Here is a 56,085-nt window from a genome sequence, read left to right as displayed (position 1 = left end):
TGTCACTAGATTTTTCCCCACAGGTATTCACAGTCACTGAACCAGCCATCTTAGTCCCTCCCTACTCCTTACCCCCTACTCCCACTGGAGCCCAGAAACCGTATTGGTAGCCAGTCCAGGCCTCTGTGGCTGTGTGACTGCAAAATGCCAACCTAGACCCCCACAGCTGACCACCACCACAGTTGTGCATGCTTGGGGCTGGCCCCTCCATCTGTGCACTTGCATGCTACCAGCCTGACGCCCATGACAGGCCTCCACTGCAGTGCACACACCCCGGGGGAGATTGTGAAGCCACAGGAAAGCATGCGGACAGCTAGGGTCCCTGCAGCTGCTTGTGGTCCAGGCTCAGGACGTGTCTCTAGTCACCAGCCTGCACCACTGCACTCGTCTGCAGATAGCCCCTCCAGCTGTGCAACTGCACACCCCTGGCCCAACCCCAGGCTTTCAATAACAATCACAGGCTTCCAATGCCATGTGCCCATGACAAGACCCAGCAGCCACGGTTGTGCATCCCCACCGCCAGGGTCCCTGCAGCTTCCAATGAGCCCATAGTTGGCCCCTGCACTTGCTGCATGCCCTGCCCCACCCCCACTATGTATGTGTCTGCAACTGGTGCCTACCACTGCACAGGCACCTCCAGCCAGCCCCTGCAGCCAAGAGAGTGCACACCACCAGCTCTGGCCACCAACACTGCCTGCCCTGGTCCCTAACTGCTGGACCTGGAGGTGCTGCTGAGGATCACAACAGCCCTTGAAGCCACTCCAGCCCCCCCGAAGTACTCACAAGGGCCACACAGTTGTTGATGCTGTGAATTCTGTCAGCCTGAGCCAAAGAGACATCATGCTCCTCTGGACCTGGTGCTGCCATATGCCCCTGCTTGACATCCTGCACCACTAGACCCAGGGTCACAACACACTCCAGTATGCTCCCACCTGCAGGTGAAAGCCTTCCCTTATTGTAGTCAGTCAGTAAAGTATGGAAGTGTTGACTGCTTCTTCAAATGCCCAGACATCTAAGCAAGGCTACAGAGATCATGAAGAATCAAGGAAACATGACTCCACCAAAGACATACAACAAACCTCTAGTAAATGGCCTCAAAAAAATGGAGATCCAGGAATTTCTCAAGAAATAATTAACAAATTTGTTCTAAAGATGCTTAGAGAGCTACCATAGAACACAGATAAACAGTTTAACAATATCAGGAAAACAATTCAAGAACAAAATGAGAAGTTCGACAAAGAGATAGAAAAGAACCAAAATATTTTAGAGCTGAAGAATATAGTGATGGAATTGAAAAATTCAACAGAGAGCTTCAAAAGCAGACTTGGCCAAGCAGAAGAATGAGTCAGCTGGCTAGAACACAGATCAATTGAAACTATTCCATCAGAGGAGTAGAAAGAAAAAAGAGTGAAAAGGAATGAAGAAAGTCTACAGGACCTATGGAACACCATTAAAAGAAACAATCTATGTATCATTGGAGTCCTGGAAGGAAAAGAGAGGGAGAAAGAGGAAGAAAGTTTATTTAAAGAAATATTGGCTGAGAACTTCATAAACCTTGGAGAGATTTGGACAGCTAAGTTTATGAAGTTAATAAGTCACCCAAAAATTTCAGTCCAAAATGATCTTCACCAACACATCTTATAATTATAAACCATCTAAAATCAAAGACAAAGAGAATAATTTTTTTAAAGGTAATCTGCATTTTTAAAGGTTTTTTAATATTATTAATGCTAAATATTAATATCATTTTAATAAGCTATTAAAGAAAAATGTCTTATTTCTTCAAAGAAATATAAAACAGAACATAAAGATTCTGGGTAACTTGAAAGAATGGCAAGACAGTTCTAAATTCACAGAAATTGGCTTCAACTATTTTCTTTTTTTTTTTCAGTTTCTTTTTTTTTGTTGCAGTAACATTGGTTTATAACATTATATAAATTTCAGGTGTATGTCATTATATATTTCAATTTCTGTGTAGATTACATCATGTTCACCACCCAAAGACTAATTACCATCCATTGCCACACACGTGTGCCTGAACACCCCTTTCGCCCTCCTCCCTCCCCACTTCCTCTCTGGTAACCACTAAACCAATCTCTGTTTCTGTGTGTTTGTTTGTCATTGTTTTTATCTTCTACTTATGAGTAAGATCATATGGTATTTTACTTTCTCCCTCTGATTTATTTCACTTAGCATAATACCCTCAAGGTCCATCCATGTTGTTACAAATAGCCAGATTTCATCATTTCTTATGGCTGAGTAGTATTCCACTGTGTATATACACCACGTCTTCTTTATCCATTTGTCCCTTAATGGGCACCTAGGTTGCTTCCAAGTCTTGGTTATTGTGAATAATGCTGCGATGAACATAGAGGTGCATGTATCTTTAGGCCTTCGTGTTTTCATGTTTGACAAAGAGAAAATTTTAAAAGCAGCAAGAGTGAAAAAATTACTTTTTCATAAAAAGGAACTCTTGTATGGCTATCAGTGGATTTCTCAGCAGACACTTTTCAGGCCAGGAGAGAATGGGATGGTATATCCAAAGTGCTGAAAGAAAGAAACTGCTAACAAAGAGTACTTTACCCAGGAAAGTTGTTCTTCAGAAATGAAGGTAAGATAAAGACTTTCCTTAACCAACAAAAGCCGAGGGTGTTCGTCAAACTAGACCTGCCTTACAAGAAATGCTGATAGGAGATCTTCAAGCTGAAATAAAGGGACAGTAATCGGTAACATGAAAACGTACAAAAATATACAACATGCTGGTAAAGGTAAGTACATAGATAGATTCAGAATACTCTAACACAGTAATACGGTGGTGTGTTCACCACTTAACCCTAGTATGAAAGCTAAAGGACAAAAGCATGAAAAATAGCTGTAGTTACAATGATTTGTTAATGAATACATAACATAAAAAGATGTATATTGTGACACCCAAAAATTAAAAAGGTGGAAGTAATAGGGTAGAGATTTATATGTGATTGAAGTTAAATTGTTGTCAGCATAAAATAGACTGTTATTTCTATAAGATCTTTTATGTAATCCTCGTGGAAACCACAAAGCAAAAACCTCCAGTAATCACAAAAGATAAAGAGAAGGTAATTAAAGTATACCAATATTTAAAATTATCAATTCACAAAGGAAGTCAGCAGGAGAGAAAGGAAGGAGCAAAGGAACTATAAAACATTCAGGAAATAATTAATAGGATGGCATTAGTAAGTGCTTATCTATAAATAATTACTCTAAATGTAAATGATAGACTTCTCCAATCAAAATGCATATAGTGGTTGGATGGATAAAAAAACAAGAGCTAACTATATGCTGTCTACAAGAGGTTCACATCAGCTTTAAGGGCATACATAGGCACAAAGTGAAGGGTTGGAAAAAAGATATTCCATGCAAGTGGAAACCAAAAGAGAGTAAGTGTAGCTATATTTTTTACAAAATGGACTAAGCCAAAAACAGTAATAATTACAAACAAGGTCCTTATATAATGATAAAGAGGTCAATTCATCAAGAAGATATGTCTATTGCAAACATATATGCACCCAATATCGGAGCACCTAAATAGATTAAACAAATGCTAATGGATTTGAAAAGAGAAATAGACAGTAATACAATAATAGTAGGGGACTTTAATACCCCACTTTCAACAATGGATAGATCATTCAGACAGAAAATCAACAAGGAAACATTGGACTTGAACTGTACTTTAGACCAACTGGACCTAACAGACATGTACAGAACATTCCATCCAATAGCAGCAGAATACACATTCTTTTTAAGTGCACACGGAACATTCTCCAGTATAGGTCACGTGATAGGTTACTAAACAAGTCTTAGAAAATTTAAGAAGATTGAAATCATACCAAATATCTTCTCTGACTACAATAGTATGAAATCAGAAATCAATAACATGAGGAAAGCTGGGAAATTAGTAAATATGTGGAAATTAACACACTCCTGGGCAAACAATAGGTCAAAGTAGAAATCAAAAGAGAAATTTAAAAAATCTTGAAATAAATGAAAATGGGAGCACAACATACTAAAATCTATGGGATGCTGCAAAAGCAGTTCTAAGAAAGAAGTTTATAGAAATTAACACCCAAATTAAGAAAAAGAGAGATCTCAAATAAACAACCTAACTTTACACTTCAGGGAACTAGAAACGAAGAACAAACTAAGCCCAAAGTTAGCAAAGGAAGGAAATAACAAAGATCAGAGCAGAAATAAATGAAACAATAGAAAGAATTAATGAAACTAACAGCTGGTTTTTTGAAAAGATAAACAAAATTGAGAAACCATTAACCAGACTAAGTAAGAAAAAATAAGAGAAGACTCAAATAATTAAAATCAGAAATGAAAGAGTGACATTACAATTGATACTACAAAAATACAAAGAATCATAACAGACCACTACGAACAACTATATAACAAAAAATTGGATAACCTAGAAGAAATGGGTAAATTCCTAGAAACATACAACCCGCCAAGACTGAATCATGAAGAAATAAAAAATCTGAACAGACCAATATCAAGAAAGAAATTGAATCAGTAATCAAAAATTTTCCAATACAGAAAAGCCCAGGATCAGATGATTTCACTAGTAAATTCTACCAAACATTTAAAGAAGAATTAATGCCAATTCTTCTCAAACTCCTCCAAAAAATTGGAGGGGAGTGAAACTCCCAAACTCATCTTGTGAGGCCAGCATTACCCTGATGCCAAAGCCAGAGAAGGACACTACAAGAAAAGAAAACTACAGGCCAATATCCCTGATGAATATAGATTCAAAAATTCTCAACAAAATACTAGTAAACCAAATTCAACAGCATATTCAAGATTGCAACATGACCAAGTGGAATTTATGCCTGGGATGCAAGGATGGTTCAACACATACATCAATAAATATGATACAACATATTAATAGAATAAAAGATAAAAATAATATAATCATCTCAATAGATGCAAAAAAAGCATTTGACAAAATACAACATGCTTTCATGATAAAAACTCAACAAACTGGGTAGAGCAGGAACATACCTCAATATAATAAAGACCAAATATGACAAGCCCACAGCTTGTCATCATATTCAATGGTGAAAGGTTGAAATCTTTTCTTTTAAGTTCAGCAACAAGACAAGGGTGCCCTCTCTCATCCTATCTTACACATATTTATTCAACATAGTACTGGAAGTCCAAGCCAGAACAATTAGGCAAGATAAAAATAAAAGGCATCCAAACAGAAAGGAAGAAGTAAAATCTTCTCTATTTGCAGATGATATAATCTGACATATAGACTATTCTAAAGAATCCACCAAAAAACTGTTAGAACTAGGAAACAAATTCAGTAAAGTTTTAGGATAGAAAATCAATATACAGAAAGCAGTTGCACATCTATACACTAACAACAAACTCTCTAAAAAAGAAACAAAGAAAACAATTCCATTCACAATGGCATCAAGGACAATAAATAATTTAGGAATAATTTAAACAATGAGGTGAAAGATCTGTACACTGAAAACTATGAGACTTTGATGAAAGAAATTGAAGATGATACAAATATCCTATGTTCATGGATTGGAAGAATTAACATTGTTAAAATGTCCATGCTACCCAAAGCCATCTATAGATCCTTTGGATAGATCTATAGATTCAATGTAATCCCTACCAAAATTCCACTGGCATTTTTCACAGAAATAGAAAAAACAATTGTAAAATTTGTATGGAACCACAGACACCCTGAAGAGACAAAGCAATTCTGAGAAAAAAGAACAAAGCTGGAGGTATCACACTTCCTAATTTCAAACTATATTACAAAGCTATTTTAATCAAAACAGTCTGGTATTGACATAAAATAGACACATAGATCAGTAGAACAGAATCATGAAGCCCGAAATAAGGGACAGGCCTGGTGGCATAGTGGTGAAGTTTGTGTGCTTGGCTTCTGTGGCCTGGGGTTTGCGAGTTTGGATCCTGGGACAACACACTGCTCATCAAGCCATGCTATGGCAGCATCCCATATACAAAAAATAGAGGAAGACTGGCACAGATGTTAGCTCAGGGACAATCTTCTTCACCAAAAAAAAAAAGAAGCCAGAAATAAATCCTTGCCTATACAGTCAACTAATATTTGACAAAGGAGCCAAGAATACTCAATGGGGAGAGGACAGTTTCTTCAATAAATGGTGTTGGGAAAACTTGATGACTACATGCAGAAGAATGAAATCAGACCACTATCTTACAAGATACAGAAAAATCAACTCAAGATGCATTAAAGACTTTAACATAGACATGAAATTGTAAGCTCTAAGAAGTAAACATAGAAAAAAGCTCCTTGACATTGGTCTTGGCAATGACTTTTTGGATATGACACCATAAGAATAAGCAACAAAAATGAAAATCAACAAGTGGCAATATATCAAAGTAAAAAATCTTTGCGTGGCAAAATCAGGAATCAACAAAATTAAAAGGCAAACTATGGGATGGGAGAAAATATCTGCAAAACATATATCTGATAAGAGGTTAATATCCAAAATATATAAGGAACTCAAACAACTCAGTGGGCAAAAAAACAATGATTTAAAAACATGGCTTCATACAAATTTTATGATTGCTTTGTCTATTTTTTCCAGAGAAGAAATACAAATGGCCAATAGGTACATGAAAAGATGCTCAACGTCACTCATCATCAGGAAAATGCAAAGCAAAACCGCAATGAGATATCACCACACATCTATTAGAATGCCCATCATCCAAAGGACATGAGCTAACAAGTATTGGCAAAGATGTGGAGAAAAGGGAACCCTTGTGCACTGTTTGTGAGAATGTGAATTGGGACAGCCACTATGGAAAATAGTCTGGAGTTTTCTCAAAAAGTTAAATAGAACTACTGTATGATCCAACAATCCCACTTCTTTCCATATATCCAAAGGAAATGAAATCAGGTTCTTGAAGAGATATCTGTACTCCCATGTTCACTGCGGCATTATTCACAACAGCCAAGATATGGAAACCACTTAAGTTCCATTCAATGCATGAATGGATGAAGAAGATGTGGTGTATATATACAATGGAATATGGAATATTATTCAGCCATGAGAAAAAAGAAATCTTCCACTTGTGACAACAGGGTCAAAACTTGAGGGTCTTATTCTAAGTGAAAAATGTCAGACAGAGAAAGACAAATACTGCATGATATCACTTACGTGTGGAATCTAAAAAAAGCTTAACTCATAGAAACAGAAAGTAGAATAGTAGGTACCAGGGGCTAAGGGTTGGGGGAAGAGAGAGATGTTGGTCAAATGCTAAACACTTCCAGTTACAAGCTAAGTTCTGGGTATCTAATATACAGCATGTTGACTATAGTTAATAACAGTGTATTATATACTTGAAAGTTGCTAAGAGAGTAAATCTTAAATGTTCACACAAGCTTCTTGAGTCTATAGGCTTATGTCTTCTAACAAATTTGGAAATTTTCAGCCATTATTTCCTCAAATTTTTTTTAGCATTGTACTCTTTCTCCCCTCCTTCCAGGACTGTGACACAGATGTCAGAACTTTTGTCATTGTCCTTGAGACTCTGTACATCTTATTTCAGTATATTTTTCTCTGTTGTTCAAATTGGATAATTTCTATTAATCTGTCTTTAAGTTCCTTCTCTTTTCTCTGTCATCTGCATTCTTTTTTTTTTTCATTTATTTGTTTATTTTCAGATGTACATCATAATATATTTCGAATTCTGTGTAGATTACATCATGTTCACGGTCCGAAAACTAATTATAGTCCATGCCCTCACATGTGAGCTTAATCACCCCTTTTGCCCTCCTGCCCCCTTCCCCTATGGTAACCACCAATCCAATCTCCAATGCTATGTGTTTGTTTGCCATTGTTTTTATCTTCTACTTATAAGTGAGATCATATGGTATCTGACTTTCTCCCTCTGACTTATTTCACTTGGCATAATACCCTCAAGGTCCATCCATGTTGTCACAAATGGCCAGATTTCATCACTTTTTGTGGCTGAGTAGTAGTCCATCGTGTATAAATACCACATCTTCTTTATCCATTCGTCCCTTGATGGGCACCTAGGTTGCTTCCAAGTCTTGGCTATTGTGTGTAATGCTGCAATGAACATAGGGGTGCAAGTATCTTTATGCCTTTGTGCTTTCAAGTTCTTTGGATAAATACCCAGCAGTGGGATAGCTGGATCATATGGCAGATCTATCCTTAATTTTCTGAGGATACTCCATACTGCTTTCCATAGTGGCTGCACCAGTTTGCACTCCCACCAGCAGTGAACAAGGGTTCCCTTCTCTCCACGTCCTCTCCAACATTTGTTGTTTTCTGTCTTGTTAATTATAGCCATTCTGACCGGAGTGAGGTGATACCTCATTGTAGTTTTGATTTGCATTTCCCTGATAGCTAATGATGTTGAGCATCTTTTCATATGCCTGTTGGCCATCTGTATATCTTCTTTGGAGAAATCTCTGTTCAGATCTTTTGCCCATTTTCTAATTGGATAGTTGTTTTTTTTGTTTTTGTTAAGCTGTATTAGTTCTTTGTATATTTTGGATATTAACCCCTTATCTGATATATGGTTTGCAAATATGTTCTCCCAATTGTTAGGTTGTCTTTTTGTTTTGTTGATGATTTCCTTTGCTGTGCAGAAGCTTTTTGTTTTTATGTAATCCCATTTGTTCATTTTTTCTTTTGTTTCCCTTGACCGGTCAGACATGGGACTTGAAAATATGCTGCTCAGACCGATGTCAAAGAGGATACTGCCTATGTTTTCTTCTAGAAGTTTCATGTTTTCTGGTCTTACATTCAATTCTTTAATCCATTTTGAGTTGATTTTTGTGCATGGTGTAAGGGAATGGTCTACTTTCATTCTTTTGCGTGTGGCTGTCCAGTTTTCCCGACACTGTTTATTGAAGAGACTTTCCTTTCTCCATCGTATGCTCTTGTCTCCCTTGTCGAATATTAGCTGTCCATAAATGTGTGGGTTTACTTCTGGGCTCTCAATTCTGTTCCATTGATCTGTGTGTCTGTTTTTGTGCCAGTACCATGCTGTTTTGGTTACTATGGCTTTGTAGTATATTTTGAAATCAGGGAGTGTGATACCTCCAGCTTTGTTCTTTTTTCTCAGGAATCCTTTGGCTATTCGGGGTCTTTTGTTGTTCCATACAAATTTTAAGATTCTTTGTTCTATTTCCGTGAAAAATGCTGTTGGAACTTTGATAGGAATTGCGTTGAATCTATAGATTGCTTTGGGAAGTATGGACATTTTAACGATGTTAGTTCTTTCAATCCAAGAGTACGGAATATCTTTCCATTTCTTTGTGTCTTCTTCTATTTCTTTCAACAATGTTTTATAGTTTTAGGTGTACAGATCTTTCACCTCTTTGGTTAAGTTTATTCCTAGGTATTTTATTCTTTTTGTTGCAATTGTAAATGGGATTGTGTTCTTAATTTCTCTTTCTGCTATTGCGTTGTTAGTGTATAGAAATGCAACCAATTTTTGTATGTTGATTTTGTATCCCTCGACTTGACTGTATTCCTTTACTGTTTCTAAAAGTTTTTTAGTGGAATCTTTAGTGTTTTCTAGATATTTCTCTGTCATCTGCATTCTGATATTAAGCCTAGGCAGTGAGTTTTTAATTTCCATTATGCTCTTCCCTTATAAAATTTCCATTTCATTCTTTATATCTTCTGTCTCCTTGCTGAGACTATTTTTCCATCAGTTTCAAGAGTGTTCATGATTACTTGCTGCAGAATTTTTATAATAGCTGCTTTAAAGTCTATGTCAGATAAATATAACATTTATTTCACCTTGAAATTGGAGTCTTTTTATAGTCTTTTTCCATATGAGTTGGTATTTTCCTTTTCTTTCATATGCTACGTAATTTTGGAGTATTTATGGGGTATTTTGAATATTATATTATGAAACTCTGGGTCTTGTTTAAATCCAATAGAGAAGGTTGATACTTTGTTCTCAAAGGTAACTGAAATGGTTAGGTTCAGGTTGAAAGGTTCATCTGTCTTCTGTGGGTTGTGGTTCCAATGTTGGTTCAGTTCAAAGCCTTTCCAGTTCATTTAGGTCTTCCCTGCATAGGCACCACCTAGTGGCTAGTCTGGGACCCAGGTGGTGGTGTATCTGTTAGTTCATTTCTCAAAGTATGTCAAATAGGATCACATCCATACATGCACAGCTTGGAGGTGAATCCAGGAGTAAATAAACAACTGCATAAGTTCACTTTCCTGAGCTCCCCCTCCCTGTGATCTCCCCAGTACCTTCTGCTTCCCCAAGGCTCCTAACAGCTGGGGCTTTGGTTACCCTGCTCTGCTAGGCATTTGCATAACTGCATCCACTTCCAGGGCAAGGGGTGGGAGAACAAAGAGAGAAAAAACAAACAGGGCAATGAAGGTCCACCCACTCTTTTAGAAGTACAGCTGCACCCAACAGAGGAAGATTTCCCTCCCTCCGAGTTTTGGCTCTTTCCACCTGCCCAGTACCCACTGCTGCCATCACAACCATAGGATTTCTTAGGAGCTAGGGTGCAGAAGAACAAAGGAGAGAAAGAGAAAAAACAGGGGATTTCTGGCCCCCTTCTGAGCATTACAAATTCCCTTTCCCATGCATGAAGCCCAGGTTAGAGGGTTTCTCTTGAAGTTCTCTATCTGCACCCTAGCACTTATTTCCAGGTTGGCCTGGGGATACCAGATGGAAAAAATCGCAGCAAACTCATGGCCAGTAATGTGGTGCTTGAACTGTAATCTTCTTTCCCAACTTGCCTACAATTACTTACTTTTCGGTTTTTATAGCTGTGTTCAGTGGGAGAGACAATGAACCAGAACCAGGAAATAGTTTTTATCCCTGGGAATGAGCTCACCTTTCTTCTACTAGCCTTTAGTGTGAGAGTCAGTGTTAATCTAATTCAGAGCCAGGGTAAGTCTGTGGTTTATTGGTTTATTGTCGCTGTAGCAACCTTGAGTGCACCGCAAAGTTCAAATTCCATCTTCAGAACACACATACCTGTGTTTAGGGTGAAGCTGGGGTCCCAGAGAGTTTTTTTCCAGATGACTGCTCCACTCTCAGCTTTGTGCTGTGTCTCTGAGAATGACTGTTCCGAGTTACTTGTCACTGGTGCTTTCAGCCTGGTGGGGGTGGTTGGGGTCTGTTCTGACTAAGCCTCAGTCTTACGCACACATGGTGTCCCTGGGTCTTAGAGATGTGGTCTTCTTAGTGATCCTGCCCTTCCCCCAGCCCCAGGACAAAGTTCTGAATCTGGTGAATATTTTTGCCCCTCCCACAGCCGCAATGAGATTTTACTTGAACCCTTAGGACAATAGTGTGCTCCTCTCTCCCAACATGAAAGCTTTCGCTCAGTAGGAAAGAAAGGAAAGCTTCCAGATAGAATTTCTCGCCCCTTCTGTAGTGGCTCCTGCCCTTCTGTCCCCTCCCCAGTTCTGTACCACAAGGGAGACTTTTTTAGAACTCTAAAAATCTTCTCTAAGAAAGCCCAGTGGGATTCCCGGAGAAAAAGTCTACAAGAGGGTGTGGACTCCTCCCCGGTATTTGCAGCCCCAGGGACTTCACTTTCTTTTGCCAGTGCACGCTCAGCCTCCAGCAATTTGCCAACCACCCTAGCTGAACTCTTCTTACTGGTGCCTGGCTGGATGTCCTACAGGTAATCAATACTCATGGCTTATCTCTCCCTGCAGGTGCCTGTCTTTCCGTAGATTCTGGACTGGTTGTTTGCCTTGTGATCTTAGCACTCTGGTGAGTTCAAGAAAAGTCATCCAGCTTTTTTCAATGCAAGTTTGGGAGGTTTATTCAGCTCTCTACATCTCTGAGCAGAAATCAAAAGTGTCTTTTCTTTTATTATTAATTGTGGAAAAATACACATCATACAAAGTTTACCGTCCTAACTATTCTTAACTACACAGTTCAGGGGTATAAGTGCATTCACATTGTTGTGCAACCATCACCACCACCCATCTCCATAAGTCTTTTCATCTTACAAGACTGAAACTCTGTACCCATTGATCAATTATTCCCCATTTCCTCCTCCCTCGGGCCCTGGAAATGCCGTTCTACTTTCTGTCTCTATAAATTTGACTACTCTAGGTACCTCATGTAAGTGGAATCATAGAGTATTTGTCTTTTTGTGACTAGTTTATTTCACTTAGCATAACGTCCTCAAGGATCATCTATCTTGCAGCACGTGTCAGAATTTCCTTCTTTTTGAAGGTTGAATAATGTTCCATTGGATATACATTCCACACTTTATTTATTCATTCAGTAGAGTGGGGAAAAAAGACTCCTCCAAGAATTTTTAACTAGGGGCTGGCCCCGTGGCCGAGTGGTTAAGTTCGCGCGCTCCGCTGCAGGCGGCCCAGTGTTTCGTTAGTTCGAATCCTGGGCGCGGACATGGCACTGCTCATCAGACCACGCTGAGGCAGCGTCCCACATGCCACAACTAGAAGAACCCACAACGAAGAATACACAACTATGTACCGGGGGGGCTTTGGGGAGAAAAAGGAAAAAATAAAATCTTTAAAAAAAAAAAAAAAAGAATTTTTAACTACAGGCTAATTTCTTTACATGACAATGGAACAGGAATTAGCGCATGTGTGTAGTCTGAGAAATCTGAAGCTATGAATTCAACTCAAAACAGCCTGAGTTGTTAGGGTAATGTGTAAAACAAACTGATTTTGGAAATGCTTTCTTAAATACAGAATTCCAAGAAATTCTATCGATAAAGTACCTTTAAAGACAAGCTTTGATTAAATATAAGAGCTCTCAAGAAAAAAAATTCACACACAGTTTAAGAAAACAAGAAAAGATGAAAGAAAGTCAAGAGAAATAGCAGAGATTCACAAAGGATTCAGATACTGGTATTATTGTATACAGAGTGCAAATAAAAGTGCTCAGGAAAGAAAACAAAAGATGGTAGTAACAGCATGACTAGTCAAAGAGAACATAAAAATGACCTGAATATTTAAAAAGTACCAAATAGCATACCCAGAAATATATAACTGAAGTAAAAAAAAACAAAACAAAAAGAAAGAAATCATTTGATCAACAGAAGATTTCTCCAGAGTTGCCAGGGAAGCCTAAAGACAGTAGAAATATATTTTCAAAGTGCTAGCAGAAAGTAACTGTTAATCCAGTTCTGAATACCCAGTGAAACCTTCTTTTTAAAAACTTTTTCCAGCTTTACTGAGATATGATTGACAAATAAAAATTGTTTGTATTTAGGGTGTATATTGTAATATTTTGATATAGGTATATATTGTGAAATGATTACCACAATCAATCTAACTAAAACACCCACCACCTCACAGTCACCTCTTTTTTTGTGCATTGAGAACATTTAAGATCTACTCTCTTAGAAAATGTTGAGTATACAGTACAGTATTATTAACTATAGTCACTATGCTGTACATTACATCTCCAGGACTTATTTGTCTCATAACTGAAGGCTTGTACCCTTTGACCAGCATCTCCCCATTTCCCTTCCCCCTTGTCCCTGGTAACCACCATTCTATTCTCTGGTTCTGTGAGTCCAACTTTTGTAGATTCCACATGTAAGTGAGAGCATGCAGTATTTACCTTTCTGTATCTGGCTTATTTCACTTAGCATAATATCTTCTAGGTTCCTCCATGTTGACGCAGATGACAGAATTTTTTTAAGGATGAATAATAGTCATATATATCACATTTCCTTTATCCATTCATCCATCCATGGACGCTTAGGACGCTTGGCTATTATGAATAATGCTACAATGAACATGGGGGTGCAGATATCTCTTTAAGATAACGCATTCATTTCTTTTGGATATGTATCCAGAAGTAGGACTGCTGTATTACATGGTAGCTCTATTTTTAATTTTTTGAGAAACCTCTATACTGTTTTCCACAGTGGCTGCACCAATTTAAATTCCCGCCAAAAGGGCACAAGATTTTCTTTTTCTCCACATCCTTGCCAACACTTATTATCTCTCGTCTTTTTAATGATAGTCATCCTAACGAGATGCGAGGTGACATCTCATTGTGGCTTTGATTTTCATTTCTCCAATGATTAGTGATGTTGAGCACTTTTTCATATATCTATTGGCCATTTATATGTCTTCTTTTGAGGAATTTCTACTCAAGTCCTTTGCCCATTTCTTAATAGGGTTGTTTTCTTGCTATTGAGTTGTTTGACAAAAAAACAAAAATGAAAGAAATTTACAAATACAGGATCTGCAAATAATGACGATAGACTATAGAAAACTTAAAATAAGGTTGTAGAAATGAATCCTAATAGGTCATTAGTGTCCATAAATGTCAGTTAATAGGTAAAGATTGTAAGACTGGATTTTTCTTTAAATGTAGATTTACACGGTTTAAAAATAAGTTCAGGGCCCCACCCCACGGCCGAGCAGTTGTTTGCGTGCTCTGCTTTGGTGGCCCAGCGTTTCAAAGGTTTGGATCCTGGGCATGGACATGGCACCGCTCATCAAGCCATGCTGAGGCGGCATCCCACATGCCACAACTAGAAGGACCCACAACTAAAAATATACAACTATGTACCGGGGGGCTTTGAGGAGAAAAAGAAAAAATAAAATATTTAAAAAATAAAAAACAAGTTCATGGAAAGGTTGAAAGCAAAAAGGTGGAAAAATTCTAGGCAAATTCTAAGATGAATCTTTATTTTAGGCATAGAGAGGAGGTCACTAAATAATGATAAAAGATTCAATTCACCAGGAATACATTCGTATTTACCTAAATCAATAGAATCAGAATATATTAAACAAGCACTGATGGAATTGCAGGCATAAATTGAGAAATCTATGGCTGTACTGAAAGTCCTCAACACACCTTTCTCAATTATTGATAGATCAAAGAGACAAAAAAAATTAGAAAGAGTTAAGATATTTGTATAACACACTATAGAGATATACAGTGATCCACACTCCACACTTAGAGACTGCCTTTCCTCAGTCTAATAAGAATGCAGACAGCTGAGTGGGAGTTATTTAGAAGGTTGTGTCTTTGGAGGAGGCGTCTACTTACTCTGCCTGAGCTTAGGGCAAGGCGTATTAAAGAGACCCATGGAGCTAACTGCCTTCCTCAAGGTCTCCTGCCCGGTGACTGAGGCTAAAAACACATTCCTGGTTGAGTAGCCGTGGAGGAGACACGCCATGCCATTGGGATGAGGGAGACATGAGCAAGGAGCTTTCAGTCACGGAAACAGGACCTGAGGCTGGGTGTGCTCCCAGTGGGGGAGCAGGAAGGGGTAGTGGGATATGGTAGAGTCATAGTGGGGCCTTACCTGTAGTTCTCAAAGGTTGTAACCTGGAAATTCACATTCTTCCCCCAGATTCTGGCCATCTGTAGACCTTTCCATTGCAAAATGCTCCTCAGTTTACTGCAAAGAGCAACCTCTGCCATGCGGGGAAACTGGGCAAAGAGGTAGGTTCAATGATAGGGTGCTGGGGAAACTCCTGACTAATCAGGCTCAGGGGCCGAGGAGCCCACTGGGTTTGAAACATTATCCTAGGGGAAGTGGGAAAATAGGAAAAGTCTCCCCGCCATCATTCTAAACGACTTCGATTCTTAGGGTTCCAGAAATTCAAGCTAATTACTTGAATCTCTTAAAATATCTTGCAATTTTATCACTACACATCTATTAGAGTGACTAAAATAAAAACATTTACACTACTGAGTGCTGGCAAGTATGTGGAGCAAGTGGAACTCTCATACACTACTAGTAGAAATGCAAAACAGTACAGCTTTTTTGGGAAACAGTTTGGCAGTTTCTTATAAACCAATGCTTATTATATCCCCCAGCGATCCCACTCCTGGTATTTACCCGGGAGAAGTGACAACTTATGTTCATACAAAATCCTGTATGCAAACGTTTGTAGGGGGTTTATTCATAACAGCAAAAACTGGAAACAATACAAATGTCCCTTAACTAGTGAATGGATAAACAACCTCTGGTACATCCATTTGATGGACGATAACTCAGCAGTAAAAAGATAGAAACAACACACAACAACATGCATGAGTCTCAAGTGCATTATGCAAACATGCTGTAAATATTAATAGTTTTAAAAAATTGCTACATAACTTCTAAAAATGAATCCCTTGGGGTCAAAATACCATATTAATTTGATACCCACAATCATCCATTTAAAAAATACATGAAAAGCACTTTGACAGTTGGAAATTTTACAACACTTCTTCTCCTCGAATTCCTATTTCCATTCCTCTTGCTGCACAGACTTTTAATCTAGTGGAATATAATCTTAGGCTCAAAAGTCTTTTATTCATCACCTTTTCATACTGCTATGCAATAAAAACACTTATAAATTAAAATTTAATTTTTTCATTTACTGTGACCATAAGACTCTAGGAATAAAGTTTTTGCTTATGGATTGATTTTTTCATTCCATTTGTTATCCAAATAACATAACAATAATAAATATATAAATAAATACATTGAAACTATTGATAAATCAAAATTTTATTGATACACAAAATTCTATAGGTGGTGCATCTCTTAATGATATGTGAGTGCACAGGAACGCAAGGAGTTTTGTTACAGGTGTGTCACTTGGTTCTTTGAACTTCCAGTAAGTTGCCAAAAATCACATAATGCTCTATAATAAAAAAATTATTTTAATGATGAAATTTAAATATTAACCAACAACTGGATTAAACCCTCTTTTAATTTTTATAAAGGCAGTGAATTGGAAACCTTATACTTAAAAGAATTTGTTTCCTAGTAATTAGAATACTGATCACAAATCACAAGTGATTTTCTTAATTTTTGGAAAGTTTACCAAAAAGGCTTTACTAGCACTTACCGAATGATTAATAATGTCCTTAATTATACCTATTACCCTTTTATTTAGACATCTTATTTAATCTCATATACTCTGTAAGTGTTGGAAGGTTTGAGTACAATTAACTTTGATAATATATTTTTTTATAAAATGCTTTTACCTTATTCCATGCTCTAAATATTTTCCTTTTTTAACTTTGATGTCACAGATTTAACTCAGGATTTTTATGGAAAAGTGTTAACCAGATCAATGAATTGGCAAAGTCAGTCCTCAATCAACCAAATCAGATGACCTTCTCCCACAGAGACTGACTTCAGTTTTCAATTGAAATAAATGTTTTAATACACATACCTGTAGCAACCATCACATTTCTGAATCCTAGTTCTAGGATAGAGAGCTAAAGGGACAGCGACTTGCTATGAGTTTGTCACCTTAGTAAAACAAGGTACTGACCCCTTAGTGTTTCTCACCCACACTTTCTTTGCTTTGCTCTTGGGGAAGCATCCTCAGGAAAAGCATTCTCAAATTGTTGCTTTGTTTGGAACTCAGAAGTTTTTACACTTTGGGGACACGCAAGAGATAGGTGGGAAGTATGCCCCCTCTTTTTTTTTTTTTTTTTTTTAAGAAGAAGGACTTTATGAAAGAAAGATAGCAAATGAGAACTCCAGACTGCAGCAGGCTCTTTCTCAGGCTGACCAACTTAGGAAAAGTAAATGTGGAATTTACAAACCAGGACATAATGTCCTTAAATCTATCTGCGCCTGTGTACCGTCTGGAAAATCCTCCTGCTTCCTCCAGGCTATGGGTGTGCCAGCATGAGTAGGACTGATTTAGTTGAACGCACTCATTTTCCAAATGCGTGGATTGAGATAAACAACCCAAACTGACATAGTGAGTTGACGGTGGAACCTGGACTTCAGTCAACGTCTCTCCATTCCTACTGTGTTGTTATTTCTGCAGCACTCTGTGCCGATGCCTTCTAGGTCTGACCTACTTCTCCAGAGGCCCCAGTGAGCAACACCTCCGTACACTTTGATTTGTTCTCCACAGGGCCCATGTTTCGTAGTTTCTTGCCCAAATAAATCCCCCTCCAATCAAAATGGATTAATTCTGTTTTAAAGTTGCCAGATTTAGCAAATAATAATACAGAATGACCAACTAAATTTGAATGTCAGATAAACAACAAATAATTTTTTAGTATAACTATGGTCCTTTATTGCCTGGGATATATTTATGCTAAAAATTATAACTAGACATCCTATATTATATTTGGCAATCCTATTTATCTGTGTCTCTCCCCCATGCCACTCCATGAGCTCTGCTTCCTACTAACTGACTACAAGCTAATCTGATCAACTAATTCTCAAGACCAGGTTAGTAGGTGTTACTAGTTAAAGGGTAAAATTTCAAACCAAAAGAGTGACTTGATCTTAAGAATTTAAGGCACCATAGGGCCTTTTGGCTAATCTTTTGGGGAAACTGATGTAATGACATACACAGTCTTTGACTAGGAACTCAAAAGCTAAAAAGACAACAGGTACCACCTTTTTTTGCATTCACTCTATTATTTGTTTACTGACTAAAATATATTAAGCACTAATTATATGCTAGTCACCACACTTTACACAATAGTTCAATCAATTTTCATATCTATGAATTTCGTGTTACTACTATTCGTTTTATGAAAAACTGAGGCTCAGTGAGTTTAAGCGACTGAGCCAAGACCATATAGCTGGTAAGTGGGGGATCCCAGATGTGAACCGAGTCCAACACCAAACGCTAATTTTTTGGCCATTCCATACCACTTCATGAATAGTCTTCACACTATCTCATCTAATCCTTACAATGACAACAAAGCTTCCAGGTAGGTTGTGTCATTCCCATTTTCTAGATGAGGACAGTGAGGATCCAAGGAACAGCCACAGGTATAAGTGGCCAAGCCAGGACCAAAATCAAGATCACTGTGTTTGGGGCCATAATTCCCATTATCGAACAGTCCAGGCATCTTATAAAATTTGGAAAGGATACAGGATTCAAATTTTAGGCGGGGGGGGAGGATAAACTGCCATGAACTTTACCCATAGGCAACAACATAATATGGCTCCAGGAGTTCTGGAAAAGACTCTACTTCTTTCTCAATGTCTGAAGTTCCACCAATATTAGAGATGCATACTTTGGCATAAAGACATTCTCTCTCGCTCACTTGCTCTCTTTCTCTCTCTCCCTTCTTTTCTGCCTCTGTCTCTTTCTCTCTCTCTTGCTGTTTTTAAAATGCGTTTACTCCAAGAGAGGTAACAGTGTAAGGTATATCGCTTCTTCACACGATAAACTGAAAAAATACATAAGGGCCAGGAAGAGCCAAATGGAAAATGGAGGTTTGAAGGAGTAGGGGAACAGCATCTGTTTATGTGGTTGTTTGGGGGTATCATAAGCTCCTAGGCTTGGATAACACCAGACAGAATAAGAGGGATCCCTTTGTCAACCCAAGGTCATCTGGGATCTTTTTTGCTCCTAGGGCACTAAGTCCCAGTGGGATATGCCCAACTCCTCCTGCAAATCTCATACCATCAGTCTCTTGTCATGAGCGGTGCAAAGAAAAGACGCTCACTAGTGCCTGGAGTTGCCCCAGGAGCGAGTGTGGGCAAACCAGCCCTGCAACTGTTCCAGACAAATCCCTGTGATCATTCAAGTGTGGCCTCTCACTCAGGAGCAAGACAGTGGGCAATTGTCTGGTAGGACATTTTAAAGACCACGGCAGAGTGTGGGGCCACTGAGAGGGTCTTGGGATTGAAGGTCCTGCCCTACTCGCCACGTGTCCTCAGAGAGATCCCTTCGCCATTATGCGTCTTGATTTTCTCATCCGTGAACTAAGGGAATTGATGGGTCATCTCCAAGGTTCCTCTGCATGTGTTTTGGATCTCTCTCTGGCTCATGCTTAACCCCTGCCTCTTTTCTCATCCCACACAGGCAGCTTCCTCTCCATAGCTCCACCTTCTCCTGGAGAAATGTAGCGCTTTTGGTGCTTCTCTCCCTCTCTTTGGAGCAGACATCTGCATCGCTGGGCAAAAAAGTCAAACGTGGGTTCAGAAAAGCTGCAGCCATTCTTGCTTAGGAGGTGTTCTTGGGGACTGAGGGTTAGACAAAAGACAAGGACTCGTATTGGATGAGGCCACTTCTACTGTGGCTTCAGAGAACTAGCCCCACTCATTCACCCAGGGCTCTTCAAATCCTTCCCTCACCTGCTCCCCCCAAAATTATTACCCTAACTTTTCCTGGTATGTATCTTTTCCAAGTTTAATTTTTTAAATTAATCAGTCTCTAGGCAGGAGCCTGAGGGCAGAGGACCAGTGAGGAGGCTGTTGCAATAGTTGAGGAGAGAGATGGGAGGAGGTCAGGAGTCAACCTGAGGAAGTAATAGTAAAGAGAGAGAAGAGAGGGAGTTTGGAGAGAGATTTAGGAGACAGAATTGACTCAAGTCCATGACTGATAGGATGCTGGGGTGATGGAGAGGGAGGAGTGAATCTTGAGGTTCTAATAACAGACTGGGGGCCTGTTGATGCCAAAGATCAAGATGGAAATAGAGAGAGGAAGGTGCTGCTTAGATATGGGGAGACTCTAGTTCAGTTTTAAACATGTTGGAACAGAGGTGCTTATAAGATGCCCAAATGATGTTTTCCCCAGGTGGTTGGATATAAGTGTCTTTAGCTTGGAAGAGAGGATAGGTCTGGAGGGAGATATTGGAATCACAGTTGGGATCATGAGAATGGATGTGATCACTCAGGAACTATGAGTCAAGTAATGACAGGGCTGGGCTGAGACCAAAGTCTGGGGAGCATCCTCAGTAACTGCAGAGGACCCCGTGAGGTATGTATCAGAGAGGAGACTGTACATGTGAGGTAAGTGGCTGAGAAGGGTGACAAGGAGGAAGGAGGATTGTAAGTGAGGTTCAAGCTGACAGTGGGGGAAGGAGCTACAACAACTGGAACCAAAACAAAGGTTTAAGTGGCCCCAGGAAGCAGGAAAAAGGTTGAACTGGCTGGAGTCCACACTAGTGAGAGGGGAAGTTTGTCTCCATAATGCCAAGGTTTCTGTGCCTCTTCACCTCTATGGAGGTGTCCCTATTTGATTTGCTTAACTCTGTCTGTGCCCAAACCCAGAACAGGTTCCCAAGTAGTAGCCTACATCATGGTGCCCAATTTCCTGCTCAGGATCACCTGAGATCCTTTTAAAAATTTGAGTCCCTAGGCCTCACTGTATAGAGATTCTAATTCAGTCCACTGTCCATATTTTCTGAAAGATGCACAGATGATTTCAATGTACACTCCAGATTAGGAGCCGTGTACTCTTCTTAGCTTCAAGTCATCCTTGGAGGGTGCCTTAAGAGTGGTATGGAGGTAAGAAATATAATTGGAAAGTGCTAAAAGTCTTAGTGGCCAGTCCTCAGGGAAGATGTGGGGCTTCTGGAGTGAGTCATGGATTGGAAGTCCTAGACCTGCCCCTAACACACTGTATTATCCTATCTGACCTAATCTTTTTTTAACCTATGAAATTAGGAGGTTGATACTAATGATAAATATGATCTTTTCAATTCTAAAATTTTGTGATTCCAAGACTTAGTAGTATTCTAAATTATCATACCTCTCTGGTCAGATTCCACTGGGGAGATGCTCAGTTTAGAGCCATGGAGCCATATCAAGCATTGTGTTAACTATCTGTTGCTGTGTAACAAATTAAGAAGCGTCAAAAGTCTAATGTGGTACATCTGGGTTCTCTGCTCAGGTTCTCACCAGGCTGAAATCAAGGTGTCAGCCAAGGCTGCAGTTCTTATCTGGGACTCAGTGTTCTCTCCCAAGTTCACTGGTTGTTAGCAGAATTATTTCCTTGCAATTTTAGGACTGAGGTTCCCTTACCACCTGTCAGCTTCTTGAGGCCACCCTCACTAGGCACTTAGCTGCCTCCATATTCAAAACCACTAATAGCAGTTGGATTCCTCTTATAGTATGAATCTCTCTGACCTCTTCTTCTGTACCAATCAAGGAAAAAATTTTTTAAAGGACTCAACATATTGGGTCAGCTAATGTCTGTATCTTAAGATTAACTGACTTGGGACTTTATTTCCATCAACAAAATCCCTTCACAGCAGTACCTAAATGAGCATTTGATTCAATAACCAGAGGAGAACAATCGTGGGGGTGCAACTTTAGAATTCTGCCTACTACAAGCACTGAAATCAAGAAGCCATGTCTAGCCCTAAACAGGGGTGAAGCAAATCCATATCTGCCAAGCTCTTACCATGTGCCAGGCACTGTGATAAGTGCATTATGGGTATCATCCCACTTAACCCTTATACGCAGCCTGTGAGGTGGAGATTGTAATTCTCATTTTACATATGGGAAACTTATGACTTAGACAAAAGAAAGACATTTTTTCCAAGATTATTTAGCTAGTTGTATTGGAGTCAGGCTCCCAAGCCAGATCTGTCTTGCGTACAATGCTCCTTCCACTCTACCGTTTCTTCTACCCTTAGTGGTAACTGCGAAGTCATATAGTGGCACTTTGCTGTTGAGCTCACAAGGAGTCAGGAGTCAAAATCAGACCTCATGACTTCTATTTCCATGATATTTCCACCACTCCTCACTAATTAATTTCCCCTGTCAACTAAGATACTGGAGGCAGAGGAATTAGGCATTAAAATATCAAGTTTCTAAAATAGAGATAAGATCTTGAATTTAAGGCAAGGGTCTTGGTTCTTATCCAACCCCCTGCCCTGGAGTTCAAGATGCTTCCCCTTCAGTTCTACCTGGGCATAAATTCCTGATTCAGATCTATCTGAATGGGCTAAGAGTGGTGAGAGGCAGGCTCAGTCCCTAAATACAAGCAGAGCAGAAACTGAGGATGGAAGGTAGAGGATATGGGTGAGAGAATTTCACTATTGAGAGACAGCTGAAACTCTCAAGGGAGGTGAATTTGGACATTTCTTTCTTGCAGACAAACCAGGTGAGTGCCCCAAAGAGAGGCTTACCTGTACAAGTAAACTTCCAGACTCATGCAAAACAGATTTCAACTGCCACGAACACCTGAAGTGCTGCTCTTTCGCCTGTGGAAAGAAGTGCATGGATCCATATCAAGGTAGTGGCATCCAGGCTGAGAGCAGCGGTGCCTCTTGAGGTGTCCTACTTCCTTCTCTGTCCAGAACTGGCTGAATGATTCCCTTGAATGGCAGGACAAAGAAGCCAGGGTTCATGCTTTTCTGCTTCTCTAATTAGACTACCAACTCTTAAGTACAAACAATGAGTCTAGGCATGGTGGGCATCAATAGGATAATATTAATGTTTGGTCCCACATTCTTTGGTCCAACGTTCAGTCATTCACGAATAACTAATACTTGTTTCATGCTTACTGTGGATCAAGAGACTATTGTTGGCACTGTGGCAAACATAAACCTCAGTCAACTTAGTTGCTAGGGTTGTTTTTGGATCCTTTTCCCTTCAAGGAGGTTTTCTGGTAGCTCGAAGTATTGAACATCTAATAATAGGGAACTATGCATTTTATATAGATTCATTCATTCAATGAATACCTATTGCCAACGCCCTTTGGCCAAAGACCGCCAGGAACACACTTGTAGTTGAACAAGTTGGGTTTATTACTTGTTGTAGTGAAGTCGAATGTTTAACATAGACAACATGAGGCATCTCAGGAAGAAGCTGTTAGAATCTACTCTAGGATTGAGGCTTTGCTTGGGTAATTTGGGGGAGAGTCTAAGGAAATTGGCCATGAAAACCCTACGAACAGCAGCAGAGCATTGTCTGATACAGCACCGGAAGATGAGTGGAGGGCACAAAAAAGACTGGGCAGGCTTCTGCCCTGCTGCACACAGGGTTGCTTGGAGTTGGAACCCAATGAATGGCACTAACAACAACTAAGGAAGTGGGGTTTGCTCTAGATTGGGTGCTGTCAGAAAGCGGGGGCATTTCTGTGATTGAGTATCTCAGTGAATCTTATCTATAGAGGGCAGGCTAGAGTGAGGATAAAGCTGAAGTTGGTAGAGAAGCACAAATCATTCATAGGTGTTTGATATTTTGTAGGTTTCACAGTGATATTTGCTTGGTGTCACTTTATCATTGTCTCAGAGTGACCTTGTTTGATGTGAATGTCCTGTGAGATTGTTTATGTCCAACAGGGAAGCAACATGGCTTGGCCATGAGCATCGGATCAGTTTCCAGACGTGAGGGGCTGTTCTTTTTTCCTCAGGATTTCATTCCTTCTGTGTGCTAGGCACTTTGTTAAGCACTTTGGATATAGTTGCTGAACAAGTCTTGCCCTCCCAAAGCTCAGAGCAGTGGAGAAGAAAGATCAGCTCCAAAGCATTCTTGTGTGCTCTTCACTGTATCATTTGCAAGGTAGAAATAATACTCAGAGATGCTGTGCAACAGAGTATTTGTAGTAGAGCTAGGACTAGAACTTATGGACCATAGCTCATTCTGTGACTTGGATAGTAACACCATGAACTCTACAAAGGCTGAGGGCCTGACCCCTTCTCTGTTTTGCTCCCCTTTATGTTCTTCCGTTTTTGCTTCTTGCCCTCAGAACCCTGCTCGCTACCCTTAGACCCAGGAAACTGTGAAAGTCCTGCCAGACACTGGTATTTTGACTTTAAAGATCATTTATGCAAACCCTTTGCATATAGAGGCTGCGATGGGAATGCCAACAACTTCTTCAACAGGGAAGACTGCAAGACGGCTTGCTCATTAGCGGGTAAGTCTCCCATCCCTGGCGATCTGAGGGCCTAGTCTAAGCAGAAATAGTATTCCAGCACACTTACAGGCTCAGGATTTGGGGTTAAACTGCCTTGGTTCAAGTCCTAGCTCTGTCATTCACTGGCTGGTTGGTCTTGGGTCAGTTGCCTGCCTTTTATGAGTTTCAGTTTTCCTGTCTATAAAACGGGGATAATAATAATACTTGCCTAATGAAGTTGTTGTGCCAAAAAATGAGATAGTACACATAAAGTGTCAATAAACTTTGGCCAAGGGGACCTGAAAGCCAGGTCTACCCCTTGGAAGCAGATGTTTCCTCATTACATTGACCTGTTGAGTATCACCTGAGGACTCACTCAAGAATGAAGCATAGACAGGCCAGCTCTGAAATCCCATGGAGCAGCAGTAGAACATGGAGTCGGTGAGGAGTAGGGCGGGGTGAAGGTGAAGACTGCAGATTCATTCCTTAGTATAAAGTACCATCACCAGTAATGTTGGGAGACAGTGTCCTACAGAGCTTAGATGCCAAATGATCTGAATTAAAATCTTACTCTTCCCACTTGGTGCCAATTTCTTCACCTCTTTGAGTTTCAGTTCCCTCCCCTGTAATACTGGAATAATAGCAAATACCTCATCGAGTTGTTGGTAGGATTATATGTGATCAAAGACACAAAGATTTGACATGGTGGCCATCTAGTAGTTTGGGCTCACTAAATAGTACAAATTGAGATGGTGGACTGTTGATCTTCAAAATGTAGCACTGTGTGATTTACAATGCAGCATTAGAATTTTGACCTTAGTTTCCGTGAGGCGGGCTGATAAGTGTACCATTACCACCATTTTACAGATGAGGAAACAGCGTCACAGAAGTAAAGTTAGTTGCCTAAGGATTCACAGTAGGTCAGAAGTAGAGCGAGAATTTTAATTCCATGGGCCCAGTGAGCCTGAATGCCTGAGGAAATCCTGTGGCCTGATGTGATGAAACTCGAATCACAAGCTTCCCTTTGTGGGAGTCTGTAAGGAATCATGGCACTGTGGACAAGACCTTGGTTCTCTCTCAGGAGCCAGCAGGAAGAAGAGGCTAAGGAAAATGGGCTTGGGCTGGTTTGTGGGCCCAAGAGAGAACCCGACAATAGCTCTGAGAGTTAAACACACCACAGTCTGTCTGAGTTTGACTTGAAGAAGAATAAAAAAAGAAACACTTCCTGTCCTTGTAGAATTTGCAATCAGATGAGGAAAACAGGAGACATGCACAAAATCTTGAAGAATGGATTTAAATGACATCTTTGTCCTACTGACCCACAAAGTTGTATCTCCAGCTCGAATCTGAGTCCCCAAATCCAACTGCTTACTCTGCACCTCCATCTGGATCTCACAAACACCTCACACTTAACTTGTCTAAAGCTGGAACCCTAATCTTTGCTCTCCCACCTCAAACCTGCTCTATCCATGTTCTCCCCATCTTGGCTGAAAAAAACTCCTAAATCACCTTTGATGCCTCTCTTTCTTGATCAACATCCATTAAGTTAGGAAATCATTTTAGTTCTACCATGAACATAGATTCAGAATCTGACCACTTCTTCCCACCTCATAGCTGCCACCCTGATCTGAGGTGTCATCTCTCACCTGGATTACTGCAACAGCTTCCTAACAGGTCTCGCTGCTTCTCTCCTTCCCTTCTTATAATCTATTATCAATACAATAACCACAATGATCCTTTCAAAATGAGTCAGATCACGTCACTCCTCATTCAACATAAAACCGAATCCTGTAAAATGGCTTACACTGATTTATGTAGACTTCACATAGTTACTCCTATTTTATAGAGAAGGAAACTGAAATCACTCATTGAGTGTCAGGACTGGGACTTGACTTTGAGGCTTCAAACACCAAGCGTAACTCTCTACTACATCCCATGATACAGTGAGGCATCTCATTCCTCTATAGCCTAATGTAGGTGGACAGAATAGAGTGAACCAAGTTGCAGAAAGAGATACCAGTTTTGAAGAGAAGGAAAGTTGTTTCAAGGGTGATGGGATGGGGTGGGGTTTGAAGGAGCTCACATCTGCTCTTGTTTTAGCCAAGAAAGGACAGTGCCCATTCTTCCCTTTAAAGAATCGTATGATGTGTTCAGCTTTATGTAAGAGTGACATCGATTGTCCCCAAACTGAAAAATGTTGTGAATCCATATGTGGCTTTGTTTGTGCCACGGCCTGGACAGGTAAGGACTGGGGATATACTTCCCAAAGTCTGTTGGGCATATGCTAAGGATGCCATGCTGTCCCATGGAACAGGGGATACCCCTTAGGTTGACTGTAGAGGTCTCTTGGGAACCTTTCTCTTTTAATGCCTAACCAATGCTCTCATGTTGCCCTCCTGATCTTGGGAGACTCTTGTGCTATCCTTCAAAGCCAATCATTCCCCAAAACTTATTTATTCTGAGTCTCACTCTTCAATGGCCTACAAGGTGACAATATTCACTTATTCATACAAAAAAAAATCATAACCATTAGGTATATTCCTAGTAAGCCCCTATGTCTGCATAGAACTTCAGAGCATGCACAGCATATTCACATCCTGCAAGGTGTGCTGGGGGAAAGATTGGTAGCAAGATGCTGTTGGGCTAGAAGTGAACTCTGCAGTCTCTAAGACTAGAGCTCCTTCCCCCACATAGTGCTCAGTGTTTTGAAGTGTCTTGGGGATTGTCAGTGTTTTGAGGTATAGCATGCTATGGCAGAAGGAGTAAAAGCCTTTTCAACTGACTTCAACTTTCCACTGGTTTTCTGTATGGCCTTAAGTGACTCACTTCCCCCATATGGTCCTCAATTTTTACAATTTATAAGACAAGGAAGTTCTAGATGCTCTTTAATACTCCTTCTATCCCCGGTACTCTGGGATCTGATAACTCCAACCCGTTAATTCTGTAGGGACAGGCAGGAATCTTATCAGATTTTATAAGTTGGCAATGGCAAAACTTTTTGATTATCCTGAAATTGTTACCCACACAAAGTTGATATTCTGTCTCTTCAACTCTATTCCTACTCTGGGGGAAGGGTAAGAGGCTTGATCAGAAGGAAACCCTATTTAATGTTCCCAAGATTCCTCAAATTTGTCTCAAACTATGATCAAGTATTTCAAGGTCAAGTGTCTTGCTTTACCCCATAAAGTCAAAGCAGGTTTCTGCCCACGCAAGCCCACAGAGTGTTCCAAGATTGATAAACCCAAGTGCCTGCGGGATGATGATTGCCCAGTGTCAGAGAAGTGCTGTTCACGTTGTGGACTGAAGTGCATGGAACCCCAAAATTGAATAGTAAGTGGAAAACATTATCATCAAAGTAATTAATTATGAGTAGCATAATAAAAAGTTATCAATTTTGTCCTGTATTCAACTACTTTACCAAATTGTCTTATTAAGTATAACAATATTTAATGGAGTTACTTTGGCTTCATATATAATCATATTATCTGAAGATGACAATAAATTAGACTCTTTTTTCCAACTCCATGACTTACTTTGTTTTCTTGTCTTCTTATATTATGTAGGACCTCTGAAATAATGTTGAAAATAAAGGCAAGGGCATCTATCCCTGTCTAGTTCTTTATTTTAAAATCAATGTCTCCTGTTGTATAAAATGACATTTGTTGAGTTTGGTGATAAATAGGTTTTATCTCACTTGAGTTGTTTCCTTTTTATCCATTTACAATTACTATTGGAAATTACTGCTGAATTTTATCCAATGCTTTTTAAGCATCTGGTCATGTAATGATTTTTCTTCTCCAATTTGTTGGTATAATAACTTATATTATTAAATTTTCATTTGTTGAACCATCCTTGCATTCTTGGAATGACCTTAATCATGTTGAGGGTATACTTATATTAATGCACTGTTGGTTCTTTTAGTGAATAGTTTATTCAGAATTTTCACATCTATAGTCAAAATAAAAATAGGTCTATGATTTTTGTTGTGCTATTTGAGTCATATTACTTTCAAAAAACTAGCATGGGGGGCTGGCCCCGTGGCCGAGTGGTTAAGTTTGCGTGCTCCGCTGCAGGCGGCCCAGTGTTTCGTTGGTTCGAATCCTGGGCGCGGACATGGCACTGCTCATCAAACCACGCTGAGGCAGCGTCCCACATGCCACAACTAGAAGGACCCACAACGAAGAATAAACAACTATGTACCGGGGGGCTTTGGGGAGAAAAAGGAAAAAAATAAAATCTTAAAAAAAAAACTAGTATGGGAAACGTACCTATTTTTCTTATATCTGTAATATGTTTAATAATATATCAATACTCTGTTGTTTGAAGGCTAGACAAAATTCATCTCCAAAAGCATATTTTAGGTCCTTCCATAATGGTATGCTTTTACTAATTTTTTTGTACTTCATTCATAGTCTGTACAGGCTCTCTACCTCCTCTTCTATAAATTTTGGTCTTTCGTATTTTGCTAAAATTGATCTATCGTCTCTTTATTTTCAAATGTATTACTTTACAGTAGTATAAATTTCTCTCTACATGATTCTTTTCATATCTTTAACTTTGGTTAATGTTTTCATTTGTGCATCATGTTTCCACTCCCTCACACCTATCCACCAACCATTCAATCCATTTACTCACCTATCAATCTACTCATCCAGCCCTCCATTGAAATACCTTTCAACTTATTTATCTTCCCGCCCATCCTTTCACCCATATAACCATCCACTTACTCTTCTCATTTATCTTCCTTCTACCTATCTGGCTGCTCATTTTATATTCAGCCTTTCTCCTATTTACCTGTTATCTATCTACCATCTTTCACACACACACATTCTCTCATACCCACAACATACTTCATGATTTCTACCCCCATCTCCCCTCCATCCACTTACCAAACCACTCATCTGCCTTCCATTCAAACAGCTTCCATCAATAGACCCATTCAGGGATGGCCTGGTGGCATAGTGGTTAAGTTCATATGTTTTGCTTCAGTGGCCCAGGGTCTGTGGGTTTGGAGCCTGGGTGTGGACCTACACACCGCTCATCAAGCCATGCTGTGGTGGTGTCCCACATACAAAGTGGAGGAAGATTGGCACAGATGTTAGATCAGGGACAATCTTCCTCAAGCAAAAAGAGGAAGATTGGCAACAGACATTAGCTCAGGGCCAATCTTCCTCACACACACACAAAAAAAGGTCCATTCATCTTATCACTAACCTATCCATCCTTATGTTCAATCCAATCCTTTTCTTCACCTGGTCCATTCATTTACCCATCTATATCCATGCATTCATGTACCCAAATGTCCATGCTACCTTCACCCATCCTTCTTCCTACTCATCCAATCATCTTCCCATTCATCATGATATGAGCCATGCATCCATCCACGTATGTACCTACCAATCCCATACCTACATTGCTCATCCAGCAGAATGTGCTGAGTGTTTATTCTGGGCCCATTCATGTTCTAACTGCTAGATTCTAGACACAGACTTGTTCAATGGAGCTCAGAGTTTATTTGGAGGAAACAAACATGAAACTCAGTAATACAGTTAGAGGCACAGGGAACAACATGAAAAGCCAGTGACAGGAATTTAGAACATGTGACAGGTCTTGGTCTAATGAATAAGTAGCAATTTCCGGGTAGAGGCCATCTACATTAGTGCTCTTTGAGCATATTCTGAGCATAAGATTGGTTCTAGAACAGAAGTGTGACTGAGGCAGAGATAGGGCACCATGACCATCAATGAAAGGAGGTAAGGGAAGGAGGGACAAAGCCCAGGTGGATCCTTACCCAGCTTACTCCAATAAATTAGGTGAGGGAAGGGACCAGAAACATCATTCATGCCAGACCTCAAAGATGTAAATTTCATCTCATTTACTTGGAAAGTGAGGCCGTTGAGTGGGGCTGAAAATTAGGCGTGACAGAATGGGATAGAACAACAAGAAATTCTGAATTTTCATTTACTTTCAAGAAAATTTAGAGAAGAATTCAACCTTATTTGGGGATCCTGGGAATCATTTGGACATTTACAGACTCTCTGGGTCTTTAGCCTCTATCTCCACTGAGACACCTTCATCCCCTTTGGACTCACTGTTCCTCTCTACTTTCAACTTCATAGTAAAATATTATATCCACAGCAATATCAGAAGATTCCATAGTGACCTATGACAAGAACATTCAGGTCCCTCTTAACTTTATCTCTGACACTCACTTGCTGGGTGACATTGAATGGACATCTTCACTTCTCTGGGACTTCTGATCCCTATCTGTAAGATGAGGAAAAGGGACTCGATGGGCCCCCAGAATCCTTCCACCTGGTATTTCAGCTTTTCACTCTCTTCGGGGCTGAGTTTGGGAGAATGCAGGTCGTAGAGTAAGAGGAGTAGTGCTACTTAAGACATCTTGGTTGTTCATTAGAAATTCTAGTCCCTGATCTCTTTGTGGGATCCAGTGAGATTGTGAAGTTGGTAGGATGAGATTCTGTACTGTAAGCACCTGACATTAAGCTTTTTTATTGTAAGTGTCTAACATTCAGCTTTTTCTTGCTGAGGCAGCCATTTCAAAAACATCCATCTCAAATAAACACATTGCCAGCTGTATGACACAGCTTCTAGCAAAACAACTAGATAAGGGACCAGGCTACCCCTTCCATGAAGTTCCCTTTTCAGAAAGCCCTGAGTAACCCGGATAACTTACTGCTTGAGTGGCCTTGTTTCTCCCTTTCCACATCCTAATTCCTGCTTTTATGCTTTAAATTCACCAATAAAGAGTGAACTCATTAAACCCTAGATACCCTACCCTTAGACCTTAATAAAGGCAGAGCCCCAGGTCTGCAGTTTTTCCCTCTTTCCCTGCTTACAACCTTGCTGCGTGGCCCTCTGGCCTACCATGTACCCTCCAGACTTGTGAGTAGTAAATCTTGATCTTCAAAGTTCCTTGATGGTTTTGCCAAAGTGAATCTGGTAATCATAATAAGAACCACCAGGGCTGATCCAACCACAACATTGCCCCAGTGGTGGTGGGGGAAACATCTGTAGGGCTCATTATGAGTAAATATGGCCCACATGAGTGCCTCAGACATTCCTAGCAGAGAATATCACTATCTGTAGGCTGAGACTCACACAATGTATCTCCCATGGGAGTTCTGTCTGTGATCCTAAACTTTGTGATCATATTGTCATCCACTAATGATAAGGCTGACTTTGTCTGGCTTCTGTTCACCATGTAGGAGAATTGAAGAAGAAACCTTGGCCCAAAAGTGCACCACTTACTTAGGGAAGGAAATGGGGTCCCTACAGATGACATTTACTCTTTAAAGACTGTCTCCCTTCTACCAGGGCTGATTGACTGGCTGGTGGTGTGGATTCTGTGGCTGTAGGAAAGCTGCCAAGTACTCCAGCACTCTCCTTCCAATAGCCCCTCCACTGGTCCAGTTAGAATGCAGCATCTCTGCTGCATTATTGACCTCTATTCAGTTGTAGTCTCTCAGGCAGGTCTCTTCATTTCAGAGTTCCTCCTCAGACAACAGGGAGTTTGTACCAGATAGAAGCTCCCTATAAGCTCTGACATTCTCTCCTGCTCTCATAGCAACACAACCTTGACAAACACTATCTGCAAAACTCTGCTATCCTCCTGCTTCCTCCTCCACACCCCACTCTGTGACAACATATTTACCCTTTGGCCTTCATCAAAGAATGTAAGTGACCCAAAGAGAAAAGGGAGCAGGATGGGAGGAGAGTGCGGGAGAGGGAGAAAGGGACACAGAGACCATGGAAGAACCATAGAAAAAGAAAAAAGTCAGACATAGACACAGGGAAACAAAGAGATACCAAGAAACCGATAGAGACACATTGTCAGAGACAAACAAAAGGGCGTGCAGATAAAATGGAAAATGACTGGAGAACGACGATGCTTCACATCTCTCAAAGTTATCAGGAAGAGGACCTCTCATGGTAGCATTCACTCCTAAGGTAGCCTACAAAGTCAGACAAGTTTCTCCTACTGCCCCTGGTTGACCAGGGGACCCATTCCAACCCTGAAGGCTAAGGATCAGAAGCCACCCAGTACAAGACCCTTTCCCAGGGCTGTGGGCTATAGATGCTGGCTAGTCACATTGATGACCTCAGGAACTTGGTGTTCCCCACAGGAAAGGGAGTGGCTGGCTTGACTCCAGCTCTCATACCCAAGCTACTACTGAATGAACAGACTGGACAAAGGCAGACAGACATTTACACGTTCTGGAACTGCCAGACAGGCCAGCTTTTCTTCAGAATGGAGTCTTCCAGACTTTTGAGAATCCTGGTGCTATCCATCCTTCTAGTGAATGTCCAGGGATCTAATCTGAGTGGCTGGCTCTTTCCAAGTAAGTATTGAGGCATCAGCCCTTGCCCTGAAGAGAGGGAAGATCGCTGGGAGGAAGGAACATGGAACAATTCCTCAGACTTAAGTTGCTTTCCACCATCTTAGCCCTGGTCCCTGGTTGGTAGGGGAGGGAGATGTTTGGAGTATTTCTTCCTATTTCTCTCTCTGTGGAAGATTCCTTCCATGGATGCAAGAATCCAGACCTGAAGCAACCCCTACTTCCAGCCCCTTTGAAGTGGAGGGTCTTTCTCGGGAGTGGAGGGAATCACAAGGATCTAACATTTATGGGAAGGGCTACAGGAATCTGGGTGAGGGACCTTCCCCTCACCCCACAACAAAAATAGCCTCCTTTCTTGGGACATCATTCCTATCAACTCCTGATTCTTTCAAATGTATTTCGTTAAAGTGTCCCTGCATCACCAAGGATTCCTTGACTTTGGGATCAAGGACAGTATCCAGAAGTTCCTTTGAACTTAAGACAGTAATACTCCATGACTCTATAGTAATAATGACAATTGCTACCACTTACTGAACATTCAGAAAGTAGGGATTTAAAGAGAGGGATGTGGAGTTAGACTTGGTAGGTCCAATTCTGGTTCCACCACTTAGTAGCCATGTAACCTTGGGCAAGTTACTTAAACTCCATGTGCCTCAGTTTCCTCAACTGCAAAATGGCGATATTACTAGAACTTACCTCATAGAGCTATTTTATGGGAATTAAATGAAATTGCAATTTAAAATGCTTAGAAGAGTGCTTGGCTTGTGCTAAATACCTACAAATGTCAGTTACTATCATTTAAACCAGTTACTATGATTATAGCTTTCCACATTCTGTCTCATTTCTTCTTCACAATTCTATGAGGCTAAAATGGTTTAACAAAAGAGGAAACCTAAGTTCAGAGAGGGTAAGTGGTAAATCGAGGGTTAGAATTTAAAAACCCGACTATCTGATGCCAGGGGGAGTGATATTAATCACTGCACAATGGTGCCCCTCAGAGGAACTCCAAAATGATGACTCCTCAACCAGGCCAAAATGGCCTGATTATCTTAGACCGGTGGCTTTCAGTGGGGCGATTTTGCCTTCCAGGGGACATTTGCCATGTCTGGAGACAGTTTTGGTTGTTACAACTGGGGAGTGCTACTGGCATCTAGTGGGTAGAAGCCAGGGATACAGCTGAACACCCTACAATGCACAGCACAGCCCTCCTCTTCCCTTCAAATAATTATCTGGCCCGGGGCTGGCCCCGTGGCCGAGTGGTTAAGTTTGCGCGCTCCGCTGCAGGCGGCCCAGTGTTTCATTGGTTCGAATCCTGGGCGCGGACATGACACTGCTCATCAAACCACGCTGAGGCGGCGTCCCACATACCACAACTAGAAGGACCCACAACGAAGAATATACAACTATGTACCGGGGGGGCTTTGGGGAGAAAAAGGAAAAAATAAAATCTTTAAAAAAATAATAATAATAATTATCTGGCCCAAATGTCACTAGTGTCAAGGTTAAGAAATCCTGCCTTAGAGGGGATGGGGGGAGGGGGAGGCACTAGGGACGGGCTAAGAAGGCAGAGAGTGAGGGTGGTCAGGAGGGAGCGTAGTGTAGGCAGTGCCGGGAAATACATGAGAACACACTGAGGAAAAAGACTCCTGGGGACGAGCAAAGTAAAAGCAAACTTCCCTGGCTTCCCAGAATTGTCTTAGGTCTGGAGAAGAGTGGGCAATGTGCCCTCCACACTCATGGTTGTAAGCCTGTCCCTTCCCTAGGGAGATGCCCCGAGATCCAAGAGAGATGTGAATACCAAGAAAGGGATGAATGCACGACGGACGAACAATGCCCGGACAAAACGAAGTGTTGTGTCTTCAGCTGTGGAAAAAAATGTTTAGACCTCCTACAAGGTAATATTACAGCCTCAGAACAACCAGCCCTCCACCCATGCCCTCACCTTCTTCCCACCTAAGCTGGCATTGTCCCTGGTTTGCTAAGGGCTGGTCTCTGAGCAAGACTCCTGGGCTTGGGAGACCTGGAACTTAAATTCATCACACCTCTAAGATGATGTATGACATTAGGTAATATCTTCATCTTGTCTGGCCTTGGTTTCCCCAAACAAAAGATGGGTGCAGGGGTGGGATTGAACTGGATAGTCTCTTGGCTGCTTTTCTTCCTTTATTTTTTTCTTTTTACTCTTATGATTTTCTGAGTCCCCAGGTGGCCCTTGTTGGCCCATTATATTCCAACATTGTTGCTGCAAGTGACAATTAAGCAGTTGGTATTTCCTATCTTGTTGCTCCAGAGTGACCATCTCTCTGCCTTAGCACCAGGAAATCATCTCCCTTGACCACTCCAGACCCGAGGGTTTTTCCTTGCTGCTGCAATCTTAAATTCATGCCCATCTCCCTGAGCTCCAAAAAGACTATCAAAGATTCTTTATTTATTCATTTAACAAATATTTATCAAATGTCTCTGAGACTCATCATAGGATTTGACCAGTGTGGTCGGGGAAGCTGAGGAAGACCTCTGTGAGAAAGCAAACCTGGAGTTGAGTTCAGAGGGATAGGTAATAACTTTAGGCAAAAATTGGGTAGAAGGGCTTTCCAGGCAGAGGGAAAAACATGTACAAGGCTCAGTGGTGGCTCCTAGGGAGACCAGAGAGAAAGAGTGAGCATGAACGTGGTAAAGGGAAAAAGATCCCCCAGTAGGTAGGGTCTGGTGAGCTAGAACCTCACCTGGATTCTAAGACTGATGGAAATCCATTGAGGTGGGTGGTGACAAGACCAGGTTTTAACTATCCCTACAGAGGCGGAATGGAGTGTCTTGAGGGACTTCAGGATGAAAAAACATGGTAGCTTGGACTAAATAGGTGGCTGAGGGGATGAAGAAGAGTGGAATGTGTTTAAAAGGTGTTTAAGAAGTAAACAAAACTTGACAATGGAACAGAGTGGGAAGGCAGGAGAGTGGTAAGTTACTCATTTGCCTGCAGGTGAGGGATTCTGCATCCAGCCTTCCTGACCTCAGATCTTAGCTTCAGTTTTCACCAGCCTATTTAACTTGGGCAAATTATCACTTTCCTTCACTGTGTCTCGGTTTCCTCAGATCAATGTTGAATGCTATTTGGAGGATCAAATAAGCTGATGCACATGAAGTGCTTAGAGCAATGTCTGGCACATAATAGCCACATGATACATGTTGGCTTAAACTATTCATCATTCTTGATCTGGAGCTCCCACGCCTTTTCTTTGTCTCTTAAAGCATCTAGTACACAGTAGGTGCTCAATGAATGACTTATTCATTCAGGTCAGGATGCATTTTGTTTTACCCTCAACGCTCTGTAAAATCCTATACTGTGCCAGACCGCCTGCTACGAATGGGGTTCCAAGATGAAATCAGACACAATTTCTGCTCACTAGAAGCTCACAGATGAGACTGAAGATGTAAACAAATGATAAACATACACACGAGATTCAGAAGCATGGTAGAAAAATGCAGGATTGACTCAGGCACCTGTAGGGGTGTGGGATGTAGAATGGAGTCAGAGACACCACAGAGGAGCTGATGTCTGAGAAAGGTTTTGAAGGAAGAATAAGAGTGTCGCTAACGAACAACAGAGGGGCAGGCAGGGGGAATATGGAGTGAAAGGTGTGGAGGTGTGGGATAGCATCGTGTGTTGAAGATCATGGGAGCATGTAGGTCAAAAGGGTACTATGGTAGGAGAGGAGGCCAGAGCCACCAGTGGGAGGCAGAGCATGAAGGGCCTGTCAGTCATGGGAAGACCATCATGAAGTCAAGATCTTAGCTTGATATGATATGATCAGCTTCGTTTTAGATCCAGCATGTCCTTCTCTGTGGTGGGCAGCGTGAAGGATTGATTGGAGGGGCCAGGGACAGAGGCAGGAAGATCAATTCGAGGCTGTATCAACAGCCCAGGCATGAGACACTGAGGCTCAGATTGAAGAGAGTGGCAGAGAGGTGAGCAATGAGGAGGTAAAAATCAGCAGGACTTAACTGTTTAGCCGTGGGTATTTATCCTCATGGAACTCATAGTTTAGTTGGGACCTATATTAGTCTGCTACAGCTGCCATAACAAAGTGCCACAAACTGGGTGGCCTCAACAATAGAAATGTATTGTCTCACAGTCCTGCAGGCTGGCAGTCCAAGATCAAGGTGTGGGCAGGGTTGGTTCTTTCTCAGGTTGTGAGAGAGAACCTGTTCCATGCCTCTCCCCTAACTTCTGGTGGTTCGCTGGTAATCTTTGACATTTCTTGGCTTGTAAACCTCTGCCTTCATCTTCACATTGTGTTCTCCGTGTGTGTGTGTGTGTGTGCGTGTGTGTGTGTCTTTACCTTTTGTATAAGGACACCAGTCATATTAGATTAGAGATGCACCCTACTCCAGTATGACTCATTTTAACTAATGACATCCATCACAACTCTATATTTCCAAATAGGGTCACGTTTTGAGGTACTGAGGGTTAGGACTTCAACATAAGAGTGGGATGGTGGGGGGAGATAACGCAACCTATAACAGGACTGAAGCAGGGAGAAAAGGTGCTTGACTATTGGAAAAACCACCCCCTGCCTTCCCTGCATGGACCTGCCCTGTACTTATGATCCCATATTCTCTTTTCTTGGCATGGGTTGGAGGGCAGAATAAGTGGCTTATAGTTTATAATTTTTTTTTTAAGATTTTATTTTTCTCCTTTTTCTCCCCAAAGCCCCCCAGTACATAGTTGTATATTTCGTTGTGGGTCCTTCTAGTTGTGGCATGTGGGACGCTGCCTCAGCGTGGTCTGATGAGCAGTGCCATGTCCGCGCCCAGGATTCGAACCAACGAAACACTGGGCCGCCTGCAGCGGAGCGCGCAAACTTAACCACTCGGCCACGGGGCCAGCCCCTAGTTTATAATTTTCAAGGCACTTCCATATCTTTCATCCACTCAGGGCATATTTGTTGACCTGCTACTCTCTGCCAGGCACTGTGTTAGAAGCTGCAACTTCAGATACAATCAAGGAGCTCACAATTAGAGGACCGTGAGGGTGGTCTCACTTGCACCTCAGGACAGCCCTGTGCAACAAGCAGGGTGGGATTTTGTATTCCCATTTTACAGAAGAGGAAGTCAAGGACAGCACAGGTCACATGGGTCAATGTGCACACACTGAATTAGGAGCAGAGCCTTGAAACCAGAGTCTCCTCACTCTCAGGGGAGACAGTGAGGCTGGTGACCAGAAAGGAAGGGGGAGACCAATGTTCTCCAGGGATGTGGACATCCAAACAGCACCACTCTGGGGTCTCTCTGCAAATGTGCACAATATATCAATGGAGCTGGGTTCCTGAGGTGTCACATAGTGGAAGGAGCCCACTCAGTTTCATCCATGGTGGTTGCCAGCAGAGACAATAACAGATGATTTTTTGGGGGTGGGCACTCTAAGTTCTCAATTCTGGGGTCTCCCTGCAGACGTATGCAAAATGCCAAAAGAAACTGTCCCCTGCCTGGGTCTTTTCCAACGTTGGTGGTATGATAAGAAATATAATACCTGCTCCACCTTCATCTATGGTGGCTGCCAAGGAAACAATAACAACTTCCAAAGCAAAGCCGTGTGCCAGAACATCTGCTCAAGAAAAGGTGAGTCCCAGGGGACCCAGTCCCATTCTTGCTAGCACCACGCTGGGAAGTCTGGGTGTTGGCTGGTCTGTTCCAGGATGGTTATATCCTTGGCAGATTACATGCTGATAGAACGAGCTCCCATCAGGAGGTAAGAATGCACCTTGCAGAGGGCTGGCTTTCTGGGAACTGAGATTGGGAGTGGATGTGGTCATGAATCAAAGGTGACAATGCATGAGGGGTGGAGGGAGGATGCAGATGTGGTGAAATCTCAGAGACCAACTTCAGAGAGGTCACAGGACATTCAGCCTAGCACTGGACATGTTGACTAACCACCCCTTCCAAGCCGTTAATTTCTTAATCACAACTCTTCGCCAGCAACTCACTCCCATCTACAACCCATTTTTTTCCTTTAAGGAGATTAATAGCTTCCCAAAGCAAACCCACTTCTTTTTAATCTCCTGTGAAAAGATGTACAAACGTAACTTCTAGGCTAGTTCCAAAGATTAGCTGAGCCCATGATGCTCAACTGGTCCTGTCCTATATTCTCAACAGGTTTACTTCCCTGAATGCATAAGGATACACCAGAACAACAACCAGGATTTGGCTCATGAGCCAAGGCTCTGTCCGTGTGCCTGACCGATGCTCCTGGTTGGCTTCCACTGTTCCACTCTCAGCGTTCCAAGGCCTAAGCTCTTCCAAAAATGGAACTCCGGGATCTGCCTCCCCCTTCCTCCATCTCAGCCTCTTTTCAGACATAATATCCTTTTGTTTTGAACCCATCTCTACGCCTTCTTCTTTTATGTCCAACTTCTAGAGCCCCCTATTTATACCTATGTAGCTTCCAATTTTTCCCAATAAAGTGTCTGTTTACTCCTGTGCCTCTGAGGCTGAGTAGTTCACATCTGTTGGCACGTTACAGTCTGCAGAGCTTCTGCGGGGTCATAAAGGCTTCTGGTGATACCATTAAAGGGAGTGAAGACAATCAGAACTTTGAGAGTTGAAAGCTCCAGGGATGTTGTTATCCTCTGTTTCTTCAAAAAATTCTGAGACCCTTTAAGACAGGAGCCCAGGGGCATTGCCTTGGCTTGGATCCCCCAGAATCCAGTCCTAGGACAAGGGCATGGATAAAAGTAGTTTATTTGGGAGATCTTTCAAGAAGCACAAGGTGGGGAGTGGGCTAAGTGATAAGGGAAGAGAGGAGTCAATTATGGCCTGATTACCACTGTGGGAAACTGCCGCTTAATCCTACTGTGGAACTTGTAAGGAAGCATGTAAAATATGCTTCCTAATTTTCTTCATCTGTCTCCAGTGATGGGGAAGCTGAGGTGTTAATCCACTGATTCTCATCCCCTACTGGATGCCTGGGAGTATTAAATCTCTAACTCTGCCATACTGTTCCCCATGCAAGCTAAGCAACCTCCCAGGGAGCCAGAGAAAAGTCCTGGCAGAGAAGTGGAGACTCTGACCCTTGAAGCAGGAAGATATCAATGCGCAGTGGATATTATTCAGCCATAAAAATGAATGAAGCGCTAATACATGCTACACTGTGGAAGAACCTCAAAAACCTTATGCTAAGTGAAAGAGCCAGACACAAAAGGTCATATACTATATGATTCCATTTATAGAGAAATATCCAGAATGGGTAAATCCATAGAGATAGAAAGTAGATTAGTGGTGGCCAGGGGCTGGAGTACGCTGGGAGGAAAGAGAGTGACTGCTAGTGGCTATGGGGTTTATCTTTTGGAGTGATGAAAATGTTTTGAAACTAATAAAGGTGATGGTAACACAACATTGTGAAGGTACTAACGAGTCACTGAAAAGTTCACTTAAAAATGGTTTATTTTATATGATGTGAATTCCACCTCAATTTTAAGAAATGGATGGGAAAAAAAATGTGCCCTAGAACTGTCTCCTGCAGCTGCAAGTGAAATCAGAGGTGAGCCAAGAGCATGTCTACTGATGCTTCAAGCCTTAAACTGAAAAGTTCAATGGAACAATCTTCAGGCCCCACTGCTGCATCTGGTTCTGAGGTCATGACTGACATTTATTATTTCCCTCCTGCATCACCTCTTGCAAATTGCACCTGATGATAGAAGCTCTCCATTAGCCCTGATGTTCTCTCCTGCTTTCAGAGCACCATGATCTTGCAGCCACTCTCTGAAGATTCAGTTCAGTCTGGAATCAACCTGTCTCCTCCCCCACATGCTTCTCATGGTTATAGCTTTACTCTTTGACAATAGTTAAAGAAAAAAGGCAGCCCAAAGAGAAGAAAGAGGAGAACAGAAGGGAAACGAGGGGTAGGAAGTAAGAGACCCAGACAGAGGGACACTCACGGAAAGAGATGGGCACAGAGTAAAACAGGCAGAGAGAGAAGGAAAATAAACAGTGTGAGAAAAATAAGCAGACAGAAAAATAGACAGGAGCAGAGTGAGATCGGAAAGACAGAAGAGAACTGCGGTACTCTTGATTTCCAAACAGCCCCCCTACCCCGGGAAAATGGAAGACCCTGGAATTGGACATCTCTTTCTGCTAAGGGAGTCTAGAAGCCCTAGACAGGCTTTGACCCTCTCCCTGGTTGACCGGCAAGCCAGAGAGCCTCAGCGACCTGAGGATTAGGAGCTGCCTATCAAGAGCCCGTCCCCCAGGATTGGTGTTGTGGGTGCCAGCTAGTCCCACTGATGGCCTCGGGGACTTAGTGTTCCCCAGCGGAGGGAGTATGGCTGGCTTGTCTCCAGTGGTGTGTGGCTCCCGGAGTGTTAGGCTGTGCTGGGGCAGCGGAGGTTCAGGAGCAGGAGCTGCTGAGCGGCAGTTCCTAGTTTTGGTGCCACCAGCCAGGCCAGTTCCTCCTAAAATGGGGCTCTTGAGACTTCTGCCAATCCTGGTGCCATTCATCCTCCTGGGGGCCATCCAGGAACCTGGGCTAGTTGAGGGGACCTTTAACAGTAAGTATTGGAGACTCAGTCCTCCCAGTGGAGAAAGGGAGCTTTGCCGGGAGGAAGGAACAAGGAATGCTACAGATGAGGAATGTTTTCCCCACCTCAGCCTGGGATCCTGAGTAGGAGAGAGGGGAGATATTTGGAGTTATTCTTTCAGCACCCTTCCTCCTGGTAAGATGCCCTTGGTGAATGCAGGCACCGGAGTCTGTGGCAGCTGACTCCCCACTGTCATTCTGAGAGGAATTCTTCCTGGAAGTGCCTGGACCTGGAGCTCGTGAAGTGGACTAAGGGAACCAGGAAGCTTAAGGACCTTTCTCACAAGAAAGGCCCTTCCCCCTAGCAGCACCCTCATCAGCTTCCAAATCTTCCTGTTGCAGCCCCCCCAAAATCTCCCCACACCAACACCCACACCCACACCCACAGGGAATCCTTGCCTTTGGGGTAAAGAATGGTCTCTGGAAGTCCCTTGAAATGCTGAGATGTAAAGACCCCCATAATTAGCAGTTGAAATATACTGAGCACTCAGACAGCAGTGGAGCCATGCATTGCAGGTCGAAATCTTGGCTCCATTCCTCAGCAGCCGCATGACCTTGGGCAAGTTCACATAATCTCCCTGTGCTTCAGATGCCTCTGTCTATAAAATGTGAATATTGATAAGACTTACCTATAGAGTTGTAATGAGGATTAAAAAGAAAAGGACAATTGCACAGTAAGCACTTCATCAATATTAGTTATTGTCATTATGCCCCAGGCACCTTGACAATGGCTTTACAAACTTTGTCACATTAATCCTCAAAACAATCCTATAGGAAAATGAGGGAATCAAGGTTCAGAGTTGGTGCCTCCCCTACAAGGGTTGCACAGAATTCAAAAGCCCAGCCATCTGACTCCAGAAATGGAGATCTCAGTCACCAAGAGCCACAGCGCCCCCACCCAAGGGAACATCCAAATACAGGAGGTCCGGAATAGTCCCAGGGGAGAGCGTCCTTCTCCCTGAAATCTTATGGGTGGTGGGGATGGAGGTAAAGCTGGGTTTAGGGATTAGATGAAGAGTTATTATGGGGTTGGGGATGGGGGCAGTAGTGTGAAAATCCTGAGCCCCCTGAAGGTCACTACCTTCTGGGAACAGTGAAGTGAAAACAAGCTTCCCTAACTCTGCAGTGGTGCCCTGGGCCTGGGAAGGAAGGCCTCTGGCCCCTTCAAGGTCCCTTCTTCCCCTCCCTCAGCGATGTGTCCCAGAACCAGAGTAAAATGCCTACATGAAGAAAGGGATCAATGTACGAAGAACAGACACTGCCCAGAGAACATGAAGTGTTGCAGATTTGGCTGTAGAAAGGAATGTTTAGACCTCAACAAAGGTAACTCAAAAATCCCCTGAACTATCCAATGTCCTCCCCCTCCCCTTGCTTTCTGCCCACCTGCACTGGCATTGCCAGACCCTTTCCCTGGTTCACTGATGGGTGATCTCTGACCAAGAGTCTGGGTGCATCTTCTACTTGACACAGATTCTATCAGTGCTGGACTGGAGTGGGTGTTGGGAGACACAGGTTTTATTTCATTTCTGCCCTTACATAGGTATGTGATGTGGGTAACATAATTTTTTTACGGGCCTTAGTTTCCCCATCTGTAAGAAAGATGAGCATATTAGACCACATGGTCTCTTGGCTACTCTTCTGTGATCCTCTGAGATGCCAAGTAGCCACACAAGTCTCATCAAACGCCAACATGGTGGCAGGTGATATGATAGCTATAAAAAACAAGTATATATTAGTATTTCCTGTTTGTTTCCAGGCCTCTCTGTCTATATAAATCTAGGAAGACTTCCCTTCCACCTTTGACCTCTTACACTCTTTCCTCTCATTTGCCCATATCATTGTTCTAAAGAAGACTATGGATGTTCTATGCATCCATTTATTCATTCAACAAATGTTTACTTGTGCCCCTGACACCTGTGATGGACTCCACTTGCTCAGTGTAGCCAGGGAGGACAGGAAAGGTATTCCTGTGAAAGGAACCCATGATTTAAGATCTGAAAGATGGGTAGTAGGCAGGCAAAAAATTGGAAGGAAGAGCTTTCCAGGCACAGATAATTTGCCTATTGCCTGTGCAAAGACCCTGTGGGAGGAGACAGTATGCTCAGGGTTAGAAAGGTCAGAGAACGTAGAGTGAGCATGAGCATGGTAAGAGATGAGAAAGATAAAGCTGGACTAGGTAGAGAAGGTTTTGATAATGCAGGGCCTTGCCAGCCAGATTAAGAGGTCTGGTCTTGATCTTGAGAGCAATAGACTATCTACGTTCAAATCCCTTACCACATATGTGGCCTTAGGGAAGTTGCTTAGCCTCTCTGAGCCTCAGTTTCCTCATCTGCAAAATGAAGACAATAAGAGGACCTACCTCATAAGATTGTCTGTTAATATATGTCTTGTGCTAAGAACAGTGCCTGACGCTTTCATAAATGCTACCATTATTGTGCTTCAGACTATGAGGTTCTAAAAAACTCTATTTGTACCTCATAGCACTATGCACAAGACAGTTGCCCAATAAACGCGCCTTGATGTTCAAGATGCATTTGATTTTTTACTGTGAACGTTCCTGAAGTATCTCCTCAGTGCCAAATTGTCTGCTAGGAACTGGCATACCAAGTGACATAGGGCACAAACCTCACGTCCTCATGGAGGCGTCAGAAAATATGAACAAGTAATTACACGGAAGTGATAAATGTGTTTGCAAGATGGAGAAGCAATAAGAAAAAGCAAGGAGTGAAGAATGGAGCCAGGAAAGACATCAGGAAAAGAGGAGTTTGATATCCGGGAAGGGTTTTAAAGAATGAACAGGAATGTACCTAGTGAGCAAGAGACAGATGGACATATGAGGTATGTGCAAAGGCAGGGGGATGTGTAAGGACATGATATTTTTAGAGCATTCATGCCTGCATTTGCACATGCCTGGAATGTTCTCTAGGGAGACAGGCACCCAAACAGCTCTGCTCCCAAATCTTCCTGCAGACGTATGCAGTATGCCAAAGGAATCTGGCCCCTGCATGGCCTTCATGCCACGCTGGTGGTATGATAAGAAAACTGAGAGGTGCTACAGATTCATCTATGGCGGTTGCCTAGGGAACAATAACAACTTCCAATCTGAAGCTATCTGCCGAATCATCTGCCAAGGCAAAAGTAAGTCCCGGGGTCCCAGTCTCCCATGCTCACCTAGGCCACACTAGAGGGCTTGGGTGTTGGCTGGGCCAATCCAGGAACTTGGCAAGCCTGGGGCTGACAGAACCAGTCCAATCAGGAGGCAAGAATGCACCTCGTAGAGGTTAAGTAGAGGATGTTTTGGGAAAGAGAGGGTAGAGAGCAGTAGTCAAAGTTAGCAAGTATGAGATGAACAAGGGGTGTAGAGAGAGGAAGCAGAGGTGGTGGAGTGTTTGATAACAAGTCAGAAGAAGGCCCAGTGAACCAGCCCAGTGCGGGGCACCATGCACTAGCAAATCCCTCCAGGCCTTTCTTTCTTACTAAACCTTGTCACCAATTCTCTTCATTTTCTTTTTTAAGGTGATGATAGCCAGGACAAGTACATGCTTTACTGACCAAACCAGGACGCTTTTGAGAGTGGAAGGGGATGCCATTAATTATTACTTTGGGACAACAGGCATAAACTGGGACTCTTACTAAAAAAAAACCACTCTATGAGCCCCAAAAGTCACTCCACTTCCGTTCTCCCTTCCTACGAAAAGATTTAAAAATTACTCCATCTCCTTTTTGCCATTAACTGCAAGATTTGGTTACTAAGGTGAGCAAGGCCCAAGCATCTCACTCTTTTCTATTCTGCCATCTCGCAGAATCGTCGTCTCCCTGGCTAGGATAAGGAGAGCTGGAACAACCTCCAGGATCTGGTTCATAATCCAGGGCTCTCTCCATGTGTGCCTGATTGATGTGCCCCATTGGCTTCCACTGGCCAAGTCTCAGCTGCCAAGACCTTGGCCCTTCCAAAAACCAAACCCCAGGATTTTCTCACTCCCTTTCCTCCAGCTCAGCTTCTCTTCAAACACAATGCCCTTCACCCTTTGACTCCTTCTCAGTGTGTCACCGTATCTCTTCAACTTTCAGGGCCCCCATTTATCCTTTGGAAGCCTCCAGTTCCTCCGAATAAAGTGCTCTGTGTGGTCTGATATCTCTGAGGCTAAATAATTCACATCTTAATTCACATCTTCTCCCTCTCTGCAGGTTTAGGAGAATAAGAAGTCATTGGGTCTTCCAATGACAACAAAAGAGGGAGAGAGGAGTATGAAAATCCTGCAAGTTGAGAACTTTGGTGACACTGTTGCCCTGGTAAAATTGTCATAAGATGCTTAAGAATGGAACCAGAGCAGATACAGTCTTTGTATGGTCAAAGCTTATAAAATTAGGGGGTTCCTTTAAAAAATGAATACAAATTAAATTAAAAAGTGAGTATTATTCCAAAGAGAAGAGAAATTGACACCAACTGCAAATTTTAAAAAGCTAACAAATACCACAAATTGCACAAAATCTATATAAATTAATTATTAATTTTTTACATTTATGACATCAATTCTGTAAAACTCAATTTCCAAGAAAAAAATAATTCAGTCTTTTGTTTAACATGGCTGATCAAAGAATGATTATATTTTGATTTTGATTATAGTTGGGCTGCATAAAATACATGGCTGAATGCACAGCCATACCTGATATTTGTAGTTCTATGACAGATTTGTGCCCTAAAAACGCAGAAATTTTCATAAATTCTCTTTTGTACAATTCCATCAAAAAAGAAGAAAGTACGTGGTGCATTTAAAATTGTACATATTGAATTATCGAGTATATTCTTGCTAGTAAAGAATGTCTGTTCGGAGCAGGCTTCCATAAAAATGGATCTTTTTTTCTATTCATAAATTTATGTATCTGATGTTTGGAAGAATTTTCAAATCTTGTTTCTCCTCCACCACCCACAACCTTCTAGAGTTAGGTACATTCCATTACAATACAACTTCTAGCCTTAATGTCATGATGTCAGAGAAGTGGCACAGTAGGCAATAGGAATATTGCTTAGAACCATTGATATACCAGGAGAGATAGCAGCAACTTACGATACGTAGAAATGAGAGTAACCTAAATACATCCCACTAACTTCAAACCAAATGAGTCCCCCAACTCAACTTCCTTTTAGTTGGATGTCAAAAATGCCAGCAGCCATTCCAACACCACCTGACCCAGGAGAAGTGTGCCATAGGGAAAGTCAGAGTGGGAAAGAACAACAGTCTAGTTGATAATGGTTAGAATATCTTACTTTTACAAATAACACAAATCATTTGTCCACTCCCAGTGTCTTCAAAGGGCCCTGCTCAAGGGAGGGACATTGAGGCTTGAGCTCCATCAACTTCATGGTAGGTCCACCTCTGAAAGGGTTCATGGGCTTGCTTCCTGGACCTTCAGTAAAGGACACAGTTTCATAGTACAGCATAGACACCATAAAATAGAAGAAAACTGGGGAGGTGCATGAGAGGAGGAGACATGGGGAAGCAACGAGGAGACAGACAAGGAGGGAGAAGAGATATTGGACAATGTGAGAGTTTAAAGCAGAATCCAAAAAATCTTTCACACACCTCCCATCTAGAGGTAGAGCCTATTTCCTCTTCCTTTGAATTTGGGCAAACTGTGACTTCTTTGACTGTCAGAGTAAAGCCAAATGAGGCTATGTGAATTTTAGGCCAGAAAAGGCGCAACTCCAACTTAATCCTTTTAGGATGCTTGTTTGGGGGTACTGGGGACAGCTGCCAGGTCCAACTACCCTGAGGCAGCCATGCTTGGGAGGCCTGTGTAGGTGCTCTGGTTGACAGCCCCAGATAAGCTCTACCTGAGAGCCAGTGTTAGTTTCCAGCCATGTGAATGAGCTCCCAACCCAACCGAGCCTTCAGATGACTATGGCCCCAGCAGACATCTGGCTGCAATCATGTGAAGACCTCAAGAGAAAACCATCAAGCTGATTCCTTCCCAAATTCCTCACCCACAAAATAGTGAGGAAAAAAATGTTTGCTTTAAACCGCTAAGTTTCGGGAAAACATATTCACAGCAATAGGTAGGTAATTGAAAGAGATGGGAAGGAAGTGGAAGGAGGGGGAGAGGAAAGGCATGGAGAAGTCTAGAGGAAGGAGAAAGGAGTACCCAAAGGACTTGGCAAGATAAGAAAGCTACAGGCTTGAGAAGGAATCCCCAAAGCAGGAGACTTGGTCACCATTGCACCTCCAAACCTGGACGTCTCTTTCTAATAAGTTCATTGTTTAGTATAATTTGAGTCAAGAGGCTCTAAAAAGAGTCTAGGATCCACTCACTGCTGAGTAAGACCTTTCCTCTCCCCATCTCTCAGTTTCTCTCTCTCTCTCTCTTTTTTTTTTTTGAGGAAGATTAGCCCTGAGCTAACATCTGCTGTCAATCCTCCTCTTTTTTTTTGAGGAAGACTGGCCCTGAGATAACATCCATGCCCATCTTCCTCTACTTTATATGTGGGACGCCTACCACAGCATGGTTTGCCAAGCAGTGCCATGTCCGCACCCGGCATCTGAACCGACAAAGCCCGGGCCACTGAAGCAGAATGTGCAAACTTAACCGCTGCGCCACTGGGCTGGCCCCTCAGTTCCTCCCTCTTTAGAAAGAGTTGGTTAAACTGATGATATTTCTGAAAATGCTGTCAGCAAACACCTACATTAGAGTTACTTGGGGGAGGGGGTGATCTGTCTAAAATTTGGGTCCTCCAGATGTAGGAAATTGCCATCTCTAGGAGTAGAGCCAAGGAATCTGCATTTCTAACAAGTACTACCAAATTATTTTAAAGTTTCAGAACCTGTGGATTGGGTGATACTTAAGGGCCAATGTGTCAGGGGGGAAAAAAATAAAGGCTTAAGAAGTCTATTGGTGCCTACTCCTGGTGCAGAGGGAGATCCAGAGGAAATGTTAGAATCATTGAAAGCGGGGAGCAGAGCAGGGCAAAGTCGTGCTGAAGACTTCCTAAAAGACTGCTAATTTGGCAGTTTTGCAGGGTGACCATTTAGCCAAGTGATCCCTGTGTGTGGCATCTCCCACCTTTACATTGCTCTTGCCTCCACACCTCCGTGACAGTTAGTCTGTTCTCCTCGGAAGCCTGTCCTAGTCCTGTGCATCTTTGGGGTCCAGGTCAAATTACCAACGTCATCACTGGTCCGCATCCTGTGGAAAGAGCACTTATCTGAGAATGAATAGATCCAAACATGAATTCCAACTTTGCCCCTGGTTGAATGTATGACCTGTTTGGGACAGGATAGGGTGAAGGGATGCTCCTCTTAGGACCTCTTTTCCCATTCGCAAGATGAAGGTGATGGACTAATAATGTCAAAGAGTACTTCTAAATTTGAGAAAATATGGCAGCTGGGGAACCATGCCAGGTCAGACAAGCACCTGATGCTTGTCCATACCATTGGTACCTTTCAATCCTTGGTTGAGATTGACATACATGAATGACTGGAACAGAATCATCTGTCCTAGGGGCCTATGGACCAAGAGGTCCTTGGAAATGGCCTGAGCGTACCCTGCAGTTGACAGTGTCTGCTCACCTCTGTGCTCAGGGATGAACTCAGAGCCCTCAGGGCTGAGCACAGGGAACCCTCTTCCCTACAAGGACCTCAGTGGAAGATGCTGTGTCTCTTTGTTGCCAACTGTTTGCTCATTACTCTCTACCCATTAGAACCCGGAGGACGCCTCAGGTGGAATCTTTAGGTGTTACTCATGGCGCTGTGCAGACCCAGGCCCCTCTTATTCCCCCTCCTCCTTATTCTCTCCTCAAAGCTGCCTCCAGAGCCAGAAATTCGCAGAGGAAGCTCTAGATAGTTTGGAAACTCAAGGAATGTCCAAGCTGAGGGGACTAGAGAGCTCCACAGCCTCAATAACCCTCCTTTTTTGTACACATGTATAAATGGAAGCTTCTAGTAGCAAATAGATTTGTCCAGGATCACACAGCAAATAAATAGCAAAACTGGAGCTGAAATCCAGGTGTGAAGGGGAGCAAGGTGTTGTCAGATCCCACCACCTAGTTAGAAATCAGGGTGGATATAGTAGCTATTTGTCATTTTGTATTTAAATATTCAGCATTTTAATCTCACTCCTACAGTTGAAGAATTTCCTACTCAGAGAGTCTTGGTGTGAGGTAAAACCGGCATTCCACTATAAAAGCTGAAAGGTCCGTGCTTTCACTTTATCAGTCAGGGCTCAGTAAAGGACATAGAAATGATACTCAGTGTTTCAAACGGAGAGGATTTAACTCGGAGAACTGGTTACATGAGTATTGGGAAGATGAAATACCAAAACGAGGAGAGGCCGAGGTACCCATTACTTCTGGATTTGAGAGAATTAAAGATTTGGGATTATCAGACCCAGGGACTCATAGAAGGGGCCCAGGCACAGCTGGTGCTCATACCTCTGGAAAGACAGAGAGGTAGGGGCTGTGTGGCTGGCACTCAGTCTTCTAGAATGCACTGCAGCTGGTGTCCAGACCTCTGAAGGGAACCTGGCTTAAATGGTGCTTGGTCCACTGAGTCGGGGGCACAGCCAGCTGGTGCTGGTATTTATGAGGTGCAATGTATCTGGCTTGAAAAGTGCCTAAAGGATCCAGAGACTGGAGGTGTAACTCTTTTCTGCTGCTGGCGAGATGCTGACAGGAGCCACAAACAGGAAGAAAAACACTTTCTCCCCTCATTCCACCTGTCAGTTTCCTCTCAGTGCCTCCTATTCACAGAGTCTAACTAGATACAAACTGGCAAAAGAGGGAAAATTAAGTTTGCAGAGTCCCATTCTCAACATCACAGAGAAGAGTATAGAAGCTGAGAGACAGTAGGTAATTACTATCATGCTCACTTTCCCAGACTCTCTTGCAGCTAGGAAGTAGGTGCTTGTCTTGGGCTCAATCAGACACTCCCACCTCAGACATTGAATTGGGAACTAGTAAGTAAAGAAGCAAGGACAACGGAGAATTCATTTGATGACAGTAGTGACAGCAGACAGCCTTATCCTGTTTCTGGGGGCAGCAGTGGCAGGGACTATGGTGATGGCATTGATAGTGCAAGATGGGTACCCAGTGTTCAGTGTTCTGTTGACTGTGGCACTGGCTTTGTAGACTTCCTTGTTCCCACCATTCTCCTTATTTTCCAGTCCTCCTGCTGATCATCCTGTGAACTACCACAATTTTTTTTTTTAGAACACATATTTTTTAATTTTTATTTATTTATTTTTAAAGATTTTATTTTTTTCCTTTTCCTCCCTAAACCCCCCCGGTACATAGTTGTATATTCTTCGTTGTGGGTCCTTCTAGTTGTGGCATGTGGGATGCTGCCTCAGCGTGGCTTTTGATGAGCAGTGCCATGTCCACGCCCAGGATTCAAACCAATGAAACACTGGGCCGCCTGCAGCGGAGCGCATGAAGTCAACCACTCGGCCAGGGGCCAGCCCCACTACCACAATTTTTTAAAATAAATTTCCTTTCTGCTTAAAATAACCAGAGTTGCATTTGTATCCAGAAACCCAGACTGATATAGCAAGTACAGCACATGGAGCGGCCTCTGAGCCTGGAAGTCTCAATGAACAAAAGAGAACTTTTTTTCTTGCCAGAGGTTGTCATCCTCATGTGATGTGCAATGGAGTCCCTCCACATAACTGGTTCCTGGAGCCTGTCATCATGCGATGGGCCCTATGTTCCTCTGGGTTAAGTTTTATCTTGGAAGGGGTGCCCTTTAGAACTTGAATGCCAAGAAATGAGTAACACTGAGGTCATTTACTATCTTACTTTCTCATTGGAAGGAATTGGACATTAGGAAAGAACTCGCGCTAGAATGGGAATCAGAGAGCATTCTCTCCAAAATAACAGAGTAAAGCTAAACTAGTTCCATGAATAGTAGAAAAAGCTTTTGGCATGGGAAACTGGTCTCTAATGCTGGCCCAAGCCCTTAACCTCCATGCAACAATAAGCAAGTTGTTCTCCTCTCTGGGCCCCAGTTACCACCTGCACCACCGGGAATGTATAAAGAAAGGATCTTCCCCCTGTCTCACCTGGGGCACTTCCTTGGCTCTCGTTCTTTCCATTCCTAGTGATGTTCAAGAAGATATCAGTGGTAGTAGTGTTGGAAATAGGGTGGACCTGTGCAGAGCAACAGGAGAGCAAGTAAAACACTGTAGACCAGACACCTTCCAGGAAGACCTGAGACTCCAAGCCCTTGTCCTACATCTTCCTCTCATTAGGTGAGCTGCACGCCATGTGAAAACATAACGTAAAAAGAGAACTGAGCCCACATGACTGTCACTGAGACCTAGGTTTGGGGCTTGGTGGGCAGTTTACACCCTTATTCAATGGGATATACATTTCCAAATCAACAAGTACTGCCATCTTAGCTGTCCTAAGATATCTCAGACATGATACAACTTCAGCAGGCTCTGTGAGGAAGCTAGGCATCCATTTGTCCTTGTAGTATCTTCTTAATACATTGTCTGCCTTTGAGTAGGTCAAGAATTTTCTTTTTTAGCCACATCATCTAAGGCAGTGGCTCACCAGTACCAGTATACCAAGAGTCCAGCGATTCTAGAGTCTTCCAAAAAACCAAATTAAAATAAGAAAGAAAGAAAGGTCCTAAGGTAACCCTGATGTATTCTAAGTTTGGAACTACCGGTCTAAAACTCTTCTGATTTAATATCACATTCCTGATAAACATTGTTAAATGTAGATCACATCATTTCTAATTCATCATATTTATACTTTTGCCCATTCTTGCCTCTTTCTGCTGTTAATTTTTGTTCTAAAGACTCATTCCTCTCAATTTGCCATTCCTGTTAAGCATTGCCCAGTAGACAGTGCATCATTCATGATTTGTCATATTTATCATTTTACACAATTTTTCCTTGCTTTTGCTATTGATTTGCTCCTTACCATCTACTTTAGCGTATTAATTCATCAAGCAAACTGAGACTTACTTAACTCAGTGTTCCTCCAAGATCATTGGCAAAGTGAAAGGATGACATGGAGATGTCAGAAGTATGCTTAGATTCAATGTACTTTATTTTTCATGTCTAAAGAGTCTCCTCTCTTCCCCCAACCACCTACCCAAAGCTAATCCATTGTTGAATTTTGTCGTTGACCTTGGTTCTCCTTCATTCACTGTGCTACAGCCTTACTAGTCTTATTTCAGTTTCTCATATGTGCTGAGTTCCTTCCTGCTCCAAAGCATTCACATACACTGGTGCACACATTTGGTTTCCTCTTGCCTTGAGTCTTCATCAGGCATCCTATACTCCTCCGACATGGTCCTTATCACAGTATGTAGCTATTTTAATTGTGACTTTACTTAATGTTTCTCTTCCTTCCAGACATTAGACTCTATAAGGACAAAGTATTGTGCCTTTTCCACACTAGTGCCTTACACATAATAGGTCCTCAACAAATATTTGTTGAATGAACTAAAATGAATCATAAAACCCTCCTTAATCTGAAAAAGCAAAAGGGAAGGACTGGCTACTGGAACAGGGACCTGTCTATAAGGGACTTCCTAAAATGAGCCAAGGTGAAGGGTCCCCCACATTGTGGGGACATAACAAGAGGGAGCTGAGGCAATAAATGCCCCAATCTTCTCTCCTTCTTCCTTCTGATCTCTTGCCTGGGTCGCATTGGGTGGTTCCAATCAGAAGCCAGAGAGCAAGACAACTTGTTGATGCAGCCCAGACATTTGGTCTTCTGAGGCATGGAACAGGACACAGAAGAGTGGTGAGTGGATCTGGAAGGAGAAAGAAAAAAATCCAAACTTATATCTCTCATTCCTCATCATCGACTCTTGGGTTTCATCCAGGTGAAAAGTTAAGGTCCCACCACAGGGGTTGCACAAGTCCCATAGGTCACAAAACCATTGTGGGAGTTGTCAGTTCGGTCTCCTACTCACCCAAAATCTAAAATGTTAGCCATCACCAGTGTTCTCTGTATTCAGAGGAGAAAGGGGAATATAAAGAAACAATTAACATAAAACGGAGCTGTTGCAGACCCCACTCCTGTAGCTAGTCCTGAGGCTCATGGTTGATAATTAGAGCTGCCTCCTTCCACCATCCTTTCCAGGTTTCCTTTACCTTTTACTAGCTAGATGGGATGCTTTACCTGGTGAGGTGATCCCAACCTTCATTCTGTAGATTCTGAGTCCTTGATGATCTTTCCTTTATGGAGTATCCCAGAGTATTTCATTGACTGGGAATATTGGGTAAAGAAGTGCTAAGAGGTACCAGTGAATCCCCTTGGGTTCCAGAAGAACTTCCACTGTATAGTAGCATCTCAATTTACCTCTGGTTAGCGACACCCTCAATTTTCTCTCTGTTAGTTAAATGGCATGAGGAGACAAAATAGCCAGGGAGCAGTCTTTGCTCTCAATTCAGCAAAACTATGACAGTGTCCTCCTGTAGAAGCATTCCTCCCTTGAGCGCCAAGACCACCAATCACTGAGCTCAAGATTGGGAGTCTGGGAGACAAAAATTCCCCCAGTGGTTATTAGATGTCAAAGTGAGAGGAGAATCCCAGCTTCCTCCCTTGATTCTGGCACCGATTTATTGTGACTATAGGGGAGATGGCACCATATGCAGGCCAGTGATTTAATGCATACACCCCATCCTGTAGGGCAGTACTCCAGACTCTCATGGTATTGTCTCCCACATGGTACCACAAGTTAACCTTTAACAGGACATTCCATCATTTTATTAGGTGAACTGGTTTGGGGTAAGCAAGAATGTGTTTTCGAACTGGATATTCATAGTTCTCCATTTTTCCCTTTCCCGGTGCATAGTCTCCAGGGCTGTCAGAAAAAATCCATCTGATGCCACAATTTTTACCATCATTATTTTTGTCAGTGTTGCCACCATGATTGCCACTACAAAATGCTTTAGTTGCTACCTGCAGTTAATCCTATGCCACTACCAGTAATAATTTGATTAATCGCTATGCTACCACACACCATTGATTATTCATTCCAATTTTTCCCTGGCTAGGAGATTTTCTGAGCATTCCTGAAATATGTGAGCAATCAAGAGTCAGGGCAGGAAGCGTGGCATACTTAGCCTGGATACTATGGGGAAGATTTTATGAAGGAAATTTATAAATGTATAGGCAATAAAGGCCACAAAGGAGAGTATAGTACCCCAGGGCTAGTAGCAGCAGTGTGCCATTGCCACCCCAAGGCCTGAAAGGATGAGAGGTGGAAAGTTACTGATACTTAAAGCAGAAGGACTGTGTGGAGGAGCCAGCTGACAGGTGTTGATACTTTTGGTGAAAGACTCAGCCAGTCCACGGCCACACCAGAAGAAGGAAGTGAGGGGAACTGACACCTGGATCTGACTCTCCTCCTATCTTCTGGTTTCCTCCTGGTGCTACCCACTGGCTGAGACCAACCAGAAAGCAGAGGACAAGGGAGCCAGCCAATAGATGTCATCCATATGATGTCATCAACCTCCGAGGGCACAGAGCAAAGTGGAGAAGTAGGGAAAGTAAACCAGCATGGTGAGTGATCTCCAGCACAGGAGCCTTAGAAGGCTTGGACACCACTTCTCACTATGTTGCTATTTCTTGAATAAAATAAAGTTAAAATCAACTTTAGAGATAATTATTCATGCCTACTAATTTCTCACAGGAGTCCTTCAAGACACGAACGTGATGCTTCATCATCTGGAGCTGCTACCAAGACCTATCTTCCTAGGATCCTCACCACTTGGACCAGAGGTTCTTAATCCTGGGCTGCAAATAAAATTACATGGGGAGCTTTAAAAAAAATACTGATGGACAGGGTGTAGGCATGGGAAAGGAGGTGGCAAAGGAGGGAAAGAGGAGAGTAAGATAGCAGATAAGTAGGACGTTAAGAGCTGAGAGGAAGCAACAGGCAGAAGACAGGAAATCTTGCCTGTCAGCAGCCAATACTTGTAACAACTGGAGGAATGAGTGCCTCAGTCCTGAAGGGGCATCTGGGTGATGATCCATAGAACCCACATGATATTATATATTAGTATGAGATTTTGTAGGTATTAGATCCAGGAATTCCTAAATCCTACCCAACTTCTCACTTCTTCTCTCAGGGAGTTCTCAACTTCTGTACAAGACTAGAGCCAAATATGAAACAAAGTACTGGTACTGATACTAGCACTGCATATATAGCTGCGCACAGGCACTGCATCTCAAGAAAGTGGAGCAATCAAATGTATGTGAGGAAGAGGCTCAGTAGAAAGTAAATGTTGTCCTTACATCCAAGAGAAAGACTTCCAGTAATGGTGACCTAAAGAGGTCAGGTGATTCTTCTCCACAGAAAACAAGTATAAAAGTGGATGAAATTGTCAAAAGCAAATCAAGGCACTGGAAATTTACCAAAGGAAAATAAACGTTGAGAAACATTTATTCTCAGAAAACAGAGCTTCAGTTCCAAGAAGCTCAATGAACCCCAAGTAGATTAAACACAAAGAAAACCACACTTAGACACCTCATAGTCAAATTTCTGAGAGACAAAGAAACATATTTGAAAACAACTAGAGAAAAATGACTCGTGACATACAGGTGACCAATAAAACAATTAATGGC

The 56,085-nt window shown here is 42.2% G+C and overlaps 2 protein-coding genes and 1 long non-coding RNA gene across 5 annotated transcripts; 2 read left to right on the top strand and 1 right to left on the bottom strand.

The window, feature by feature from the left end:
- The first annotated feature begins 19,743 nt into the window (after positions 1 to 19,743).
- Positions 19,744 to 28,578, top strand: WFDC8 (WAP four-disulfide core domain 8). Its single transcript, XM_046679900.1, has 5 exons — positions 19,744 to 19,915; positions 22,827 to 22,967; positions 24,426 to 24,593; positions 26,673 to 26,813; positions 27,760 to 28,578. The coding sequence occupies exons 1-5, from the start codon at positions 19,744 to 19,746 to the stop codon at positions 27,897 to 27,899; spliced, it is 762 nt and encodes a 253-aa protein (XP_046535856.1). The 3' UTR covers positions 27,900 to 28,578.
- LOC124249100 (uncharacterized) lies at positions 19,836 to 53,131 on the bottom strand. Of its 3 annotated transcripts, XR_006891269.1 has the most exons (5): positions 52,597 to 53,131; positions 51,552 to 51,639; positions 48,561 to 48,683; positions 22,861 to 22,935; positions 19,836 to 19,966 (listed from the first exon to the last, which is right to left on the bottom strand). It is a non-coding gene; the product is annotated as an uncharacterized LOC124249100 (long non-coding RNA). The 3 variants fall into 3 exon arrangements; XR_006891270.1 differs by lacking the exons at positions 19,836 to 19,966; positions 22,861 to 22,935 and adding an exon at positions 44,685 to 46,967; XR_006891271.1 differs by lacking the exons at positions 19,836 to 19,966; positions 22,861 to 22,935 and adding an exon at positions 44,687 to 46,910.
- EPPIN (epididymal peptidase inhibitor) lies at positions 30,002 to 44,686 on the top strand. Its single transcript, XM_046679901.1, has 5 exons — positions 30,002 to 32,935; positions 34,696 to 34,827; positions 38,381 to 38,548; positions 42,693 to 42,824; positions 44,472 to 44,686. The coding sequence occupies exons 1-5, from the start codon at positions 32,671 to 32,673 to the stop codon at positions 44,684 to 44,686; spliced, it is 912 nt and encodes a 303-aa protein (XP_046535857.1). The 5' UTR covers positions 30,002 to 32,670.
- Positions 53,132 to 56,085: the final 2,954 nt, after the last annotated feature.

This window comes from Equus quagga, chromosome 12 (assembly GCF_021613505.1).
Source record: "Equus quagga isolate Etosha38 chromosome 12, UCLA_HA_Equagga_1.0, whole genome shotgun sequence".
Lineage (NCBI taxonomy): Eukaryota > Metazoa > Chordata > Mammalia > Perissodactyla > Equidae > Equus > Equus quagga.
Note: the sequence above shows the minus strand (reverse complement) of the source record. Positions and strands in the feature narration are given on the sequence as shown.

Bases quoted from the DNA above. Each gene is read 5' to 3' on its own strand.
- EPPIN (XM_046679901.1), top strand. From the start codon at position 32,671: ATGCTGGCTAGTCACATTGATGACCTCAGGAACTTGGTGTTCCCCACA. The intron at 34,828-38,380 runs GTAATATTACAG...GTCTCCCTGCAG, and splicing joins ATGTTTAGACCTCCTACAAG to ACGTATGCAAAATGCCAAAA. The intron at 42,825-44,471 runs GTAACTCAAAAA...ATCTTCCTGCAG, and splicing joins ATGTTTAGACCTCAACAAAG to ACGTATGCAGTATGCCAAAG.
- WFDC8 (XM_046679900.1), top strand. From the start codon at position 19,744: ATGTGTTTTGGATCTCTCTCTGGCTCATGCTTAACCCCTGCCTCTTTT. The intron at 22,968-24,425 runs GTAGTGGCATCC...TCTTGCCCTCAG, and splicing joins GTGCATGGATCCATATCAAG to AACCCTGCTCGCTACCCTTA. The intron at 24,594-26,672 runs GTAAGTCTCCCA...CTCTTGTTTTAG, and splicing joins GACGGCTTGCTCATTAGCGG to CCAAGAAAGGACAGTGCCCA.